At 38.2% G+C, this 61,784-nt stretch overlaps 5 protein-coding genes and 2 pseudogenes across 5 annotated transcripts in view; 3 read left to right on the forward strand and 4 right to left on the reverse strand.

Annotated features, from left to right (window-relative positions):
• LOC127757839 (protein-tyrosine-phosphatase PTP1-like) overlaps nt 1-4,135 on the reverse strand; it is a 5,230-nt gene extending 1,095 nt beyond the window's left edge. The window contains exons 1-5 of the mRNA XM_052283422.1: nt 3,795-4,135; nt 2,387-2,474; nt 2,189-2,271; nt 1,958-2,095; nt 484-609 (exon numbers count right to left, since the gene is read on the reverse strand). Of these exons, the coding sequence (XP_052139382.1) occupies nt 484-609; nt 1,958-2,095; nt 2,189-2,271; nt 2,387-2,474; nt 3,795-3,992 (633 nt within the window). The 5' untranslated portion in view covers nt 3,993-4,135. The remainder of the gene's footprint in view (nt 1-483; nt 610-1,957; nt 2,096-2,188; nt 2,272-2,386; nt 2,475-3,794) is intronic.
• A 2,571-nt stretch (nt 4,136-6,706) lies between these two features.
• LOC127757368 (transcription factor MYB98-like) lies at nt 6,707-8,383 on the reverse strand. Its single transcript, XM_052282870.1, has 3 exons — nt 8,121-8,383; nt 7,675-7,801; nt 6,707-7,297 (listed from the first exon to the last, which is right to left on the reverse strand). Exons 1-3 carry the CDS (start codon nt 8,213-8,215, stop codon nt 6,707-6,709), a joined length of 813 nt encoding a protein of 270 aa, XP_052138830.1. The 5' UTR covers nt 8,216-8,383.
• A 12,333-nt stretch (nt 8,384-20,716) lies between these two features.
• On the reverse strand, nt 20,717-24,147 carry LOC127757369 (uncharacterized; annotated as a pseudogene).
• Nucleotides 24,148-28,313: 4,166 nt separating this feature from the next.
• On the forward strand, nt 28,314-31,033 carry LOC127757371 (uncharacterized). The gene is made up of 4 exons (XM_052282874.1): nt 28,314-30,103; nt 30,341-30,661; nt 30,740-30,845; nt 30,914-31,033. The coding sequence occupies exons 1-4, from the start codon at nt 28,314-28,316 to the stop codon at nt 31,031-31,033; spliced, it is 2,337 nt and encodes a 778-aa protein (XP_052138834.1).
• A 16,204-nt stretch (nt 31,034-47,237) lies between these two features.
• On the forward strand, nt 47,238-48,537 carry LOC127756603 (myb-related protein 308-like). The gene is made up of 3 exons (XM_052281954.1): nt 47,238-47,527; nt 47,636-47,765; nt 47,842-48,537. Exons 1-3 carry the CDS (start codon nt 47,395-47,397, stop codon nt 48,377-48,379), a joined length of 801 nt encoding a protein of 266 aa, XP_052137914.1. The 5' UTR covers nt 47,238-47,394; the 3' UTR covers nt 48,380-48,537.
• A 7,181-nt stretch (nt 48,538-55,718) lies between these two features.
• LOC127756507 (monothiol glutaredoxin-S12, chloroplastic) lies at nt 55,719-59,776 on the reverse strand. The gene is made up of 2 exons (XM_052281851.1): nt 59,362-59,776; nt 55,719-56,572 (listed from the first exon to the last, which is right to left on the reverse strand). The coding sequence occupies exons 1-2, from the start codon at nt 59,710-59,712 to the stop codon at nt 56,066-56,068; spliced, it is 858 nt and encodes a 285-aa protein (XP_052137811.1). The 5' UTR covers nt 59,713-59,776; the 3' UTR covers nt 55,719-56,065.
• A 183-nt stretch (nt 59,777-59,959) lies between these two features.
• On the forward strand, nt 59,960-60,744 carry LOC127757372 (momilactone A synthase-like; annotated as a pseudogene).
• The last annotated feature ends 1,040 nt before the right edge of the window (nt 60,745-61,784 follow it).

The raw sequence follows: 61,784 nt of genomic DNA on the forward strand, positions 1-61,784 counted from the left end.
TTATGAAAATCAGTAACCAGTTATAACTTCAATCCAAAATATCTTCTAAATTACCAGAAGTACTGGTAGTGGCTAATGCAGAATATGTCATGATTATTGTGAATGAGTGACAACAAAGCAGGATGGAAGAAAAATAACTTGAAAGTACTTGCGTTGTACAAATGCAGGGTTAGGTTGGCTGCATACGTAGCTCAGCCGAACCTTCAAATAGATTAACAGTTTACATGGGTTAAATCAGTCTGTGCTGGGTTCGAACAAGCTGGGAGAGTTCACAGATTAGCTGGATGGGTTCCACAGGTTATGTCAGTTTAGTGGTTTGAGAAAACAACAAATGCATAACTAGATTACCTTCTACGGTTGAGATGACTAAGATAGGTGAAACCTACTAAAGTTCATGAACACAAACATTATTTGTCTACGTCATTTTATGTATGACATATTTTTCCTGTAAGAAGAACAAAAAAACAAAGCATATATAATTACCTCGTTGCATTGCACCATCACATCACGCAACCATAACTGATGGCTATCTCTTTTGGCATTTGTAATCTTAACATTGTACTTTCCATACGCTTCACGTTGCTTGCGTAATGGAAGATATTCATCACACTGCCACATACAACATCATTAATAAGCAATTTATCAGGAAATATAGATGATTCAAAGTGCATCACATAGGACAAAGAAAAGCAATGGATTGGAGAGCTCTGTTCAAGAAGGATGTCCTTCTGCATATGTGCAGAATGAAGGACCTATTAAAACAGATAGTTTTTTATTGGTTACAACCTTTGTAATATTTTAAGTGCTCTTTTTGTATTTATTCGTTTGTAAATACTTTTCTTTTAATGAAAATCACACTGCGAGGCAAAGCCCTGGCAGTAATTAAATTCAAAAAGAAGAAGAAAAGTAATGGATTTTCATGTAAAATTCAGTATGTACTGCATGCATATGGCTCTTATTACATTATCATTACCTATTATTTTAGTAAACATTAGATATGTATGTCCCACAGTAAAGTTGCGACTATAGAGATAAATCATACATTTTCAGCTTACAAAGATGCCATTGCAAAGTGGGAAAATGATGTGCAAGCAGCTGTTGGCAGGTACTGTTGCCCTCATGCTATTCCCATGGCAGTCATCACTTGCCATCTCTGGCAACGCCATCCAGCAGGGGGACCAGATCAGGCCAGAAGGCACAAAGGAGAACCCACTGGCCAGATCAAGCATAGGAACATTCAGTCGAATCCAGAGGGGCAGGGAAGGAGGAGAACAGCCAAATCCTGAGGAAGTGGGTGCACTGGAGGTAGGGACGAGGCCAATGCTAACTGGATTTGTTGAGGGGGAGGTGGTACAGGGGTGCATTGCAGATTTGCAGCCATGACTCCGGCAACGGGGTAAATCAATTTTTTTTACCCGCTATTTTAAAAAAGCATAATCAAGACAACCAGCACTAATGGCGCATTAAAATAGTGATTGGCATCAGTTCTAAGTGGGATCCTTACTAGCAATAACCATTGTTCCCTTCTCTCCTTCCAAGGTGTTAAGGAGTACCCTTTCACTCAAAAGCTTAATACTTGCAAGAGAGGAGTTTATGACAGATTTATACAGGTATATTTGGATCCTGAACTAAGATCTACTTTTTATTTTTTAAAAATGTTTACATTATATCCTCAGGAGCAATACCTATTGTTTTCTCCCAAAGGAATTGCATTTAATGATGCTGTTTAGGTTATATGATTGATTCAACCTCTCAAGATATAGTTTTATGATATGAAATCAACATCAGGCATTTTTATTACTCTTTTAAGACAAATTCAGCTATTCATACTGTTATTCTGCCTGTGGTTCACATGTGTATGCAAGACTATGCATGTAAGTATACCAGCTAAGCAGGATCTCACTTGAATGTCAATTCAATAGAACATGCTGAGGAGATTGTTTATGTAAGCAAGCACCTTCAGACTGTCGAATTGTGTGAGCATAACAATAACAGGACATTGATATTCATAGACCATTTCCCAGAAATCATCAAATGTCTTGGCTAGTGGACCTTGAGTGGAAATAAATTTTGCAACTCTGTTGTCCTCAGTGACCTGCAATTTTCATAAACCACATGTACAGATGCTCAATTGTCCCAGGCACTATTCAGAAAGTGAAAAAGAATTGCAGTATATATATATATATACCTTTATAAAGCTTGCATTGATATAATCATTGCTTGAAGTCTGACTGGTGGTTGATCGTTTTAGCCTTACCCTGGTAGTATCAACTAAAGACAAGAAAGGGTTCAACTTTTATTAAGTTCACAAAGTTTCAAGGAGACCCTGCTGGTTGGGCACCAATATAATCACCATAATTACATATGCAGGTGAAAAAAATCTCACATGGTATGACATCAATATAGCGGTTTTTCTCCCTATTTGCAGCATTACGAGCTTCATTAGAACTTCTCATCAGCTCGTGTCTCGTGTCCTGAAGAAATGACCATGATATATGGAATGCTATCAAAATATAGTTATTAACAGGTGATAAGATATCCTCTGAGGAGAAAAAATCATTCAATAAAAGTGAATTGCAATCTTGTGCAAGAAAATTTCTCTTAGAAGGAATATTTTTTAATCAGTGTGAGTATTAATAGAGTCTGCCCAAAAAAAAAACCGTGAGTTATAATTGTAAGTAATTGCTTTATTCACAGCTAATCTAGTAGCAGTTATATTTGAACAATATAGATTTTCATATAGTTGTGATTGAAATCATGGAATACCGAATTTAAGCTTTCTTATGTGCAAGTCACAAAGAACACCCAGTCCATCATATCTTGCACCAGTTGATACAGCCAATTGGCCACAATACCATCTTAAGAAAATCACCGAGATGTTCCTTATAATTTTATCCAACAAAATTTCCAATGACAGCTTATAGAATTGACTAATATTGATTCCAACAACGAGACATTAGTCGAACACTGGAAGTTCTCCAAACAAGATGTATTCACAGATATTATTGAGTCTGTATCTAGTAGATCAATGGGAGAAAACTTTTAAGTTTCTTAAATCCAGAAATGGCATCAAAGGACCAGATAACTTTTTATACATGTCAAGTTCAAGACTGACAGGAGTAGTGATCTATAGCAACAACAAATGCCAATCCTACTTTTGTTTTACTCATTGATGTATTATAGCATAGTGAACTTGGCTGAGGCCACTATTTTAGCTCAGTTTTTCTCCTTTTTTTTTCGTAATTCTTTGCTCTTTTCCTTTTTTTTTTCGAGCTTACCACTTCATGTACTGAAACTTGTATCACATCACATCACATCCCAATGCTTCAGTTGAAAGCAACCCAATCAAAGTGCTTCACTTCAAAGCAAAGCATAACTAAATACACCAACAAATAAATTATGTGAAGATAGGGCATAACCCAAAGTAATTTGGACTGCACATCTGTCACTTTGATTACAATTCTGCATTTCACTCAGAAAAGCCACTTAATGCTAGTCTATCACAGCCTGTGTGTGTCAGTAATAATGATCAGTAATTTTCAAACCTACATGCAAAATTATACTCACTTAACATACATAACACAAAAGGGGATACAGAACCTATGAACAAGCAGACCAAATTGCATTGTAAGATGCAAACAGAAAATATAGGATCGCTAAAACAGGTATTCAATTACGGAATTAGCCTGAACAATCTAGTAGTTAGCCAAACTAGGGAGGAAACAGCAACACATTATCAATCAAACATTCACATCACGACGACGAGGAAATCGGACGAACACAGTACAACATACCTGGAGTCTCCTGAACTCGTCGGACATGGCTTCCGGCCGGCCACACATCCCCTCGAAGTACTCGAGCGCCTCCCTGCATAGACCGACCTGCTCGGGCGTCAGCGCCGGCGGAGGCGGCTCGTCGAGGGGCGCCTGGGACGACGACGACGACGACTGCGCCGCGCGGCGAGGGACACCGGCGAAGCGGGCGGCGGCCATCGCCCTGCCGCGGGAGCTCGTGCCGTTCCCCGTGGCCGCCGCGGTGGGAGCGTACTGGCCGGAGGCGGGAGGAGAGGGGCTCGCCGGAATCGCCGCCGCCGCCGCTGCGGTGGTGGCGGAAGCGATGGAGACGAGGGGTATTAAGACACGGTGATTATGTAGAGAGAGAATATATCCTTTTTTTTTTTAAGGAGAGAGAATATATCCTAGCAACCAGCAAATGTCACGGAAAATTCTATAACAAATAGACATTTACTTCTAATAGTCATATATGCAAAGTTTCATGTACAAATTTATTATATTTTAGCCTAAAAAGTTTAAAAAATATGACAATTTTAAGAGTAAAAATTTGTTAGAATTTTGTCTTTTTAGGTTAAAATGTAATAAATTTGAAGATAAGATTTTTAAATGTAGGTGTAATACTGTTGGACGTATGTGTTTAATTTTTTATAACTTTTGCTAGTTGGTATACACAGAGTGTGTATGAGAAACTTGTGTACATAAGATTATGGGTGTGTTTGGACACCCCTTTTCCCAACCCCTCTTCCTTATTTTCCATGCGCACGCTTTTCAAACTGCTAAACGGTGTATTTTTTGTAAAAAGTTTCTATACGAAAGTTGCTTAAAAAATCAAATTAATCTATTTTTGAAAAAAAGTATATTAGCTAATATTTAATTAATCACGTGCTAATGAATTGCTCCGTTTTTCGTGCGGAGGGTTCTGGTTAGGAACTAGTAATAACGAACACACCCTATATTCTCATATAGAGAAGAAGTGGTTACTCTGGAAATATGGCTTAAAGTTTCTTCAGGGATAAATCAAACAATAATAAGACAAATGATCACATGATGTAAAAAGATTAACAACGTCATATATTTAAAAAACGGATGTAGTGTTTTCTAAAGAGTTGGCATTTATCAATGGCTAACTTGTGTTCTCCGTCTTTACCTATGGATTAACGCGGGAAAATATCAACTTATCGTCTTGCTTATATTTAATTCATTCATTTGTGCTCTGATTAGTGATCATTCATTGTAAACTCAGTTTCATTCATCATTGGTTTAATCGGCAGAAATGAATGGATTTACTCATGGTTGAGCTCTGGGTGGTTTGATATGATGTAGTAGTAGCATATTTTTGTGTCATTTTTTTTTCCGAAATGGCCAAATGGTTGGTGATAGATTTTTAGGGCTAAAATCCTGTAGATTTCTAACCTTGAGATTTGCTTCGTGATTCGTGTTCCAGCGATCCTAGATTTTTGGGGCTAAAATCTTGTAGATTTCTAACCTTGAGATTTGCTTCATGATTTGTGTTCCAGCGATCCTAGCCCTTCTTCTCTAGCTCCGGTGGCACCTTCTTTTCAAGCTCCAGCAGGGCTGGTGACCTCGACGAAGGCAGGGAAGTTAGGGTTTAGGGTTCTGGGTGGGGCTAGAGATGGGGAAGGGGAAGGAGGAATTCGTCGACCTTAGAGGGATGGCCATGGGAGGCGGCGGAACGGGTGGGTGGCAAGGTGGCGACGCCGCTACTGAAGTCGTGGAGTTGGTAGCCGGCGGTGGGCCAGTGCTAGTGGTGGGGGCAAAGCGAGGAGCAACAGGATTAGGAGGCGGCCGGTGATGGCAGATCCGGTAGTGAGGAGCCACTGGAGATGGGGAAGACGGCGGGGCCAGGCGGTGGTGTTGTGTGGGGGCGGCTGTGACAGAGGAGGTGGGGGGATCGTGAGCTTTCCATGGCAACGGTGATACGCACGGGAGGGGGAGGGAGTGGGAACGAGGAAGCAGGAAAAGCTAGGGTTAAGTGTGATGCACGAGTCTTAAAAATACTGAAAATGGATCCTTTTCGCGGCGCCAACATCATTGGCGCCGTGGTTCAACATGACTGAGCTAAAGACATTGGCATCGTTCCCCTAGTCTCCTGGAGAAGCTAAGTCACTTATATTATGGGGGAATGACGCCAACGATAGGACCTATTTGTAATTTTTTTTCTGAAAAGAACCTATTTGTGATAAAAAAACTTATTTGTAATAAAAAATATTTACAAATAAGTCCTCGACACCAATAATACTAGTATTAAAGAGCGGTTTGTAAATAATTTTTATTATAAATAAGTCATTTTTCAAAAAAAATTACGAATAGGTCCTCGATGCCAATGTCATCAAAACAGGCCTAAGTAGACGGGATATATGATCCCTTTGTTACTTGTATATTATTTTGCTACTGAATAAAATTTACATGCGAGTTCTCTTTTCTAAGGAATGGAACTATTCCATAGAACGAGAATAGTTAGTCCATTTGTTTGTACCATCGATTATTTATTCAAGAAAAAAAAAGACCCTTAAGAATAGTTGATTATTCTAGGACTAGAACTAAGAGTTGTTTAATTGATCTTGATCAAGAAAAAAAATTAGTGATACACGCTTCGATGAAAATAAAAACATGAGAATTAGCAATTATCAGGAGAAAATAGTGCACGAAAAGAACAAGAGATCACGCATTTAAAGTACTAACAGAATATATAACAAAGATCCAAAGTAATATTGTTTTTTGTTACTATCTTACTAATACTGCTATATAGTTTCACAGGATAAATTTAAAAAGGTCGTAAAATTATCCGAGTAATTCCAGTAACATATATACACACCATCACTGTTGTTCCAGGACGGCTGCCTAGCTGCAAGTTTGAGTGCATGTTAATCTGTCATCATCTCAATTCTGAACTAATCCGTCTCCTTCAAATTCACAGCCCAGCTTTCTGCTGAACATTCTGCTTTCACAACTGATGCTAATCCAGGCTCAATGTTAATACCATAATCCATATTGCTGAAAATACAGTTCATGTCAACATGAGTGTCCATGTCATAGAGCAGGTATTGTGCTTCATCCTCCTCATCTTCCTTTGTGTCAAACAAACCACTCCACATTTCAGCTGCAAAATCACCACAGCTAGGAACTATATTCTCTTCAGAAGTGTGACTTTGGCTGCAATTGTTCCCATCAAAGCAGCAGGGTGTCCCTTGGGTGATCATCATGTCAGATGGATTAGATTCTGACCTCTCATTGTTCATCTGTGATTCTTGTGGAGAAATGGCAAGACTTTTGATGTAGTTTTGCAGAACTGTACTTCCTGATTTGGAGGTAGAACGGTTGCGCCGTCGTGCAAATTGCCGTCTTTTTGTTGCATTCCAGTGGTTTTTGATGGAGTTTTCAGTTCTTCCAGGTAGGCGTTTTGCTATCTCTGCCCATCTGTTGCCAACTTCCTTGTGTATCTGTATCAGAACCATGTCTTCCTCCTCGCTCCAAGTATCTTTCTGCATTTGTATTTGAACAGAAAAGTTAACTATTCTGTCCATGAATCCTAGGAATATATGATGGTCTCACGGAAATATCTATTGATGCTAATATTTGTAAAATCACCTATTGTTTTGAATATCTGAATTCTAGGCATGCTAAACTGAAATTTAAGAAATGAAAATGCATATGCATTCCCTTTCACTAGCTATAGATTGAAAACCGTAAGGCAAGGGAAAGGACCCTGATGTTAGGCCTCAAATATATATTCATGATAATATTTTTTTAAAAAAGATAACTTGTAAGTTGAATATCTGAAATTCATAAATACTACTAGTAAACTGAAATTCTGAAAGAAGAAATGAAAAGCATAGAAACACAAGGAAATGAGAGTGACCTTGATGTTAGGCCTCAAATGGTTGAACCATCTTTCTCTGCATTGCTTTCCTACTCTTCCAGGCAGCATCCCCCCTATCAGAGACCACTTCTTCAGTCCAAATTGTTCCACTAATTTCACCAGCTTCCTATCAAAATTTGGAAGAACTCAATTTACTCATCACTGGCAGAGTACAGTTGTACAGAGAGCAAAACTTGTGATTTCTAGTTATTGTGGACAGTACCATTACAAAGCATAGTAGTACTTGACAGAATCACAGAGAATTCATCCAACTTACAGTTTTAACTTTCAAATTACAGTGCACAAAAACATTATCAAGTATGCTACTACTTGACAGAATCACAAAGAGTTCATCCACCTTACGATTTCAAATTACAGTGGACAAGAGCATTACAAAGTTAACTTGGTATAGAAAAAAACAAAAAAGAAATTCATCTTTCTTTTACCTGTCTTCTTCCACTGTCCAGTGGCCTTTGACAGCATCAGCCTTCTTGATACCTTTCCTTGACGCCTTGTTTCTTGAAATCAACCTGCCATTCATCTCATACGCACCAAATGCTCCAACTTGAACATCTCTTACAAGATGAGAAACCTCAGTCTTGGGGTTCAACAGAAAGATCGACGAAGCATTGTCGATGAAATCCTTCCTACTTCCTCTTCTGAAGAACTCATGATCAAGATCATGAAGAGTTGCAAAAGGAAGCACAGATCCACCTTCAAGTTCAGACCCATGAACAGTGATGCCTTCAGCTTCAAATGGATGATCAAGATCAGCATGATGATGGAGCTCATCTTGCAGCAGAAAGGAATCAAATGGAATGCCATGAGAGATTGCTGGTTGGGGATTGAAGCAGCTGAAATCCATGGTGAGATTTTCAGAATCTGAATAGGAGATATCGAGTAACGTCTCCTGAATCTCTGAGAGGAGATATAGCATTTGGTAATAAAATCTAAGCAACAACTTAGTAGTGCCCTTAAACTTGGGTGGCCAGAGATAAATGGCAGGTTAATGCAAAGTTAATGGATCTCATTTACTGTCATTAACCGAGAAAACCTCATGCATGAGGAGGGAATTAAGGCTCCAATGCTCCCTGCGAGTCTCCAAGACTGCAAACATGCTTGCTATACAGTCGTGCACGTACATAGCGTAGACACACGTTTTCAGAAATGCAACCAAAACATTCACATAGAAATTAACTTTTCAGTTTATAGGCCATGGCCAAAATTTAAAATTTAAATCTTATGTTTATAGTTCATTTTGATTTTTGTATTATAGTTTTTTTTCAACATTGACTTTTAAGTCGTTATGAACACATATAAAAGTTTTACATATAAACTATTTCCTGGACGCTAATGATGTATGTGAAATAATAGGACATGCATATGGATTGAGATAGCTACAATGCACCCGTTCGTTCTCCATCTGTGTAGACAATATCACGATTAGCATCAACACAAACAATTAATTATTTGAGCAAATAAAAGGATTTCAGAGAAGGTGGTAGGCCCATCCAAGTAAATCATCTTGTTAAGCCTTAATAAGTCGATCGATTCATTTCTCTGCACATATATTAACCTGCACAAAATTGTTTCAGAAATTAATTAATTTTTTTGACGGGAGAAATTAATTAATTAATTAATTTAAGCCTGCTGAAAACAGAATAGAGGCTAAAATGAGAGAGGACGATGGGATTGGGCTCTCTTTTTCTTTTGAGGACGCACGTGCGGCCCAATAAATTAATCAGGCCGGGCTTGCACATGGGCTGGGCTCGCCGATAATATTAGGCCCGTTCAACGAACGACCATGCGTCCCAATACACCTGAATATATACTGGCGCCTCAAACTCTTTGATAACAGAAAATCTAGATAAGGGCATCCCGTAGGAACGAGATGACTTAAAAGGTCTACGTTATTTCCATCAAAACAATTGTACACGCATGCGGCACGATTTTTTACTAAGTGGCAGGTCTATACTCCACAACACATCCACGTGTATGTGTCCTTCCTACAGCACGAGAACTCTAGATACACTGGTTGGGCACTTGGGCCATGTGAATCAATTTGGGCATGCACCTCTGTAGGCTTGACTTACATCTTCTATATACCATGGTCATTTTTAATTTTTCGTTTTCTCCTTTTCTTGCTTTGTTTCTTTTCTTGAGTGAGACACATTGAGATTTAGTATCTCGTGTAAATTAATTGACACAATGATATTATGTAACATAGATTTTATTTTTCTCTCTTTTTGACTGGTGTTCGCTTTTCCACTGCTATGCTGATACCAATATGGTACCAGTTGCATGGTACCTGGTACCTGTGACAGCTGGTACCCGATACCTGTGACACCTGATACCTGGTACCTGTGATACCTGTGATACCTGATATCTGATACCTGGTACGGTGGTACCAGTAACTGTGGTACAACATGTTGTACACTAATTAATCACACATAAAAATTGTCCCATGACTTCACTTTTCCACGGTATCCCATGGGTTAGCTGCCCTCCTTTGATAATAGTACTAACTAGATTTTTGTATGCAGTAAATTAAAGCTTCACCAGTTAGCAAACTATTTAACATAACAAGATTTACAAGTGGTGAAATTGGTGTCAATGTTCACAAATTAAACTAAGGTACTGGGCATATAGCTACTCCCTGCATCCTTCTTCTTTATTGCCCCTTCTTCTTTGCATGTTATTTTGGACAATACATTGATATCTCTCCAAAGTACATGTTTGATTTAGTTATTTTTAATGATATATATACATAAATAAAAAAATCAAGGAGAAATTAAAACATAACTGCATGCAAGTATTTCTCATGATAAATCTATCAACCTGTTTTTTACATTTCAAATCTTAGTAGTTTTCTATGTATTAGTGAGTTAGTAATGTTTTGAGATTGGACTGTAATACTCTAAGCGCCCGTTCTTAAGAATCTTATCAGCCAACTACTAGCTCTAAAAATAGACATATATGTCATTTATAACCAATCTAATAGTGTATCTATACGGTAGTTATATATTGCTAGCACCATTAATACCTAGCTTACCTCTTGTATGCACACAATGTTTTTAAAGCCCATGATGTAGCTAGCTACAATTTTCTTTAAAGTAGAAGCTACAATTTTTGTAGCACACTTTTCTTCTCCCCCATCTCCTCTCTCCTTCATTTAACCATAAATCCCTAATAATTTTTAAAACTGATTATATCACTTATTGTACTTTCTCCAAGACTAGTCTAGGATGTCTACCTATTTGACGATGAATGGGGCAAACATCAATCTTTGTTTCATGGTGACTACAGGGAGTGAACACAAAGATGCGGAGGATATATACAACCTGTAGCTAGCTAGGTCAATATGTGATGTATTTACCTGCAGGCTGCTCTCATGCATGCATGGTCAACCATATGAAGCGGTAAGGTAAATTAAAGTCAAACTGAGCATGTGCATGCATCACTGTATGGGCCATGGGGGACAAACCACAAATCTACAATCTAGGAAGGTATATATATATATATATATATGTGTGTGTGTGTGTGTGTGTGTGTGTGTGTGTGTGTGTGTGTGTGTGTGTGTGAATTTGATGGCTACATGATCATCTTTTTGTGGTAAAAAACATTTTTTTTCCATTGTCAACTAAATTAATTAAAAACCTCTCGTCTGGGATGTGAAAATATGGAGATTCTCTTATCTTTTTTTTTAAAGAAAAGGAACATATAGAGATTATTTTTGCAAGGAAACATATAGAGGTTCTAGTATATACTGGCATGATATTTTTATTTTACAGTAAATTTCACAAAACTACATGTATTTTGATCAACCTATCATAAAACTATAGTTTTAAAATTGTGTATCACAAAATTACAGATTTAACACCATATTTATAGATTTAAGATATCGTATCAGAAAACTATAGATTTAACATCAATTTTTATCATAAAACTACAACTTGTGTAATCTCAATATAATACTATGGATATAAACTCTAAATTATGTAGTTATTTGATAACTTCATCACTAAATCTGTAGTTTGTGATATGATTCCTTAAATTTATAATTTTACGATAAATTTAGCGCTAAATTTGTAGTTCTGTGATTCATATATTTTAATATGTAGTTTTGTGATAGTTTGGTTAAAGTATTGTACGGTTCTATGAAATTTAATGTACATTTTATTTTCTTTCACAACCTAATTGACCTATATATATATGTTGCTTAATTTACTTCTTAATTTGGTACATTTAGCTTCCCTACTGCCTAGCTAGATATTAGGTCGAGCCAACATACATGCATGAGAGATTCAGGGATAAACAGGCATAATTTTTTTTTAAGAACTACAAACATAGCTAAGAGCATGTGTTGCATTGGTCTACCACAGACATGTCTATATATCTTTTTTATCTGAAATTAATCCGCCTCTTCATATTAAAAAATGTATTCAGCTATACACGTGTGTTTATGCATAAATATCTACTCCTGTATTAAGCTATGATTGGGTCAGAAAGGTACACTAATGATGCACCTCTAGATTTACCAAATGGATTGGTGCTGCCCAAGTAGATTCTAGGCTGGTAGGTAGGTCTTCTAGAAAACCAATAGGACATGCATAGACATCATCACAGGAAGACACACCAAATTTTATAGAAGAGGTAATTGACACCCTTAATTTTATCCATATAAGCTAAGAGGTAGTGTGTACAATATATCACTTCTACACTAACTCTAGCAAACTATTCCTAATATTTTCATTTTATTTGTATGTCCAATCCACTTTTTATTTTCTATCCTTTTTCTTGGAGTTTGCGTAAAGATTGCTCCTTACATGAGGGGTGGCTCCTACTCTCTCTTTTTTTTTCTCTTCTCCACCTCACCATATTAGCTCAGATGGCATCTTGAGACAAGTGCGCGCTTAAGGGTTTATGGTACTTGCTCTAAGAGTGGCTTATAGCTAATTACCATCTAAATAAATATTTAAGCATAGTATACATTATGTTTATTACTCTCTCCATTCTAAAATATAAGGCTTAACTTTAACATAAAGATCAATAAATAATTATTATCTTCTTCCCGTTTAGATCAATCTAATAAATATAATAAATACACCCAATAAGGAATAGAGATTTTAAGGGTGAAGATTTAAAAGAACGAATTAAAGAGGAGAGGAAGATGCTAGTTAATTGTATGCATACATCTACGTCTTATATATATTATGAAATAAAAAAGTGTTTGTGTCTTGTATATTTTGAAATCGAGGGAGTATAAGCTGCTGCCTTCGGTGATTTAACTATCTTTTTGTCTATCAACGCCCTGCTACCAGTTGGCCTTCAACCAAGACATGCATACCGCAGTCTACATATTATATTTTAGTTGGGATTGTTGTGCATCTATCAACTTGAACAAATTTGTTCCATAACTTAATCTGCAGAAAATAGAATTAATATATGTAGAACGTTGCTAGCAGGTTGATGGGCTTTACACGCGCCTGACATGCTAGGTCGAGGGTTTGCATAACAGTATGTGAGGGGTTAGCTCTGCTTAGCAGTATCATGGTTAACCAGAAAACCAAGTGGTTACTAATAAAAAAATAGGAGGTTTAGAAAACGAATAAAAGGTTGGCACACAAGTTATCACGGTAATCGAGAGGTAAGTGAGTCATACATGAACCTGGCTCGAGTTCTCTCACGAGGAGGATGATGATGGAGAACGAAGAGGCCAATGGATAATAACGGCATAAAGTTCACTATATCGATATCCCTTTCAATTCGCCCACTAGATCGATTATGTTATACTCCATCCATATCATTTTGATCATCCTCTAAAATTTTTGTGATCTTCCTAAAATAATCATCATCTAACAAGTGTTTTTTTTCGTTTATTTATGTAAAGAGTAAATACATCATCATTAAATGTGTTATTGCTTCGTGCAACCAACCAAGATTAATTTCTATTGGTGCAATGACATTCAATATTTCAAACATAAATAATCCATGGAGCACATTAATCAATGAGAATTAATTTAAGAATGATAAATATTTTTGTGTTCTTGGTCTTTATGCTTTTTCTTAGGGGAGGATCAAATTGGGATGAAAGGAGTAATGTCTATGAAACGGATCTAAGAAGAAAACAATTATACTTGCTTATGTTTGGTCAAAATCATTTGTACTGCTATTCAGCTGCACGTATATAGTGGAAAGCGTCGTCTCTTTCCTTGTCATATCATAACTGCAGGGAGTATATATATGTGAACATAAAGATGCCAAGGATGATGGGATTGGAGAAAAAAGTGTTTCATCTGATTGTAGTTTCAATGAAGTTGAGAAAATTAACCCTGCTAGTTAATTAGGTCATCAACATGTGCTGAATTTACCTGCAGGTTGCAAGTGAGCACCCATGGTCAACCAATGAAGAAGTAAAAGTCAAACTGATCGTCACTGTGGATAGTCTCTAACGTTTTGCAATTTTGCATGGTAACCAAGCCAACAAAACCAGTATATACATATGTGTACCCATCATAGAAATTCAATTTGATGGCTACAGGAGCATCTTTTGTGGTAATAATATTCATTTATAGGAAAACCTAATTAATTAACAGCTCCCTGTTCTGGAATTAATGTAATGTGAACATGGAGAGATTCGGATATATATATATATATATATATATATATATATATATATATATATATATATATATATATATATATATATATATATATATATATATATATATATATATATATATATATATATATATATATATATACACCAAGAAGATATTTTCCCCATGATCACGAAAGGACCTGTATATAGTTAATTATAAGATAATAGGGGGACATATATATTGCATCACATGAAAGCTAGCTAGTAGTTAATAGTACATATACATATGTGTCTGGTTAAATATGAAAATCAATATGTATTGTCCCTAACCTTTCTTAAATATGAAAATCAATCTAGCCTTTCTACAATAATGCAGAATTAAGTTTATAAATGAGAAAGTAAACTTGTGAACACAGCTATAACAATGAATATGACAAAATGTCCCAAAAAATTAACAAAAAAAGTTTAGTGAAAATCAAATCATTTTGCACTAATTTTATTAAAAAAAAACTTCATCAATGTGATACAAACGTTTCGCATTCCTTGGCTGCCTTTTAATAATTAGGCCATGTTTGGATTTGACGAAATTCCAAAGAAATTTCAAGGGATTCAACTTAGTAAGGAAAATTTTCACTGTTCAACTTTTTTTTTTTTTGCAATAACTGTTCAAACGTTTGGAACAAAGGATTTGGTAAATAGCATTCAGACTTTGATTCCTTTCTGCACTTCTCCAATTTCACGGGAAACCAGACCTTTGCACAAGCTCATGCTGAAGCACACTAATAGGAAAATCGTTTTCCCAAGCGGCCAAAAATAGTTTTCTCAGACCGGGGAAAGGGCCACATGTAAACAAAAACCTACGAAAATAGATGATTTTTACAGGCAGCCTAGCGGCCCACCTGCGAAAATAATTTAAGCGCACAAAAAAAAATCGTCGCCACCACTCATACCCGCCGCCGGCGGATGGATCTAGGAGGAAGGGAGGGAGATGGGTTGGAGCGCCACAGCCACCTTCCCCCTCGTCGCCAAGACGTTGTTGGCCCTCCTTGTCGCCGTCATCGCCGGGCTGGTAGAGGGAGGAGTCGAGCCACCGCTTCACCTCCTCGTCGCGGCCGACAACTCCTCTCCTCGTCGTTGAGCCGCCGTCGTCACCGGGAGAGGGAGGAGCCGAGCCCATCCCCTCCCCTCCCCTCCCCTTACCTCCTCGTCGCCGCCACCTTCCCTCCCCTCCCTAAGACTGGCTGGCAGTGGATCCACGCGCCCATGGCGAGCCGGCGGTGGATCCAGGAGGCGTCGTCGTTGTCGTTGAGACCTCCTCGTCGTTGAGTCGTTCCCGTCACCAGGAGAGGGAGGAGTCGAGCCGCCACATCCTCTCCCCTCCCCTCACCTCCTCATCGCCGCCACCTCCCCTCCCCTCTTCGAGTCTAGCCGGCGGCGGATCCGTGCGCCCGCGACCGGTCGGCGGTGGATCCGCGTGCCCGAGGCGAGCCGGCAGCGGATCCAGAAGGCGTTGTCATCATTGTCGCGACCTCCTCGTCACTGAGCCGTTGCCATCGCCGGGAGAGGGAGGATGTCGCACGACCCGCCGTCTACCGGGAAGGAATGAGACAAAGAGAGAGAGAGAGAGAGAGAGGAGGGGGAGGAGAAATGAGTGATGGAGAGGTTAAGGATGGGTGGAGGAGAAGATAAGGATGGAACTTAGATATTTTTTCTGCAGGTATGATTTTTGCAGGCAGACCATATAAGGTTCCGCCTGCGAAAATTATATTTTTCTACGCGGACGCCTTGAGAGGCCCGCCTGCGAAAATAAAGTTATTTTCGCAGGTGGACCTCTTAAGTGGTCCGCTTGGAAAAAATTGATCTTCGCAAGTGGACGGCAAGCTCCACCGAGGTTTACATTATCGTAGATGGCCATTTGGCTCCGAGGACCATACCTGCTTGGGAAAAAAAAACCCCCACGTCTACGAAAATGTTTTTTCTAGTACGTAGTGGCAGCTGCTGCTAGACTAAATCCTTTGACCACTCTATGTACAATTTTCCTCAATTTTTCATTTCTCTGTTTTACACATGTATTCTTGTGTTCTATTTTCCTACGTACGTTTCCATTTTTGTGTTTCCTAGCCTTAATTTCCAGCTTGCGGCCATGCCAGCTGACCGGACTTCAACTCCAAATTAACCTGTCTTTAATTAGTCCAAATCATTTTTTTCAACTGAAATATATTTTGTTCTTCTCCACAAATGTGATCGAGAATTATCGAGATTGTGTTGTACAAGAGAGGACTAATTAAAATCTTGAACTTAATGTGTTGTTTAATTTGGCAGTACATATATATTTCTTTTGTAAAAAAATTGGGCAATCAAGATACTTCCAAACTAATATGCATATGCTTGCTTAATATATATCTATGTCTATATGAAGAAAAGACAATTACTAGACTGGATAATTCCTGATCGTAGCTCTCGTCAACTGCGTTTACCCTTTTCTTTAATTCACAGCCTAAGTTGTATTGTTTTGTTTCCAAATTAAGTACATTCAGATTCCTACTGCCCAGGTATTAGGTTGAGCTAGCTTAGCCTGCACGAAAGGTGCTTCTCATCCAATAGGACAAACTTAATTATAATTATCATATGTATAAACCATAATTAAACAGATAAAAACATATGTTGATCTGACACATGCTAATCTTCATATCTAGTATAGAAAAATATCTCTTGAGCTATCATTGGGTAAGAAGTTAAGGTACTCAAATAATTGGCATATAGATTTGCCAAATGGAGAGATGCTGTTCAATCCTAGTCTGGTAGGTAGGTCTTCTAGAAAACCCAACATGCACATATAAATCACTACATGACCGCATACTTAGAGTGGCTGCTAATTATCCTCTAACTAAATAATTAAGCATAATATTAGGTTTGGTAAGCAGCTAATTAGGTGGTATATCTACCAATGCCCATCCTCCATTTGGCACTATATATACTGAGTACAGTATTATCTACTCAGCTGTAATTAATTGTCATCTACCTACACACTCATTACAATATATTATTACCTTACTCGAGCTCGCGTTTTCCGAATTGAATATTCTCAATACCGAATCAAATTAACATAGTGAAATGTATTTAATCCTGTCCAATTAATTAAGTTAACACAACACGAAATGTGTATTGATTTAATCTGTATAATGAGTAGGTGATGCAGATCTCATGCATGGCATATTCGATTGGGAGAGAAGAGCTTGCCATTGGCTGATTGCTGTGTCACGCATACGTATACAAATACGTAGATGCATGTTCTACTGACCAAGATACATACATACTACATACTAGTATATCATTGTCAAACGTTGACATCAGTGCTTGAGGAACACACGAAGAAGATGCCCACTTTTCGATGATCATCAGCACTAACAAGTTGTGCTAGCTTGTTGCATGGTGGTCTCAAGTAGCAGAAGAATATATATCTTGGGTGCTACGGGTGCCCTAAGCCAAAAAAAAAAAAGATATACTCTTCTAAGGCGTCCTCCTTTGGACAAACAAATTTTGTGCGAATTTTGAAGTGTTGAATAGTCCCACATTGGTTGTGGAATGGCAAAGGACCTAAGATATAAGTGGCTAGCTTTTGGGGTGGGAAAGACCATTTACGACCCTACATGAAGGAACTGAACTAAATTTCTAGCTTTTGGGGTGGGAAAGGCCCTTTACGATCCTACATGAAGGAACTGAACTAATTTCTACGATATATTCATGTAATATTCATGCGTTTCACAGAAGTCGTAAAGGCTTTTTCATAATATCGACAAAATATGTAAGAAGCTTGAATTACGCCATGGCACAAGATCTCAATTCCAAACCTGAAATACATGATGAAAAAAAAAATAAAAGCCAGTCTATTCATAGCCCAAGTTGAAATCCTAAGTTCATCTATATATAGATATTTTATTTTTATTTTTATAACTTGCTCTATGCATCATATCAAATTTGGATATGAAATAAAATTTGCATGCGCACATATGTCATGTGATGCTGTAGGATTCCTTATAGAATGTCCGATAAGTTTTTCAAGTTTAGTAGCACCGGTAGCAACCCGGCGGGGTTTGCTCACCACATGTATCAAGTAGTGTTATATATCCCTGACGGTTTTACATGAATATATTAATTTCTATATTTTTCAAAGCGAAGTGGTCAAATAATGGACAAATATTTGATAGAGGAACTGTTTTATTAAGCAGTTGTGTCTCCCCCAAGTGGTTTGCATAAATTATGAGATTATTCAATGGTGGCTGACCATATGCTACTTACCCTTCAGTGAATGATGGTTATACAACTTGTTGTAGGATGAGATCATAGAATTAACACTCCTCTACATGTAATTTTCTTGATATGTACTGATAGATATGGATATGATATATTGATATATGTGGATCATCTTCCACAAGAAATTTTCCATGCATGACCATTCCAAAGGGCCAAATAACTTTTGAAAAAACAACAAAGAAAGAATAAGCAGCAATTGCACAAATTAATTAATCAGATGAATCCAAATCTCTCCAAGTCAGTTAATAACCATTTTTGTTGCAAAAGGTTTTGGGACAGAGACTGGAAAAAAATCAGTTACTACTAAAGTCGAAAAGGATCACAAAAGGTCACTAGAACAACAACCACATGTTTATCTACCTTCTAGAAGACCGAACTAAAATGTTGCATGCTTCATGGACCTGACGACTTGGCTGCTAAAATTTAAGTGCTGACCACACCACGACGTCTTGCAGTGGTAGCTGGTGATGACTGATCATCGATGAGTAAGTAGCTAGGTAGGTAAAGCCATGTAGCTACGCGTAGTACGTGTCACCTTCCTTTTGAAAAGTCTCAATGCATGCGATCAATGGCAAGTCCAAAAAGTTTTGGAGCTTTAATAAATCTTATTATATCGAGTGTTTTGTGTAAAAGTTGTATTTTATTTCATTGAAAACCATTTAAATTTTATTATGAATCTATTATTAGTTCAGATGGTCATTGGGTAGAGTCATCGAACGGTATATATCGATCTGCCCCGGCCTGCATGCAATGATATTTGGCTTTGTGCCATCTGAATATCGTGTATTTGTCGTGCCATCCTTATGTGTAATCTTGTTACTATTTTTGTCCCTAGTATATGTAAAAAATAATAAATTAGACTTGATGTAATATAGAAAAAATAATGTGTAGAGGAACATTAACTGTCACTATAAATACGATAAGATATATGCACAGTATGCAAATGGGAGTATACGTTATACATGGATTTTGTTGAAAAGTTAGAAAAAAATAAATAAGGTAATACTCCTGTCTAGTTGTACTAATTGTTTGAGTCGAAGATCTTAACTAGAGCTCGAATCAGACACAACTATGGATGTAATCGGCAGTGCTTGCTGCTGAGGCTGCAAGAGCAAAAAAAATGGCTGTAGCGACAGCTAGCAGCTGAAAAACAGTCACAACCATAGCGGCTACATCAACTAGCAGTTCCGATCAGCCCATATAATGAACTTGCACTACGGAAAACTCTGCCCTTATATATGCATGTAGTGTGCTTGATTGATCTTCCTCCAGTCGAAATAAATAATATCTGAATATTCTCTGAGAAATTACATCGCTTTTAAAATATTTATGCATGCATTCAGAAATGAATAATAAAATAGAATTGCCGTACAGTACACTACGTCAGGATAGGCATTTAGTAACAGATTTTGTGTTACTATATCCCTAAAAAGGTGTTACAATGGTCTATTGGAACACATCGGTAAACTTTACTATAGACTAGTTACTGTAGTTTAGTTTGTTGTAACACATTGGACCGTTCCTGTAGAAAAGAAAAGGTGTTACATTAGTGCTATAGCAACACGTATTTATGTGTTACCATACATCATAGTAACACTATTTTTCTAGTTGTACCAACACTGTTTGTAATTTGTTTTTTCACTTGTAGCAACATATTCTGTAATACCTTTTTAACATATTGCAACATAATTACAAAAGAACTGTAGTGCACTTTGTAATATTAATACATTTATTAAGAAAATGGTGTAATAAAGTAAATGCACATACACACAATAGGACAAATAATCATAAACGAAGTGATGTAACCATGATATATTACTTTGCAATAAGAAAGTTTTGATGAGCACTCTAATTACATCATCCCAATTGAAAACAAACAAATTCAGAGTCATGTCCTTTGAAAAGGTAAATACATATTTCGAGCAACAAACTACTAGCAAAAAAAATATAAAATATATCTAATCTTATGTAATCTTCATTAGCTCCATATCTTGTTGATTCCATCTTGATGTGATCCTAAAACATGAGAATTTTAACCATTGATCTTTTGAACCTACATAACAAATTTATATATTAGCATTTGCATTGCAAATATAGTATTCATCATATATATATTACATGAAGGTATTATGAGCATACACAAAATGAAGGCCAAGCAATCGACATTCCTTCATAATGGGCATCACCAATTGTCTTGCAGTGCTTTAGTGGCCTTACGAGCTCTTCATCTTCCTTAAGTGGATGATTGACAACCACTTTAGTGAACTCGTTACCAATCTCAACACCATCCACTTTGTCTCTTGGGTTACTACTCAAATAAGTAGCATATGCCACAGTTTCTTTGTTAGGATATTTTGCAGTCACCAAGATTATTGTGGTACCAACCTACAATAGAAATAATGTATTCATTAAGAAATATACAATAATTAATTGTTAAACAATAATTTAGTAGTACCATCTTTGTATGTTTTTACTACCTTCATTGAAGAATAATGCACCCTATTTTGGGCCATGTGATGTGCAGTCTTCTTCTGAGTGTCATGTTTTTCTATAGTCTTTGCAAATTTCTCTAAATTTCGGTGCTTCTTTTTATTCATCTATGTTGAGACATAAGAAATTTTGTTACATTACAAAGAGGTCAGAACATATTGCATTATAACATAACTTTTGTACTTTGAACCCAACTCTGCACATTAATCTTATAATTAGGAAAAATGGAAGGACATGACATATAACAGTATTTAGAGCATGTAAATAGTATATACAAACCAATAGCACAAATGAACAAGACCAACTTTATTAAGATATGACAAATTGCTTTTAATATCCTTTCATGTTTATCATTCGGTTGCCAACACTAAATGGCATAGATGAAGGGTCCAAAGCTAAACTTGAGCACTAGAAGCTACTACTTAATTTTCAGTTGATTAATGTCTATAAAAATATAGCAGTACTCCTTGAAAAGATTATGTTTATGTTTCACACAAATGATGCATTCACAGATGTAGCATTGCCTAACTAGGAGTTCTCCCAACAACGTGTTTATATTTCACTCTAATATCATAGTGAGATGGATAAAACACATTGAGAAACAAGTACAATTTTAATAGGCATTCAAGAACTACCTCCCGCCGAAGATCATGAGCAAGGTGTGGCTGTGATGATGAATCATCTTGACATGGTGATCCTATGTTGTTATTAGCCTCCTGGTGCTGGTTCCATGATATATAATCCATGTAAAACCATATATAAATTGCATTGCACCATATGAATGAAAACAACAAATCCTAACCTTTTTGCCACAAAGATCCAGAATATTGTCATGGTGCATATTTTGTTGTTCCTCACATCTTCTTTTGTTCTATAGTGGAATGGACAATAAAAATTTACTATACATGCCAGTATGTGTATTGAGTGTTCAAATAAAATTTATCAATTAGAAACAACAAAATACCATTGATATATTTCTTTGATTACTCATTGAGTCGTCTTGATCAGGTCTACTGCATCGAACCCTCTGTATGTGCACATATTTAAATATTGTTGCACAAAATATGGTGAGAAACATAGAATGCATTACTTTGACATTACCTTTCTATTAGTCCGTACTACTCCCTCTTCAATACCATCATCAAAAGTTCTCTGAGATGTTGCCTACAACAATGAAATCAGGAAGGGGTAAGATTTTAGTGTGAATCACATAAATTTTTTATTTTACAAGCATCTACAAAAATGAAATCAGAAGTAGCTAAAAATTCAATGTTAAGGACAAAGGTATTTATAACGTTTACCATAGTTGGTTCACTATTCCCATTGCTTGTTCCTTTGTTTTCTAACTCCTCAATACGCTGACCCAGTGTTTTTACTAATTTTTTTAATTCCCCCACTTCCCCTCTAACATGTGTCTCTTCATCCGATGATGAGTCATTCACTGTAGTGATGTTTATGTTCTTGAGATGATGTGATGTACGACCATAAGCCTGCTTAGGAATAGGAAGTAATCCCATTCCGTGCACTTGGCCAGGTTTTTCTTTGCCCAATACTTTATTTAGCGCATCACCTTCCCATGCAACTCTTCCTTGGTCATTTTGTGCCAACTCTGGTTGTTCATCGATGAGGTTCTCCAATGTGACCTGCAAGTGAAAAAATATATGCCCACTGTACAAGGTAGATAACATACATATTAGATATTTATGGAAGGATTATGTGTATATGGCATACCACGTGTTGATTTTTATCTTTATCTTTTTTTTGTGAGTTGCTAAGTAAACCATTGCTCTATGTGGCTGCTTCTTATTTGGATCATCTTGTCTCTGAAAATGAAAGGTAATGTAAGAAAGTAAAGTGAACATGTATAGATGAATTTTAAACAAAACAAATTGGCTCACCAAGTCCTCAGACCAACGAGCATAACTCTTTATCCCTGCTGAGTGAGGGTTCTGTAACATTGAACGACTTCTTTTGTTCTTTGCACTGAGGGCCTATTATAGAAGCAATGTAGTCTCATTGAGTTCACACTTCCAATGTTGTTTACGGTAGGAACAACAGTACAATATATGTCAATGAGACAATAGTACAGATTGTGGAGCAGATTTTTTACCTTTCCTTTTTTTGACTTCCAATATTTGATAAGTGGAATCCATTGGTCTTTTTCTACATCGTCTAGACAAAGCTTATACAGAGCAGAACGCTTCTTCTTTGGGTTAAAATATTTATCTTTTAGTGCAGCCTTGTATCGCCTCCAATCTCTTCCAATTGATTTCAGTATCCATTGAACGCATTATGGAGGGTACAGGAACTTTTTCTGAAATACATAGGAATAATGAGAGTAGAAGTATTTTAATTTGCATGATTGCATCAATGGTTAGGCAAGGGATAACAGCAAGTAAGAAAACTCAGCATTGAATATCTGTAAAATACATATAAACATTGAATCGAAAACATTCTGTTGCCATGGATATGAACAGATGCATCAATCTGAGAGTAGGCAAAAAGTAATGACTAGTAATACAAACAGAGCATTATACTTATGCTATTTTAGCGTTTGAGGTACCTGGACAAATTGTAGTATTGTTAAATCTCCTTCATCTGCTTTGATCTTTCTCCAGGACATCTTATCTAATGGACAGTAAGCTCCATTTCTTGCTAATGTGCCCAAAAACTGTCCTAGCAATCCACCTTCATCCCCGATAGGTTGCCCTAATCTGTTGCATTTTACAACTATACGTTTCCCAGGTGGAAGATCCCAAACATATCGCAAGGTTGTCCCCTTGCGCTTCTTCACCTCTTCATCTTGTACTACAAAATTAATTGACATAAGGCTCACTAACTTTAGATTAACCATATATATGCAATCACAAACTATTTGGGATTCAGGTAGTTAAAGTTTTACCAGGCATGTTGAGGGGCTCATCATCTTGCTGCTCAACATGAATCACCTCGTCTTCATATGGTAGAGGAGTCTCGACTTGTGGCAATGATTGTCCGCTGCTACTTCCCTCTCCATTTCCATGGTGACAGCTGCTATGTACTATGTTCAACCGTTTCTTTCTAGCCATTTTGCCTGCAAAATTGGCTTACTGTATTTCAAGAGCACGAATTAATCTATGTGTAAGTATGCTTGACTATATGGGAATATTGTACCAACTACAACTATCTCTGCACAAGGAGTAAAAGATTAGAAGACTATACAATTATAAGTGTAGTATATGCATGACAAAAAAAATAATGGATGTAGCACTTTCAGCTAGAGAAGAATCCAGAAAAGAACCAAACAAATAAACATTCCTTTTTCTCAGCACCTTCCATTCCCACAGTACTGGAAAGCAAATAAATCATCAATTGCTCTTAAATGTTAAAGCTAAAGCAGAGTGTAATATGGCAGCTACAAGAGAAAAGCTACAGGTTGACCGCCTCTACATGAAAATCATATGCTTTGCAGAAATTGGAAAACTACATCTATTGAAAACTTATGAATTGTTCAAAGAGATAACTATAAATTGTAAATGGCTTAATATGATATAACTGGATGCATATAATTGAGCTTAAATGCGGTAAGTACTACTAAACTTTCAGTTAAGACAGGGGCACTATATTCATTATAGACAAGAACACACATATGACATGCTTGTTTGGGTTTGGAAGTACAGCCAAAGATACGAGCATAACAAATTTTCAGTTCCACATGGTAGAGGTGGAGATAAAAGTAAGAACGAATGCAGTAACCTAAAATTGACTATTTCACACAAGAATCTTCCCCTGCTTCTGTACTTTGCATAAACTTTGATTATTAGTCGGAGCATACATTTTGATTCGGTACTTAGCATTATGAAGATATCTAAACAGGAATATTTTGCACACAACTAATTACATAGATCTGGCAACATAAATCCAATTAATTCATTTCACAATAATGTAGTCAATGTCACTGAACATATGTCATTAACCTGTTCAGATTGTCTAGCAGATGTTACCACGGTTTATCAAATAACTGCAAGTTTGATCAGAACTTCAATAATCATCAGTGGGAACTAATTTTGTTTCTTGTACAGAAATAAACATGGAATTTAGATGGTGGTACCGGTGCTTTTCATCGAACACATGGTGTATATAGCTCTAACAGAGAGCAAGCCATCCAGTTTTATTTAACCCTAGTTGATCTAACTCTCAGAAATAAGCATCAGGAATTTTAGAGAGAAGGTACACAAACCGTAGAAAGGAATCCTTTGGTTGAAATGTCGATTCCTGTGACCTGCCCTCACCAAGCGCAGGCGAAAAGGATGGGGTGGTTTGGATCTTCGAGTCTGCAGATTCCACAACTCAAGAAATAGGGGAGAGAGTCTAGAGAGATGGCCAGATGAGGGGGAGAGCCATGGCCGGAGGCCCTGCGCGGCTGAGCAGTTGAGAATGCGATCTTGGAGGAGGCGATGGAGGAGTGCTCTGGTGAGAGATAGTGGGGAGCAGAAGACTGACTAACTGATTCCAGGTTGAATGGGGATTATATAGGGAGCTTATTCGTTGAGAGAGATGTAGAGAGAGATTAGCAGGTTTGTTACTCTAATGTTGCGGTACTACTTGGAGGGAAAATTGAGTTTGGCGGGAAGTATTTGGAGGCAAACTACGCATGAAAAAACTCAAGGAATTTCCTTATTGAAAAAAAAAGATACATCTCAATTTTTTTACAAAATTGGTTAATTACTACATTAGTAATTTTGTACCTTACTGATAAAAATTAAGGAAATTCCTTATGTGATTAACGTGATCCCCTAATGACTGTGTCCCTCTGCTAGCTCTCCCTTCATTTTTATTCAGCAGAATAATATTATTTTAAAAGGGTATCTATATCATATAATATGAAACTAATGTTTCTTTTTTTTCCTATTCTTTTTACCCGATTGTTTTTTTTTTCATATCATATAATACAAAACTAAGGGGAGCCATGCATTGTACGGACAAATATGCTTTTAGTTTATCACATTTCTAAATAACACCGAGCCTCTAATTAGTAGGTACGGTCCAACGTTTATTATTGGTCAAACTTGATTTATAGGGTCCGATGCTAGGAGAATTTGTAGTGTTAACGTGTCGAGTGCGGCTTTCTAAAGACAGAACTAACAGCGACGCATCGCTCTCGGGCTCTCTACTGTTGGTGTTGCCGGCGGCTGGCTTTCTAAAGACAAAGACTAATGGTGATTTGTTCTCGGGCTCTCAGCTGCTGGTGTTGCCGTCGCAGCCGCCGGGGAGGGCAGCGGCATAGATCTCCTTGTGGAGCTTCACGCACAACATCCCTTACAAATAGACGAATTTTAATGCTCATGTCCTAAAATATAAGTATTTTTGTACTCCGACACAGTCTTCGAGATGCATAGTCTTCGAGATGCATGCTATTTTCACATTATATTTATAAAAATAAAATATTTTAAATAAAAAAGATAGTTTGATTAATGATAAATCTAGTAACCTCAATTTTACATGATTATATTTTTATTTTTTTCTATTAATAGTCAAAGTTAAAAATGGTTGACTTTACATTAGGCTAAAAATATTTATATTTTGGGACGGAGGGAGTAGTATTTATCTAAAAAGACACATTTGCAATGGCACAGATAAAATAGTGTACACGTGTTCTAGCACTTAAAAATGTGTACACGTGCATTAAGAAGAGTTAGCTAATATATTGCATCTCACCTATCTCCCATTCCTACAAAAATAATCATCTATTTCACTCGTTCCTACAAAAGAAAATCTCTCGTTCCTAAAAAAATGGCAATCATTTATTTCTCTCGTTCCTAAAAAAAAAGAATTGCATCTTATCTGTTTCTCTCATTCCTAAAAAGAAAAGAATTGCATCTAATCTATTTATATCGTTCCTGAAAAACATGAAAAAAAAAAGAAGTTCCCAGGCTCATCAATTGAGTCTAGAAACATCTTTTTGCACGTTTCTTTCTCAATTTCCTGGGTTCACTTCTCCTTATCCGGAAGCAGTTGTAATATCGATTGAGAAACACGCTCATCTCCTACGTGTAGGCCTGTGCGCTCCCTTCCAATCTTCATCCAATCTAGTCTCGTTCCCCAGCACTCCGTCGTTGACGGGAGCCACCAAAACAGGCCCGAGCCCCTGCAGCGCCGGCCACCAGTCGCCTCCACGCTGGTGCAGACGTGCCCTAGCCGCCCCGGTGGCCTGTCCCTAGGAATCCAGGTCCAGTTCCGACTCGCGCGGCGTGGCTAGCATCCTCCGCGCGTCCCCGTTACACGTCCCTTGTGCGAGCCACACATCAGCAACAGCGACCTCACCATCACATTTTCACTTGGTGTTGGTGGATCTGTGCTTGGTGATCAAGACGGTCAAGACCCTAAGGCAGTCAAGTGCATATGACGGCAGGTTAGCAAATTGTTAAGCACTAAGTTTTTCTACGCACACCAAGTGTTTGTCATTTTTCTTGTACGCAGATGGCATCTTAAAACTTTACCCTGCATCTTATTGTTTCAATTTTTAATCTAGCTCACAGAAACTCTTATATTAACCATATAATTTAATCTGTACAACCAAAAATATTGGCTCATAGTGCAGTTTAATTCCTCAATTGTCATGTAAAGTCCTTAATTCTTTATTCTGATTGCTTTTGTCAATCCCATCTGCAGCAATGTCTGATCCACTCATGTACTGCTTTGCTATTTTTCTGATCTAGTCAGTAGATAAGATGGTCGTTTTCGTTTGGTTCAATTAAGCAAGCATCAGGGCTGCGTCGACGCTGTATCTACTGGATCCTAATCCTAAGCTTCCAGGTACAGTTAACCTCACCTACACATGTTCGGTAGACAAATTTCTTTTGGCTTGAAGGCATAATTATAGAATCAAAAATATTTAGTGGTTGTTGTCAAATTAGGAACACTCATGTATTAACTATATTTCTTATTTTAACACAGAAAATTGATGGATTTGAATAATATTAAGAAGTTATTGCTTTTCCCTAGACCAAGTGATGAGTACCTTGCTGGAATAGATGGTTTTCTTCAGTTTGCATATAGGGAAAAGAGTCTTGAAGATAAGATCCGATGTCCATGTAAGGAGTGTGTCAACAAGTGGTTATTAACGCGGGATGAAGTGTATGATCATTTAGTATGTCATGGAATGTTACTTGGGTATAGTCCTTGGGGTTGTAATGGTGAAACCACATCATTCATCTCTGCCAACAGTAGGGGAACAGAGTCACAAAGTAGAGGAATGGATGGTAACATGCGCCAACTAGTGCAAGATGCTTTTGGGAACACAAACAATGACCCTCCAGTGAATGAATATGATGTACAAAATTCTTTAAACAGTGGGCCAGACCATGAAACAAAAGCATTCTATGACTTGCTCCGAGATGCTCATGACCCTTTGTGGGAAGGGTGTGAACTTACAAGGCTGTCATTTCTAGTTCTCTTGTTTCACATAAAATCAGTTAACAAGTGGAGTAATAAATCATTAAATGATTTGCTAGCAATCTTGCAACAAGCAATTCCAAATGGTAAGAATTTACCTGGAACATTTGCTGAAGCTAAGAAGATAATAGGAAAGCTTGGACTTAATTATGTCAAAATTCATGTTTGTCCAAATAACTGCCAGCTTTATAGGAAAGCTAAGGCAAACGATGACTTTTGTTCAAAATGTGGTACTTCAAGGTGGAAAAACAAAGAAGATAAAACTACTTTAACAAAGAAGGAAAGGAGAAGGGCAACCCCAAGGAAAGTGTTAAGGTACTTCCCAATTAAGCCAAGGCTTAAGAGGTTATTTATGCACAAGGAAACAGCTATAGCATTAAGATGGCATGATGAGGGTCGTACAAAGGATGGTGTGTTGCGTCATCCAGCTGACTCAGAGGCTTGGAAGTCCATTGACTCTAGGAATCCCCAGTTTGCATCGGATTCTCGAAACATCAGGTTTGCAATGGCTAGTGATGGATTTAATCCTTTTGGGACATTGAGTTCAACTTATAGTTGTTGGCCAGTTGTCTTGATTCCATATAACCTTCCTCCATGGTTATGCATGAAAGCATCTTCTATTATGCTTGCACTAATAATTCCTGGTCCATCTTACCCTGGAAAGGATTTTCATTTATTTATGGAACCAGTTTATGAAGAGTTATTTGATTTATTTGAGGTTGGAACTCCTACATATGATGCATCTCAAAATGAGATGTTTCAGCTTCGTGCTACAGTACTGTTCACTATTAGTGACTATCCTGGGATTGGGATCTTTGCGGGATATAGTGTCAATGGTGAATTTGCTTGTATTACGTGTCGTGAAGAAACGTGCTCTAAACGTTTGAAACATGGACACAAGTATTGTTTCATGGGACATCGTCGATTTCTTCCTCTGGACCATGAATTACGATATAATGAAAATTCTTTTGATGGAACTGAAGAACATAGAGTAGAACCTCTTGCTTATTCTGAAACATCAGTTTTACAAAAGATAGAGAAAATTAATGACTTTGAGAAGTCAAAAACATGGAAATGCCGTAGTGGCTTATTTTCGTTGCCTTACTGGGACTTGAATGTACACCATCATAATCTTGATGTAATGCATATTGAGAAGAATGTTTGTGATAACATATATGGGACATTGTTAGGACTGGAAGGCAAATCAAAGGATAATTTACAAGCACGCTTGGACCTACAAGAAATGAATATAAGGCCAGATTTGCATCCCATAAGAAAAGCTAATAATAAGTATTATTTGCCTCCTGCTTCCTATACAATGTCTAAACGGGAGAAACAGCAATTTTGCAAAGTTCTCCATGATATTAAGGTTCTAGATGGATATGCAGGAAACATCTCAAAATGTATAAATGTTAGTCAAGGGAAAATTTCAGGTCTTAAAAGTCATGACTGTCATATTCTAATGCAAGAACTTCTCCCAGTTGCTTTGCGGGGTGTGCTTCCTAACAATGTCACTTCTGTCTTATTTGATCTATGTGGATATTTTAGAGAACTGAGTTCAAAAGTCCTGTACATTGATGTGCTTGACAAGTTAGAGGAACAAATTAAAATGACATTATGTCGTTTGGAGATGATATTTCCACCAGGTTTTTTTACCATTATGGTGCACTTGGTTGTTCATTTAGCCACTGAAGCAAAATTAGGAGGTCCTGTGTGTTACCGATGTATGTATTTTGTGGAAAGGTACATTTCTCTCACAAATATAATTTCATTTGTTATCTAGTATAGAATTTTTAACATTTTTAATCTTTCTCTTTATTTATGTAGGTATTTGAGTGTATTAAAGTCATATGTGCGCAATAAGGCACATCCTGAAGGATGTATTGCAGAAGCATATTTGGCAGATGAGTGTATGACATTTTGTTCAAGATATCTTGAAGGTTTTGAGACAAAGCATAACCAGCCTACACGAAATGATGATAATGATGAGTCAGTTGCATGTTCAGATGATGAATGCACACCATATCTTTTTCCTCATGTTGGAAAACCACTTGGCAAGCCGAGAAGTTATGTTATTAGGGGCTTGACTAAAATGCAAGCACATAGATATGTGCTCTTCAACTGTCCAGATGTCAACCCATACCTTCGGTATTAGCTCAAGATCATACACTTCATCACTAATCATTTTCTTCAAAGCATACTTCATGACACTTTTTCCTTTTACAGAACTCATGCTGATGAGATTAGAAGAACATATCGGCAAGGCCGCATCACCCCAAAGATTATCGAGCATATCCAAAATGAAAAATTCCATGAATGGTTCAGAGCTCATGTAAGTTTCGTTTTATTATCATTTAGATCAACAAATAAAATCATGACTAAGTAATCCTATGTACACAGATAATGGATCTAGAGAGGAAAAATGGCATATGCAGTGTCAAGAATGATCATAGATGGCTGGCTCGTGGTCCGATTGGTCCAACGATATCGTGCTTTCAATACTCGTGGCTTCCGGTTTAGGCCTAAACATTTGGATGGAGTGACACAGAATAGCGGAGTTGTCCTAAGTGCAAAAACATCCAGTTATACTAAATCAAGTGACACAAATCCAATATTGGGTGATCTAACATACTATGGTAGAGTCATCGATATTATTGAGCTAAATTACTCTGGACAATTTTCAGTAGTACTGTTTAAATGTGAATGGGTTGATGTTGTTTCTAGAAAAGGAGTTAAAAAAGATAAGTATGGTTACACACTAGTTAACTTCTCACATCTCATACATATTGGAGAAAAAGTTGAGCATGAGCCTTTTATTTTCCCCAATCAAGCAGATCAAGTTTATTATGTTGATGATCCAATGAATCCTGGGTGGTCTGTGGTAAGGAAGAACAAACCTAGAGATATATATGACATTGGTGAGGATGAATGGGCAGGTGACATAGAAATTGAGCCATTCCATGTTTCACACCTTGGTGGAATGTCCAGTAATGCAAACAATTACAAGTAATGGGTTAGAACAGATGTTGAAGGAACAACAGTAGATGTTGATAATAATGCTTTGAATAATGAAGGATAACAGAGGAAAATAGTTACTCTTTCATGATTTATTTCATTACTTCAAGGTATATGCAATTACCTGATCTAAAACCTTTTGATGGATTTATTTTTGTTAGCAAAGGTGCTTCCAGTTTTAGAACTATCGAAAACTCTATCCAACTGAATGCATCTAAATCCAACAATATTTATGGTCTTTTAATTTAACTTTTCTGCCTTTTTGGTGTACGGTACAACTATTAGGTCCACTGGTTTAAGTATGATCTTACATTATGTTCTTGTGAGAAATATGATTACAAGCGTAGTGGATGAATAATTTGTGGTTACCTTGGCTATTCTTTCTATTAAAAGATAGCAATAATCGTTGTGTTTATATTTATTTCTGATTGATTAAAACCTGTTCATGCATGTTCATGTCCATTCTTTGCTCTATATTGTTTAGTTTCAGGTCCATTATTTTGATGCAGACGCAGTTACATTGGCAAGATATCTGTCTTTCTAGATTCTATTGATCAGCTCGCTATCTCCATGTCTTCTTTAACAACAAAAGAAATGTCATGTCTTTGCTGATGAACTTGGTTTCTTTTCCTACATGGCCAGGTGGCATCGGGGTGTTGCTGTTTCTTTCGGCAAGCGAAAGTGAACAAGCAGCTGTCACTAAGCAACATATGGCAGTTCTAGTCCAAGCAAACATGAGTTTAGGCCAGTCTTCAGTAGTCAATAATAATTCCCAGTGTAGTCTATCTGTATAGATTATTTTAAATTTGTTCGTGTGAGCTTTTCCTTTTCTACTGCTATATTGATTAGTCCTGTAATCATGTCTGGGTTATGTGATCTCTCTAGCATCTTGTTTTTTACCATATTACTGAAATGATTATTCTTTCATATTGCCGAAATGATTATTCTTCCATTTTTTTTTCTAAGTTCATGATGTAAGACAAAAAGATTCCATGCAAATACCTCAGCTACATTGTAGCAATTTTGTGATTAAATATTTTTATACACATGTCATGGATTAGAGTCACTCGCTAAATTAAAACATAAATCCAAGGAGTTATGAACCAAGCCCACAGCCTCATCTATAAATTCTGCATGCTTTCTCACTGTGCTTGTGGTACTTTTATAACTTGAGTCCAGCCATCCTTTTTTTATATATAAAATGGGCATTGGTCAACCCAATGAATGCTTGGTTCATTGATCAAACCACAATTCCTGAAAATAAAGTGTACGCATGTGTGTATAAAATTAAATTTCTTAAATTTTGATTAATGCAAAAAAAACAAGTACAATAATTTACAACTAATGACACAAATGTTTGCTTGCCCAGTTGGCTAGTCTGGTGCGATTCTTGTGTATTTACACAGGAGGTTAGGAGTTGAACTCCTCTGTTAGGCAACGTTAGTTGTTTTAGAAAGCAACCCAAGTACTTTTTATGCGATTAGATAATGTTACATCACTATGTTAAATAAACCCACGGCACCAATATATTATCCAACCCTAGTACTTTTTATATGATTAGATAATGTTACATCACTATGTTAAATAAACCTATAATAAACCAAGGCACCAATATATTATCCAAAACTAAATCTGTTTTAATTACATAGCGCAACACAGAGTTACTATAGGTGGTAGTAACAATGAATTGGTGTTATATGTATACCAACTGTAACATATTGGAAATGTGTTACAACGTTTTTTTGCAACAAATAAGGTTTCGTTGCTATAGCATCCCCAGTAACACATCTCCGAATGTGTTACAAAATAGTGTTACAGAATGTCAGTTCTGACGTAGTGGTACAACTTTGAAATTAACCATGCTCCTCATCTATATTCATACCATCGGGTGTGTGTGCATGAATATATATTCTTCTGGACGGTTTTGTTAGGGTTGTGGATAGAAAATCAAGGGATAAATATTTCTATTTTTTTCCCATTAGACACGCTTAATTTAATTCGGGTTGGATTGGAAAATGAAAATCAATCTCGTGTAGGGTATGGGGTTGAATACGCGATGTGCAGGTAGACACGCCTCCACCACCACTGAGCTGTAATAATTGTGCCATGGTTATATTTGAATGAATTTTAGATCGAATGTTGGTTAGGCAGCCCTTATTTTGAATACCGAGCATCTTCAGCAGAGCAACTAAATTAAGCCCCCAAATAGTTTTCGAGGTGAAGGGAGAAAAATAAAGGTCTAGCAGGGCCCCTATTAAAGGCCCTAAAATAGGAAGGCTCCCAAATTTCTCCCCCTAGCCCTCAATCCTGGGGACTCTAGACCCAACCCCTATCTCTCCTTTTTTTTTTTTGGATCGGTGGAAAATCCCGAGCGCGCACCTCTCTCGTCTCTCTCGCGCCTTGGCTGTGCCGTCGCCACCATTCTTCTTTTTCGCGTAAGCCGTCGTCAACCTTGCACGCATCAACTCCAGCGATCAACATCCCACACTGTCGCTCGTCCAGATCATGTACTTTGCACATCGCTGCTCCACTTCCTTCTGCCCCTTTTCAAGGTTATGAATCTTGTGATTTAATCATTAATCTGCAGAAATCAACCTTCTATTGCTGATGTGCATTACTCATCGATAATTGCATCAGTTAGTGACAGGTTGGATCAATAACTCAATATTCTAAAAACTGGAAAACAAGGTCTTTTTACTGAACTGATGCATAAAAGAAGCGGCAGCAGTGTACAGTATATGAGCATTTGGCATTTGCTACTAGTATATTTTAATTTTATTGCATCTCTTGCTCCAAAATTTTTTACATGTTTGAAAAATGAGTATATGGCATTGTGCCCGCACCATATTTACATGTTTGAAAATTTTGATGTTGAATTTGAATTGTATACTTTGAAATTTTGAATTGAAGTATGGTTAAATTATACGTGTTAGAAATATTTATATTTGAATTATTGTGGTGTTAAACATAGTGTATACATAGATTGTGTATTTTAAAATACAAGAGAAACATGAATAGAGGCTAAGAAATAGGGGCTACTGGCTACTACTGGAGTTGGAGGTTTTTTTTCCTTAGGAAATGAGGGCAGCCCCAACTTGTAGCTAGGGACTTTAAAATAAGGCCTATTCTGGAGATGCTCTTATGTTTTCTTCCTTTATTTTGAATATTAGGAACCATTTACGCGTGCATGTATGTGTATTAGACAGGACTAAAAGAGAATTACTCAAACTATAAAAACATATTTGGAAATTAATTAACGTACGTAATACCTTGAAGAAAATAGATCGAGGAATATCGAATTATAATTTGGATCGACCTATATATGCATAGTTTTGTACGCATGCTAGACGCAATTAATACGCCTGGCTGACGTAATTTAGCAGATCATCTCTTTGTACATTCGAAGACTAAAACGATGGGTTTACTACGTAAAAGGTGACCATTTTTTCTACTGCATGTGCTATGCTTTACTACTGTAACATTTGATCACTAGCTAGACTCAACAAAAGATTCGTGAGATCGCGATATATATATATATATATATATATATATATATATATATATATATATATATATATATATATATATATATATATATATATATATATATATATATATATATATATATATATATATATATATATATATAATTAAGTTGCTGTCAAAATATATAGTATAATCGCATGGATCGATCTACTGGGACTTAGCACTTACGCTATGCTGACATACGAATGAATAACACAAGAAAAACTTTACTTTGCTGCCGTGCAAGAGTCGTAAGCAAAGCGTGGGGAGAAGAAAATCGATATCGGTTAAATAATTAATTTGCAACTTATTTTAATTAATTAAGTTCAACTAGTACATTTATATGGAAGACATGTACATGGTCACGATGAATAGATAATATATTATATGCAAGCTTAATAATCAGAATTAATTTTTGCATTGAAAATAATGTATTGATTGGACGACGACGTACGGCCCATATAATCATCCTAATGTACATTAAAAATAGAAAAAGAAAGTATAGTCATCAACCCTAGTCTACCGTTAAATTTCTCTTCAAATTTTGGTCGTTGCAGAGAGTAAGTTTAAAAAAATTGGTCTGGCTTTAATTCAATAGAAAAATCTTGCTGTAATTAGTAAAGTTTTCCCTGTTTAACTAGATTCTAAAGAACAAAAGGTAACATTCATAAATTAAACGGGCCGCATATATACACAAGGTTTATTTTCTTCTACTAGCTAGGTTTGCTCAATGCTCCATTTAAATCGAACAAACAAGCTAGCTTATTACGAGATCATCGTGTACAAAACACTGTAAACTAGCTAAGCATAGTAATAGACATGCACACATTAATATTCATGGAGAAAAGGTCAGGAAATCGCACTGTCATTTCAAGAAGGTACAAAGTTATATAAACCGTGAATGATAGTAAATGAACTGTTTCCTTTTCATTGTCGAGGACACATCCTTTTCCTTCTCATTAAAATTTCCTCACTTTTTTCTTCCTAATTGACCATATATCGTAATATACTATTACTAATACAGTAGCACTACAAATAAGTTCCAACTAATTAAGGACATGCGTGACCCCACTCTCTGCTGCACGGTTTCATATGTGGATCTCTTTTTTTTCCAACGCCCTCTACCTAAAAAAACGAATCTAGTACTGGTATGTCTAAATTCATAGTACTAAGATATATCATATCCAATACTAAGTTGATTTTTTATAGGACGGAGGGAGTACTCTCTTCATCCTAAAATATAAGAATCTAGAACTGAATGTTTGTTCAAATTTTTAGTACAAGAAATATCTTATCTAGTCCTATGTTCTTGTATTTTGGGACGGGGAAGTATAGAAGTACTATGTACGGTACCGTCTACACACATGCCGATGCCCGCATAGATTCTCCTGTAGCTAGTTCAGCAGCTTCCTTTATGTCTTGACCAATCAATGGCACCTCTGGGCTTCTTCTCCAAGAGCAAAGCTCTGCTACTCTCCATGGTGATGCTCTTTGAAACTGGTTATCGTCTCTGTTTCAGAATATAGTAATTTATAATATTAAATTAAATATAACAGATTCTAATAATATGAATCCGAAATAATCTCATCTAACTGAATTTATAGTACTAATATATGTATTACGTACTCCCTCCGTTCCTTAATATAGGGCGTGGCTGTTGTAGTTGCAAAGACCAATAAAACCGTTTAAATAGCAGTTATGCTGATTAATTCTCTCCGTTCGAAGAGCGACGTTTCGGTTGTTGCGCAGTAGATACGCTAGCATTAACCACCATGCATGCAGCGTGCGCTCGACCTGCACTTTCCGTGTGAATAGCTAGCATGCATGCAGATGCATTTAAAAGCCAAACCGAGTCATCAGTTAATTCTGCATGCACTAGTACAGGAGCCAAGGATTACTCATCAATTCCTGCATGCACCGAGAAGCTGCCGCCTTGTATTATGGAATCCAGTTGAAAAGAAGTTACGCCCTGTATTTAGGAATAGAGAGAGTATGTTAGAACGGAGGGAGCACGTGTTACTACGTACATCTGTCCCGTTAGCTAGCTTTATACTTCCAACATTTTAAAATATAAGATATATGTTATTTTATTATAACAAAACTTTCGATTAGCACAAGTACCCTATTATGATATAATTTCTCTATTATGGTATCAGTTATATGTGATAAGAAAATGTTGTCATAAGTAATTTAAATATGAACATAATAAATTCAATTTTATGTGACAAAAGACTAATTGTTGGTGAAAATATTATCCTCAAAAAAATATATGTCTTATATTTTAAAATAGGGACGCGTATTTTTTAGTTAAAGAATATGGTGAAATTAAATACGTACAAAGGATGGTTGTGATTAGTTGAGATGAGTATGTAGGTAAAAAAGTAGTTATATTATGAAATAAAATTTAAATGATATAATTAGCTACAATAGTAATAATTAAAGCATATATAGTTGACCATGAATTCTTGACATGATCTAGCTTGGTGACATATATTGGACGCATCACGCATGCATGCCCAACCTATCTAGATATGCTAGCAATTTCTTCTTCCAGTGCCATGGATTTCAACCTCTTCTCTTTGAAACTGGTGCTACACGCATTACAGAGATGTCACCATGATTGTCTCCTGTAGTATACTCCTGTCTTTGAGAGTAATCTTCGTCATAGTGCTGTCACTCTTATGTGTAGTTCCAAAGGTTAAAGTTAAATATCTGTGGAAGATATCATATGTGGGAACTGTTTATTACACTCCATCAGGCAGTTGCCGCAGTTCATTTTTGTAAAAAAAAAAGAAGAAAGAAAGTTGCTTCTATTTACATATTTGTTGTACAGTTAATATCTAGAAAAGAACTGACATCATAATTAGTTACAATTATCGTTTCTACTTTCATACATCTTTTACAGAAATTAAGGTGCAATCATATTATCATAATTAGGTATAACTCTAGCTGTCTATGTCCCTCTTGCTAAGAAAAGATGCCATAGCTTGGTGCCAATTGCCAAATAGTGTCTTTTCTTGAAAATAAAACATATAAAGACCGAGTAGCTAGGAATGGATAAGGGACAGATAGCAGGAAAGTTTGATCATTTCTTGACGGAATTAGAATTAACACATGCATATATCGGCTAGCTAGCTACTGTACCTACTGACCAAAAGAGAGCTATAGTACACTTCTGACCAGTTAGATTAATCAGCAATCCAGCATGCTTCCATGCAAGACAAATACTACCTTGACTGCATTAAGGAGAAAGCATTACATCTGTAGAACGTTTCTTTTACCAGTCAATGCTTCCATGCCATCCTGTATATTGCTTAACTAATTCCTTCACCACCAATATGTACTTCCTCCGTTTCACAATGTAAGACTTTCTAGCATTGTTCACATTCATATAAATGCTAATGAAGACTTTATAGCATTGCCCACATTCATATGGATGCTAATGAATATATATATATATATATATATATATATATATATATATATATATATATATATATATATATATATATATATATATATATATATATATATATATATATTCATTAGCATCCATATGAATATGGGCAATGCTATAAAGTCTTACATTGTGAAACGGAGGGAGTAGAACGTTTCTTTTACCAGTCAATGCTTAATTACGCTAGCTTAGGTCTCACGATCTGTTCATTTTCTTACATCTGTTCATTTTCTTGGATTGTTTTGGCCCCATGCAGGCAGATCGTTGCCAATTATTCTTCAGATTTGAAACCTTCGGTTTGACAAACTCAAAGGTTCCAAGCCAGTACCAAACTCTATTGTCCACTCCTGAAATCTGGCCCGTTTAATTTGGACAAAAGATGCATGATGATCGATAGAGCTTGAAGAATTCAAAAGATCCCTGCATGGGGAAAAATTCCATTCTGATCTGACAGCAACTACAGATAGAATTAATGGTAGTACCACTGTTGAAAATTTGGCATATGCACCAAATTACATATATACATAAGCCGTCGACTCAAGAATTCTTCACGTACTACGTGTTACCTCATCGATCATTTTTGGCGGCCCTGTTGTATCAATATGATGCATGCATTGACCAATCGATCGACTTCAAGTATATATATCTTGTGTATATTTGTTGATTTGATCAATTCAATTTGGTATAGTACTTGCATTATTGCACATTTGCATGGCACTACTTAGACAAAGCCTTTTTCAGGCGGTCAAAAAGCCAATGGTTTTCACAACTCGTGAAAATTAATTTTCTCAGACGAACCCTTTAAGATGACCCCCTCCCCTTACAACTATGCAGGCGAGCAATCGCAATTGAAAATACGACCTACTACCTATGAAGATATATGGCTTCGCAGTGAAAAAACGTGTTTTAGAATATGGTTCAATTGCCCATATTCTGCATTTTTTTAGAGGTACTTAATCGTTTTTTCTATTAAAGGTATATTATATGCACATTAGATATTCATGTATTCGAACGACCTATATATATATATATATATATTACTGTTAAAACTAGTCATGTAATCAGAATATTGATCTTTATTTGCTTTCGACATGCAAAACAGTATTACTGAAAATTTTTATATCTCAAGATATATACTTCTTTCATATAATTAAACTTTTATTATATATATTTGATAATTGCAAAGCTCTACTCTCTTCATTTCATATTATAAGTCGTTTGATTTTTTTTCCTAGTCAATTTTTTTTAAGTTTGATCAAATATATAGAAAAATATATAGAAAAATATAATAGTAGTTTCAACACAAAACAAACATATTATCAAACTATATTCAATATGTTAAATTTAATGAAACTAAATTCATACTTTAGATGTTGTTAAATTTTTCTATAAACTTGATCAAACTTAACAAGGTTTGAATAGAAAAAAAAACAAATAACTTATAATATAAAACGGATGGAGTATTAATTATGACTTAAAATCCATTCAGCGTAAGTTAAAAGAGGCTAATAAGGATTTGCTGCTTGTCTCTCCGTCTCTTTAAGCATGTGTCCGTCCTGAGATGCATTTATTTATTCATGTGTGTGCTGTAATAATAAAAGAAAAATCAATGAAGATTATTCATACAGACGTGTTCTGCTACATACAACAACATATACCTACCGCGCTCTGGCTATTTTGTTGAATTTTGGATTTTGGTGGCGCAGCGACCTCATCAAGACCACCTTACCTACTACACGTACTTCTCTGCATGCTACCTACATAGACTTTTTTTTTTAGGTTAGAAATATAAGTGGTGTGCTTAATTGTACATTTATGCAAGTAATTTTTGTGCCCAACATGGCAATATATATAGTATAGTATTCATTCATGCACGTTTAATAATTTTGGAAAACATATATATTAATTGGTTGATGTTTATATATAGGAAAGTGAAAAGTACGAATTACCCCACTGAACTATAATGGTCGATTGAATTACCCCTCCCCCCGAACAACAAAACCGGACATTTTACACCTTCAAGTATTCATACCGGACAAGTTATCCCCTGAGCACTATTCTGAGTGGTTTTGACTTAAGCTTGCACACATGGCGCCAACATGGCAATCCAGTCAGCAAATAAAAAATAAAAAACGTTCGGGCCCACCTGTCATCGCCAAATATCTTTCTCTCTCTCTCTCTTTCTTCCTCTCTCTCTCTCAGGCGACCGGCGGCCGACGGCGGAGGTGGACCTCGCTCCTCGCAGGGATGGAAGGCGGACGGCGGCGTGCGGGAGGCTGCGGCGTGGGCGCACAAGGATGGGCGGTGGACGGCGGCATGCGGAGGCGGGCACGGCTGGGTGGGCAAGGCGAGAGCGGCGGGGACGGGCGAGACGAGCGCGGCGGCGGGGAACATCGAGGCGAGCGTGCGTGGCGGGGAACATCCGCACTGCACCGGTCGAAGACGATGAACTCCGATTCCTCCCCAATCTCTCTCTCTCGCAAGCACTCGGGTGGCCGGCTGTGGCGATGGAGGCGGAGTCGCCCGAGCGGCTGGTGGCAGCGGCGGAGGCAGACCGGGTGGCGGGTGATGGTAGCGGAGGTGGACAGGGCGGCCGGTTGCGAAGGTGCGGCTCGCCCGGGTAGCGAGCGACTGGGGTGGAGGCGGGGCTCCACTGCCCGAGCTCCGCCTCTACCCATCGCCGTCGCGCCTCAAGCTCTGCCTGCCGCCGAAGCCGTCGCGCCCCGGATGAATTACCCTCCTCCGCCGCCCGAGCTTCGCCTCCACCCATCGCCGTCGCGCCCCGAGCTCTGTCTGCCGCCGTCATTGACTCGCTCTACAGGCCCCTCCACTCGCCCCCTCCGCCGCCTCGACGAGCCATGCACTGGCAGTTGCGGGTGTCTCGAGCTTCGCCGCCCGAGCGCCAGCAGCTGCGGGCTCCTCCTTGTCAGTCGTCACGACGACGACGCCCTGCAGCCGGCACTGGGGACATGGTGACGCCGCTGCAGTTCCTCAGCCAGCTCCCGCTGCCGTCGTCTTGGAAACCCCTCTTCTTGTGCACTTCCTTGCTCCGCATCACTGCCGCTCGCGCCGCCGCCCACCCCTGTGTTGCCCCGTGAGAGAGAGAAGAGAGAGAGAGGAAGAGTGGAAGGAGAGGATGACAGGTTGGTCCCATATTTTTTAAAAAAAAACGCTGACTGGTTTGCCATGCTCTAGATTGGGTCGAGGGGTTAATTCGTCCGGTATTGAAAGTTCGGGGTGAGAAATGTCTGATTTTCGGGTTTATGGGGGTAATTCGGTTGACCGCAATAGTTCAGGGGGTAATTCGTACTTTTTCATATAGGAAACTGTGCATGCATGCATGGTACTAGTAGATCGTATTCCCTTATTGCATATATATTACTCTTATCAATAGGAGTATACTTAAACCATCATATCTTTCTCAAACAAAATGGATAGCTATATAAGATCTCTCACTATACTTGATATATAGCTACTACTAGGTCCTTTCGTTTTTCCAAATCGACATCATTCATTGATGAAGAGACAGTGATAAATCATCAAGGATTATCTCTAGTGTTACCATGCATGCAAGTGACACTACATGATATGCAAGGATTACACATCACGAGATCTCAGGCCCTTCCAAGATCCATTTTCATTTTACTGGCCAAAAGATATAATTTGGATCCATTCTATTTGAAGATTTGGTTGAAATTTGTTCAAATATATATCATCAAATCTACTGCAAATTAATCACTCAATATATCACGGTTCATATTTGTAATTTGTTTATTGAGATATTCGTATCAATTAACTAGCAGAAGTGAACAAATATTCTATCACCCTGTTGAATTCAGCTGCTGCAATGTATACTACTATACGCAGTACAACAGCTAGCAGGGCACGCATGAATGAATTTTGCTGCAAGAGTTGGCTGAGGTCGAACCTACCAAGGATAACTGCACTGTTGCTGCTGATGCAAGAACGACGTCTCCTTGACTGCAGCACTGTTGACATCACCATGCATATGCAGATCAGAATTGCTCCAATGAATTGATTCAAACTGCAATAACTACTACTCCATATATTCAAGTTCTTGTATATATACACATATATTGGGGTGTTTGGTTTGGTTTGGTTTTGGTCACACACATTTGTGGGGCAGTACAGTACTTGTTACTAGCTACTCATGCACAGTACTCTTGCTAGTTGATGGGGTGCATTCAATTATGAGACACCCATATCTGAACCTGACAAAATCAAACACACCTAACATCAGCCACACATACTGCAATATGGTACTCATCTGCTAGCTAGCTGATCCCTCATCAGAAGGCCAGAAATGCAGAAAGCTACAGAACAGAACAATGTGTCAAAAAAAAATCCATCACCAAGATCAATTAATTAATGACTGGCTAGCTACCAAGGCCAACTTTCATGTTATGATTCATAGGCCAGAAACCATCTCTGTCAGCCTATATGGCATATTGCTCCATGCATAATCTCAATCATCAACACAACATGCACATCAGCTCTGATTGAAGAAACGTCTATTAGGAGTATTATTGCTACTTTTTCAGCTGCCCTCTTGGCTGTTGTGAGAGGCATTTGTCAGCTAGATTAATTCATCTCGTGATAATTAGCTGGATAGACTTCGATTTAGCTAGCAAGCCTAGTTACTTGTTAGGGGACTATTTGCATTCCACATCCAACTTTTCATGTTAGATTCATAGGTTCTACCCAACAAACCATCTCTGTCAGCCTGTATGGCCCTCTGCTCATGCATAATCTCAATCATCAAAACATGAACACATCAACTTTGATTGAAGAAAATGGTTACTAGGAGTACTGGAGTTAATGCAATAGTCATCCCCTTTTAAATAACTTGTTGGTTTAGCTTTGTACCGAATCAAATACTTCTACTTTTGACCATTAATTTTTAGAAATTTGTATAGTTTAATAGTATGTGAATTATATATTATAAAAATATTTCTCATGATAAATCTAAAACCATACATCTGAATTATTATGTTATAGTAGACTATATATATGAATTTCTTAAAAATTGATTATCAAAGGTATAAATGTTTGATTTCGTACAAAGCTAAAACCACAAGTAATTGAAATGTAGAAAGTACTGTTTCTACTTTTTCAGTTGCTCTGTTGGCTATTGTGAGAGACATTTATCAGCTAGATTAATTAATCTCGTGATAATTAGCTAGAGAGACTTTGAATTAGTCCTTTTTTAGTTCCTTCCAAATAGTAAAAGTTTCGCTGATTTGGAGCATTTTTTATCAAAATGGATCTAAGCACTAATAGCAAAAGTTAGCAATTTGGCATTTATCATTTGGGAGCCTAAAGTAGTAAATTTTGCCAAAAGTGTGTTGGGAGCCATGCTCGCCCTGTTTGGTTCATGGGACTGATCCATTAGTCCCTCCATTTTAGTCTCTTGTAGTCCCTAAGAATCCAAACAGGGGTGATTAAAGGGACTAAAATCCATTAGTCCCTCTTGGAGATACTTATAGGGACTAAAGTGGCAGCCTCTCTCTTCTCTCTCCTTGGTCTATGTGCCTTTAGTCCCTGGATCCAAACAGTAGGGGACTAAAGTTTTTAGTCCATGGACTAATTTTAGTTCAGTGACTAAAGATCCAAACAAGACCTTACTTGTAAAATGGCAAAATTTTACCATACATCTAAACACCAACTAACAAAACTTCAATATCAAATCTTTTGCCAACAAAACTTTTATAAAAAAAAATTGCCACAACAAATTGATCTAAACAGGCCCTAGCTAGCAAGCCCCTAATACTACTTTTTCTCTTGACATGTAATACTACTGATTGATTGATTGATATCCCAGGAAAGTTTAAATGGCCATTTAACACCGGATTTCTTTAGATTTCAAATGGTCTAAGTACAGCGACATTGCAACACTGGGCAGCTCACACTGTTTCTTGCATTGTTTCGCGGCTTTTTGGCCCCAGCAAGAACGCTCCAATTCGGGAAAAGTTTGCTCTGTGTTCTTGTACACATATAAATAAATTAACATATATAGTGGAAAAAGACAAGCTAGAGCAGGTGAGGGCTACCAAACACCAAGGTAATTGAATTAATAAGCTAGCTGTTTCTTGGAATTGAGATAATATATAATTAATTATTTCAATTCTGATGAAGCCAAGGAATCTTCCCCTTCTCCTGCAACAGGTGCGTACGTGATCAAATGCTGAAAAGGTTAATTAGTCCTCAATTAGTAAACAGAAAGGCATGCAGTAACCAATTCAAACACAAAAAAGGGCAAGGGTTTTTGTTCACCTAACCAATTTTGTTTCAGAACCATATTTGATTTTTAAAAAAGTAAATTAAGGGTTTTTAATATTATACTCCCTTGTTTCATATTATAGTCGTTTGTCTTTTTTCTTAGTTAAACTTGTTTAAGTTTGATCAAGTTTATAAAAAATATAGTAATATTTTCAATACATAATAAATATATTATCAAAATATATTCAATGTTAAATTTGATGAAACTAATCTAGTGTTGTAGATGTTGCTAATTTTTTTAATAAAAATTGGTCAAACCTAAAGAAATTTAACTAAGAGAAAGTCATACAACTTATACTATGAAACGTAGAGAGGGAGTATCAATTATCTAGCAGTACCATCTAATTTCTAGCTAGTGTGCTTAACCTCTGTTTTTTTGGGCAGATTTCCTATATATTTTGTCAAATTAAGAAAATGACATGCTTGCTTGAGTTTAGTTCTAGAAACTTAAAAAGGGATTTTAGATAGCTCCTAACTATAGCTAGTACTACGTACTGTTAGAAATTAAAGTTCCTGTTAAGTAGGGGAACTAATTAAGCAGCAGGATGGTACTTTCAAGAGAGGACAGGGGTATATGCATGTACCGATCGAACAGTTCCTAATTAAGCTTGTCAATGTCAAAGGTTGGTACTTGGTACTAGTACTACCACATGCTCTATTATTCATCAAATGTTGGTCGTGGAAACATACTATACTATGCATTTATATGCATGGTTTTACCGTTTTATAATTGATTCATATATATTTGCATGGTTTTAGCGTTTATAATTCATTTAGATATGCTTTTAATTGTTACTGCTACACATTATAGCATGATAAAAAAAACTGTATGCATGGTTAATCCAGAAAAAAAAACACTCGAAGTTGTATAAATTAGCCTACTTCCATGACTAGACTTTCGACAAAGAAATCCAAAAAGACTTTTTCTATTATAGTTGAAAAGTGCTGAGAGTTAGCAAAAATTACAATTTAGGGATATATCATTTTTTTTGCAATTTTCACAGAGTTAGAAATCAATTCCCTGTAACAAATATGTGAATTAGTGTTCCTGCATGCGTTAGGATCAATAATTTAAGTTAGACATAGGCTGTGTTTAGTTCAGCACAAAATTTGGATTTTGGTTGAAATTAAAGATGATGTGACTGAAAAGTTGTGCGTGTATGACAGGTTGATGTGATGGAAAAGGAATGAAGTTTGGATCTAAACTTTGAATCTAAACACAGCCATAGCACACCCCACAAGGCCTCCTTTCCTAGAAAACATAAGAACTTTTCATGGTTTCATGCATAAACGGAACCCAGTGACAGCCCAGAAATCTTACCCTACAGGATTCATTATTTACTAGTTCCTCTATCCCAAAAAAGAGTGATTTGTAGTCATTTCAAAAATAAACCAGTAGGGAGGGAAAATACCAAAGTGCCTATTAATAGAAAAATTGTATTGCCAAATGGGTAGGCAGAAGCGTAGGAGATATTAAAAGGACATGACTCATTTAAAACACTACCTTGATTTGTTGGATGAGGGTAGGTAAGGGGCTCCAAGTAAACTCTTTTTAAACAATTTTTGAATGCTACTCCATTTTACATTCAATTGTGGTCATTTGTCTAGTTTTTTCCGTAGGTTTTCGCACAAAATTCTTTTCATTTTTATGCCTTTTTACACCACCGCTGGCTGAACCAAATCATACAAAAAAAATTGTAATATATATATAATAAAGCAGGGAAAAAACCGACACCGCTGCAAACATATATGGAGAAGGAAATGGAGGAAGAGATGTTTGAAATTTGGAATAAGGATGGTAGCTAGCATACTCGCATGGCTTCACCCACCGAAATTCAATCTTGCAACTTTATATCGACGCGGAACTTAGAAATTCATTGCCAACATTTATCTCTTTCTAGGATACAGTTTTTTCTACACCTAGATGCAGCAGCACCTAAGCTAGGAGACGTTGGATCTATTCAGCGATTCGTGCTGTATTTTCTGACTGACCACACAATACATCGTGTGGTAAAGGTGTGCACGAATCTTCAAGCCATCATGTGGTTGCCAGCCTAGGTGTCGCAACACCTAGATGCTAAAAGGACTTCCGTCTCTTTTTAACCTTAAATTCAAATGGCGCGGTTCACTCGTAGGACATACTTTCTATGCATACGTAGTGATGGTCGTACACATGCATTTAACGTATAGAATAAAAAGAGAAATAGAAAGAAAAGATATAATATACACCAAAATGCATTTATGCAATAGTAGGAGTAGAGTGGTAGTAGTATAGGACAAGAGGCGCACAAGACCACCACCTACCTACCAAATCCATCCATCCATCTATCCCTACCCTAGGGCTTCGAGCTCGCAAACGGCAACAACCACTACCTCACTCACGCTCACCACCTACTCGGTCAAATGTCCCTCACCTCACTCAAGTGGGACCCACTCCCTTTCTCTCTCTAACCTCTCTCCTCGCTTCGAGTTCGATCCGCCATGGCGCCACCATGCATATAAACTCGAGCTCCCTCTCCTCCTCTTCTTCCTCCTCTCCACTCTCCACCATCGTCTTCGTCGTCGTCTTCCTCAGCTCGGAGCGATGGGGAGGTCGCCGTGCTGCGAGAAGGCGCACACGAACAAGGGCGCGTGGACCAAGGAGGAGGACCAGCGCCTCATCGCCCACATCAACCAGCACGGCGAGGGCTGCTGGAGGTCGCTCCCCAAGGCCGCCGGTATATACGTGCCTCTACCTTCTCACTCCGGCCATGGCGCGGCGGCGGCGGCGACACGACGGCGATCGATCACTGACTCATCACTGTGTTTGACTGACATGGTAATAGGGTTGCTGCGTTGCGGGAAGAGCTGCCGCCTCCGGTGGATCAACTACCTCCGCCCCGACCTCAAGCGCGGCAACTTCACCGACGAGGAAGACGAGCTCATCATCAAGCTCCACGAGCTCCTCGGCAACAAGTAATCCATCAATCAATCTTAATTAGTGATTAATTAGGGAGTAATTGACTAATCAATTGCTAATACTTTTTGTCAGGTGGTCGCTGATCGCCGGGAGGCTGCCGGGGAGGACGGACAACGAGATCAAGAACTACTGGAACACCCACATCAAGCGCAAGCTCCTCGCCCGCGGCCTCGACCCGCTCACGCACCGCCCGCTCAATGCCGCCGCCGCCGTCGCCGGCCACCACCACCTCGCCGCCGGCGGCTCCAGCTGCTCGCCCGACGCAACAAGCGGCCACAGCAGCTGCAGCGACGGCGACGAGTACCGCGGCAGCATCGACCTCAACCTGTCCATAAGCCCGCCGTCGTCGTCGTCCCAGCCGTCTTCCCCGCCGCCGCCGCCGCACGAAGCAGAGGCGAGACGCGCCGGAGCGACGGCGAGCTACACCTACCACCACCACTACTCGGAGACGAGGGAGAAGATATGCCTGTGCTTGAACCACCTCGGGCTGCACGGCGGCGACGAGTGCAGCTGCGGCGGCTCGTCGGCCTCTTCCTCCTCCTCGCCGCCGCCGGCGACGGCGAGCTCGCGAGCGTTCACATTCGCCAATGCATCGTCGTCAACAGTGTAAAACACAGAGAAATTCAGCGATTTTCAGACAGAGAGAATTAATGAGAGGTAGAGCACATGCATGCTGAATTAATTGAATTAACTCAATCCAAGCTTGAGCTAGGCATCTAGCTAACTTTGTGATTTGATCATGATCAGCTAGCAAAATCATCATCATCATCATCATCTCCCTCTTCTCTTAATTTTTGAAAATTAATTAATTGACTGTGCTGATTGATAAGACCATCGTATTAACGTTAATTCGATCGATGATCTCGGTTGGTTGAATTCCATGCTGTTTTCATTCCTTTTGATGCACAGGACAACAACCAGTAGTGCAGTTCATGAGGAGTGACAGTCCATGGACTTCCTTTAATTTCTTCACCTTCTTTTTGGCTTGTATATATGCATGTCACCTTCTTTTTGTCCATTACTAGTTCAACTACAGCATCTCTTGATCTCGGTGTTGGGGAAAGGCAAAAGCTCTTCTCATGTCACACACATAAGCTAGCTAGTCCCCATATGATCACAGAATTAATGCACACTGGTGAACTACATTTCTTTCTTTGAAATGTGTCTTTACCCCTCTCTTCTTTGAATTTTTTTTCCTAGCTATCTTGATACATCTCCTTGCATGTAGTAGTGTCATTAAGGCTTGTTACAACTTACAAGTGAGTGTTAGTCTACTGATAAGAGAGGGCCAGTGCTAGTATATAGTGGAGTACTATAAACTATGAGTGTAACACAGCTTATTTAAGGAAAATATGTAATGCAAACCATATATATATATATATAGTGGAAGTCTAGAAACTACCATTGAATCAAAAAATAATGGACGTATAAGATTTGTCCACGTCGCCATGAGTAAAAGTTGGAGTAAAATTTTTACTCGTGATGACGTTGATGAATCCCAGACGTCTATTTTTTGATCCAACGATAGTTTCTAGCTAGGTTCCCACTATATATATATATATATATATATGTAGTTTCCACCATATATTTTCCCACTTATTCGTATACAGTGTGTATATATATACTTGCAAGCCAATTCTCAGGAAATTGTTTTTAGAAAAAAAAAAAGGAACATGTAAGCATGTGTGTATGCAGATGTAGAGTAGAGCAACTGATGAGCTATTACCTCCAAAACATGCAAGGCTGCAAAAGAAGACTTCTGCTTCTTTTTAAGAGAGAAGTCCTTGTTCCTTTTCTTCGGTGGAAAGTTGAGCTTAATAAGCTACTCCCTCCATTCCCAAAATACAAAATTTTAGATTGTTTAGTCAAGATTAAAGTTAAGAGAAAATATTCCCTTTAAGTGACCTCATTAGTCAATTTTAAATTGCTTTAATTTCCCTCTTAATAAGCACCTTATTAACTAAAAATGTTTAGATTTCCATGCACTGAAATTCACGTACCAAAAATGCTTATACTGTGTACTCCCCTGTTTCAATTTACTTGCTGGTCTAGCATTCAATTTTTTTTTGTCAAAATAATTGGTGTTCTTACATTCTAAAGCATTTTTAGTAATGTTTTTCTGTTCCTATCCTTCAATAATACAGACATGCATGCTAGTACTACTTCTCTAAGAAATTTTAATGTTTGTTTTCGGAAAGATGATTATGATGTAACTAATGAGAGTAGAAATGTAATTTTCCACGCCTCCTGTGAGATTTGATAGAACAACAAGTAATAAATTAAAACAGAAGAGGAAATATAAAATTTGAATAAAAAATTATATTTACAAGCAGAGGGAATATTTCTTTTGTGTTTCTGAGGCTTTTGTCAGGGAGTAGGAATCAGTATATATGAGATGTTCTTTGAGGCAAGGTTTTGTAGGGTATATATAGTACAAGAGTGGAGGGAGTACCTGTTGTTTGTTAGTTAATGCTAGCAATGGCATAATTGGCTTGTGCTCTTTTGTACGTAGTAGGGGGTAGATGGAGAGGTGGTTGTTGGCATGCATGCGCCGAACTGATTTTGTTGGTCAAGCTAATTAATTAGGGATCTCTCCATCTAACTAATTTAAGCTAAGCTTCATGTATGCATGGATGCATAACAACATAAGAAGGGTACAAGTGAGTGAAGTAGCTAGACCACATGGGCCATGACAAATTAAAAGTTGTTTTTTCTGTTAGATTGATCTCAGAGAAAATTTAAGGCTGGTTTGGGAAGCTTTATATTCTGATAAGCAGTGGGTGATAATTCAAAGAAGGTGCGAAAAACAATTTTTGGTTTTCAGTTTATTTTCTGACTTACAACTGTATAGTTTCTTATTAGAATCTGGACGGAAAGCTAGACGACTATTTGAAGGAAGTATTTTGATTCTGAGAGGAGATGCCGCTAAAAAAAATTCCTCTAAACAGACCCTTAGCTAGGAATATTTGACCTAATTAATTAGGATAAAGTTAAAAAAAGAGAACTAATTTAAAATAGAAGGAGTAAATCCATTTTATTGTAGTGATTACATGTAAGATGATATAGCTAGCTTGATCATTTCTCTCCACATGTAAACCGCTGAATAAAGCACCTCATCATGTGTGGTCAGACTTCATGCAAAACTACAACGACCAAAAGTCTATATCAAACAGTAGCCGCACCCAAATGGGCTACATATATGCTACATCTGTTTTTAATAGATAACGCTATTGATATTTTGTCATATTTTTAATCATTTGTTTTATTAAAAAAATACGTAATTATAATTTATTTGGTTGTGTGTTGTTATATCACTCAAAATACTTTAAAAATACTTTAAGTATGATTTATATATTATACATTTGCATAAAATTTTGAATAAGGTGATAGTCAAATATGTGTTTAAATGTCAACAGCGTTATCTATTAAAAAATAGATCTGAGTGAGTATATTTGATCATCTTTTTCAAGTATGCACATATATATGCTCTTGCATCTGCCATTTTGTGACATCTATAGTGACTATTATATCGCTCATTTGTCGCTGTACTCTTCATTTACATGCTCCGTCGTCATAAGATAAAATTAAAGCTAACATTTTTTCCTGATTTTCTTATATATCCCCCGTACAACGCGTGTACCTGCTGAAAATTTCTGTGAAATTATATATGATTAGGACGCTTTGTTGAACTAATAGAGAGAAGCAAAAGTCTATGGTTGACGTGAAAAATCCTAGTTGAAGATCGATCAATTTACCCCAGGAGGCACGTTTGTGAAAGCAAAGTTTTGTCATCCGTTTACATCTCCACGCAAAGAATCTCTGCTTAGAACCATGCATGTATGAATAAATCTGATATATGTATTAAACCGATTGAGATGAAATCATCCAAGAAATATATGTATATCTTAATTAATTAGAAAAATAAGAAGAAAAAATTATCATAATGGAGATAATTCATCGTGCTATATATTTTTTTCTCGACTGGCCATGGGTAATGAGTTTCGATGTATTGGGCGTTTCCCCTATGCTTCTGAGAAAAATAAAACCTGAAATAAACTTAGAAACATGTATGATTATAATTAATGGTTTACCCATTTTCATAAATAAATAATGATTATTTTACCCTCTATATATACAGATCATCTATACAGTACTATACAGAAAAGATTTCTAAGGCAATTGATTAATTAACCTGTTTGTACATATGTTTACCCAGGAGCCTAGGCATGTGGAAATCGGCTATTTATACTAGTGATTGATCATTATACTGTTAGGCCAAGAGAGAACAGGATAGATATTCACCGTGCAAATTAGTCATGAACAAGACATCACCACTAAGTTAAACTTTTTTTCACCCTTCGAATGGACAGGGCAGCAGTATTGTACCACAATGTATGGCATCCACTACTAATCTTTCTAAGGTGGACCAACAAATCATTGCTAGCTAGTAAGAGCCGATAGTATGATCAACATCAAGAAAAGGCTGAGATGATATGAATCAACAAAAGGTGGTTTTCTTGTAGGGAAGTAGCAACAAGCGTGTGATTAGAGATGTCATGCATGAACCTTCCCACCAAAGTTAGCATCCATTCAGAACGAGTGACACCACCAAGATCATTTTGTACAATGACTTATGACCAACTAACAATGAGGTGAATTCTTTGACATGGTTTTTGGTCCCCAAAAAGTTAAGAACGCCGTTGGAATTACGTTCTTTTGTTTCGAAACATATAGCGAAAGTGCTCCAATAAGTACTAGTAGAGATTGACAAGCCAGCTCTCCCCAAACCCTAAGGCCAACATCATCGCATCATGTATGCCTTTTGCATTTTGATTCAATGACTTAACTAGGTTGTAGAAAAACTATGCTCTCAAGTGCAAACACATGATCTTGCGGGATTACTTGCGTGCTTATATGCTATAGAATAGAAGTATTTTGTCAAGTTTGGCCAAACCAAGCTCACCCTAGAAAAATAGGGTTGCACCATCTGCCCCTCATATACGGTCAATCAAGTGAGAAATGGTGGTGCTTGGGACGATGGCGAAAATATGGGTTTGTGCTAGTATGATATCTGCCCATGTACCTCCCTATGGTCATGTCATGTGCAAGTTTTTGTGAAAACCCGTAGCTTTGTGTTATGTAAGAAAACCCGTAGTTTTGTGTTATGTAACAACCTATATACGCATGTAGGTTTCTTTGGGAGTATTCATTAATAAATTAAATAGTCACCTGATGTTTTTACTCATTATTTCTATCTATATATATTTATATATTTATAAAAATAATTAATATAAGGATAAGTACATGAAAGAATTTTTCATGACACATCTCCAATGTCATATATATTCATATACTAAATCTTAAGATTTGATTGCATATATTTGTGAATTGAGATTTCGAGGTTTGATTGTAAGCATTCTAAAACGACACAAAAAAGAACGCAGGGAGTATATATAGAAATACTTATAATTTAATGACAAGCTGTTTTCACAAAGCTAATAATTAATTAACATATGCTTTCAAGCATGTCCTCGTTTTGAAGACCAAATCTTGTAAGAGATATATATAATTCATCTTATATGTTGATGGTCAAAAGTTTGTGATGGTTGACCATATGATTCAAAAACACATTTAGTTCATCTATATGATATCTCTATACCTTTTTGCATTAGGAAATTAATGTCGAATCTTCCCCACTGGGTGCTTCAGCAAACAGCATTTGGATGGTGATGGCAATGGTTAGGTTACATTGGGCGGTGGTTGTTGTTGGTTGGTAGCACAATGGCACCACTATTCAACAGATGTACAGATGATCATGCATGAGTTCCAATCCTAGTATAGCTTTCCTCTTTCTAAGAATCACCAGTGTCCTTTCCAGTAGTTTTGGGCAAAAACTTGATGGCTCTTGGGAAATAAAGTGTGGCCCCTCACCTTCTAGAAGCTAGCCTAGGTGACCCCACCCCCAGTGGCTTCCCTACCAATGATAAAATGGTTAGATGCATGTAGTGCTTGGGTGAGAACTGTCCAAATCCAGATGCTAATGGATGGTATAAAGTGTAATGTGACCTAGTGCCGAATCGCCAAATTTCTTGAGTTTTTCACGTGATAAGCTATAAGGGCGGCAAAAAAGATATGCAAGTGACATGTAGATGCATTGCCGGATGTCCATATATATTGCAGACCTCGAAAGATTTGTAACCACCTCTTAATTTAATTCTAGAGTAAAATTTCATATAATAATACTGAATATATAAAGTCACATCTGTTTAATTTTTCCTTTCATGAACTGTATATTGTGGCAGTCATGATCAGCGCATCATGTTTACCTAACACTTGGATCAGTTGAGCAACTGCAGAAAAGAAAAAACAGTGTGTTACATCAACGATGTCGAAAGTGCACATGCACTAGATCTTCTAGAAGTTATATGTACATGCACAAGAAAGCTCAAGCAGATCTTTGTCATCAATATTGCATCATCAGCATCACCTAACAAGAAATTGAGGAGTGTAGGTTCGATGCTCTAGTTAACATCCAGTTAACCACCAAAGACGCCTCATTTTGTCCACAATTAAGCATGCAGATGGTTATAGGTGGCATATAGCATCAACTAAATGGAAAGATTCTATTGGTCCTCTTGTCATTGCAAAACAGTTAAATTGATAGAATTTTCACAGATTTAGAGAGAAGATAGCATCACTGATAGGGCCATTTTGATTTGGTGATTCAATATTTAGGAAGTTTTGGTTTCATTTCTAGACAGCTAGTCAATGAGAGGGGATAAAAGAAAGATGCATGGTTGGTGTTGCATTTAATTTCCATTGTTCTGCCTTGAAGCAATTGCAACGACTATAGTGGTTTGTGACGTTAACATGATATGGCCGGATGTAATTTGATAGGCGTGTAAAAACTAACTTCGTATATATAATGTGATTAAATTTGTGTTGGTATGACTAATGCAAAGGTTTGAGCTGTGCTTAATTAAAGCATGTATGTCCTTTGTATGCAAGATAACAAGAGTCCGAGAGTTAATTAAATTAATAAAAACTTATAGTTTTGTAAGTTAAGTTGACTAAATGATAAACATCATTAATTCCACCATACTCACACATTCGCGATACATCTCTCTACATTTTAATGTTACCCTACTTGCAGGAGGAGGCCTACGTACCTGAAAATAATTTATGAAACCTTATCAAAATTCTAGCTAGCTATTAATAAAAACACACATACACACCATGCATGTAGATAATCATGAGTATTAATCAGGATAGATTCGCCCCCCCCCCCCCCCCCCCCCCACACACACACACACACCCCTCTAGTGATATGTCTCTGTGATTGACAATTATAAGCTAGCTCTCCAAATGAGGCATTCATGTTTTCTTGTTAGTAGATGATAGACACTTCATATTTGTTCTCTCCGTCTTAAAATAGTAATATTTAGCTATAAATCTAGATCATATGCAATGTCATTATTTTTTTCAGGAATTTTTTTAATGAGAACAGTGTATTTTTAAGTCTTGATAATGGTTTTAGCTCAAAGATCGGCAAGAGCCTATCCAGCTTTTGTACTCCAGAAACCAACATTACCAGGTACTGAATGGATCGTCTAGCACAACGACGTCTGAGTAACTTGAGAAATGGGCCCGATAGCTACCGGGCTGGGCCGTAAGGTGGGCTGCACTGCTGAGTTTTTAATAAAACCCACAATGAAACAGTCTAGGAGCAGAAAAAGGGAAATGATTCAGCTAATTATTAGAAACGGTACAACATTTCATAAAACAAGAGGGTCAAGGAATTATTACTGAGGTATAAGATGATATACTATGTTTGAAGCTACGAAAGAACCTCGAGGTTTAACCACAATGACACTTTGATAGTTTAATGTCGTAATAATAGGTTCATATCTAACTTGAGGCCCTCAAGTAATTATCTACACAGTCAGCACTGAATAGCCATCAGTTATGCAGCATATACTTATTTCTCATAACGATACAATTTTTCACTTCTCATAACGATACAAATTTTCACGTACAAAATCTGAAACGACCACAAAATACTGACAGCCCTCTGCCCTTGCAAATCCTCTCTCAAAAAGCAACCACCATATTACAATTTACAGCATTTCCTCATCTGAATCAAAGAAACGTGTATGTGTATAACTGATCCAAACCAATGTGCCTTGCAGTAAATGAAGCATTACTGCAGCATGTAAAATGATGGTAGCTGCCAAGCTAGCGATTCGCATCAGGTAACAGTAGTTCAAGGCATTACTTAAGCACTCCAGAGTGAGTCCTATTTCTTAAAAAGGGCAGCAAGCTCCCCCTTCTCGGCCATGGATGAAACAATGTCACATCCACCCACAAGCTCCCCTCCAACAAAAACCTGTGGGAAAGTCGGCCAGTTGCTGTATGTCTTCAGGGTTTCTCGCAACCCATGGTTGTGCTCCTCGTCAAGAACATCAACGGTTACAAAATCTACTCCATGTGATTCCAAGATTCCCACAACCCTTTGCGAGAAACCGCACTGGGGTGCGCTCCTTGATCCTTTGATGAACGCGACCACTTTGTTGTCCTTCACTAACCGATCAATCAATTGTTCCAGTGGCACGGTTAGCTGAACATGGCGGCCAGGTGTCAATCGCAAGTCCGGAGGCCTCTGTGGAGGTCCAACCCAGGTGTGGTTTCCAGCAACATTCCCCGGCGGTGCCTTTCCGGTGGCTGTTATATGTTCTTCCAACCATGACTTCCAGGCATTAGTCAGGACAGTTCGATCTGGTGTCTCCTCATCTGCTATTGAAACCTGTTAATGACAGTACGCCAGTGCGGTCAGAAACAGAAGCGATGTGATCAAAATGAGAAATCAGAAGCTTAAAATGTAGCCAAAATTTTTTGCTGTTGGAAGATCAACTTAGTTTTTTTTTTTTTTGAGAAAGAGAGCAGCCCTCTCCCATTTCATTAATGAAATGCAGACTACCATCGGTTCATTACAGAGTTCATAAAACTAAAAAGAAAACAACCATCCACCCTGGGGGAAACACACCCAGTAATACAGAAAAAGCACACAGAATTACTTCAGAAGATCAACTTAGGTACAACTGGTTTGCTAAATCCTATAGTATTATTGAGGATATAAAGAATGATCAATTAGCGTCTAAGGGTGTGTTTGGATGCCCACTTTCCCAACCCCTCTCTCTCGTTTTCCGCGCGCACGCTTTTCAAACTGCTAAACGGTGCGTTTTTTACAAAAAGTTTCTATACGAAAGTCGCTTAAAAAAATCAAATTAATCCATTTTTGAAAAAAAATGCTAATACTTAATTAATCATGTGCTAATGGATCGCTCCGTTTTCCGTCCTCACGGTGCTGGATGGGAACCAGAACCAGCGAACACACCCTAATAACTGTTTCAAACATTCATTTGCCACATCTGTCTCCAAATTGGTTAGAAATTTAGAAGAACAAGAACTCATTTTGTGTATTTATTTATTTATTTTCTAGAGTTCAACTACAATTGTTATTCTTCTTTAAATAACACAACTATTTCACTACTACTAGTGCTATGCCCATGCATTGCAATGGGATCTGGATGAATAGGGAATAATGATTTTATATAATCTGGTTTTATTGGTCAGTTAATTTTGGGAGGGGGCAGTAGGGTGGGAGAGGTAGACCAGTTTGGTTTTTACGAAGATTTTTCATGCTGCGCGCGTGGGAGGACGACGACTATATCTTTTAGTACAGATATTTAGTTATTAGTTATACAGTATCCAAACTAAACCTTCTCTTTTAATTGTTTGAGTAGAAGCAAATTGAAATAGTGGATCGGGGGAAATTCAAGAATTTTATTACAGAGTGCAATGTGAGAACATGTTTGTGCTACTCTTTCATATCTCAATATCACCCTACAATCGGTTGCAAGGTACTTTTCGGTTCATTTCTCTTCTAATCAAGCAGAGGATCGAGTATAGTCACACAATGTTTTCAACATCAGGATATGCGATGATCTGTTAACACTTAAAAAGCCATCTCAATTACCACACATAGTATCAGAAGTGCCTTCTGAAGTATCATCTTGCCCTTGGCATAGTAGACCAGGATCAATATATTGTTAGTGACCAGAACAGTTGGTTTTTAGTTCACCTAGGCTGTGTTCTTTTCGCACTTTTCCCAACCTCTATTCACTCGTTTTCCACGCGCACGCTTCCCAAACTGCTAAACGGTGCTTTTTCGCAACAATTTTCTATAGAAAAGTTGGTTTTAAAAAATCATATTAATCCATTTTTCAAAAAAAAACTAATACTTAATTAATCATGTGCTAATAAGTCGCTCCGTTTTGCGTGCAAGAGATTAATTCCCAACCAAAGAGCCGAACACAGCCTAGTGTTTTGTGGAAAGCAACATTTTGTGTCCAACAATATATCAAAACGGTGAAACTGATTAACGTTTCTAGTGCACGATTTTAAATCTTTCCTTTTTCTCCACTATTTTGGTGTGCAAGCAAAATCAGACACACACCTGGTATGCCCTTGTTATGCATGACCAAGTGGATGTTATGTGGGTAATTCCCTCCGTGTGGCGTGGTCGCGATGGTGGTGCATGACAGGCATGTGAGCACGCGAACCACGCACATCGGCGAGCCGGCATTCGGATTTCCGTTTCTTCTTGCCATTAGATAAGAATTTGTTCCTTAAGATTTTCTTTTCAATTAAAGTTAGTTCCTCAGCATTAGCAGATTGTAATGCCTTCTCTGAATCAATAAAGGCAAGCAAGAATTTAATCTCCTAATTCCTCCCTTCTTCCTGTATCTTCCATCACGGCTCCAGGGAGGCGAGGTCCACCTCGCCCTCCCGTTGAGCACCAATACCACCTGCAAAGCCTAGAAACAGCCCCAGCTCCTAACATCTTGGTATCAGAGCCACACACACACGATCGCCACCATGGTCACAAGGCCATTCTATTTTACTCAATGCTATGCTTTATTTATAGGCTCCAGCATGCACCAAATGATCAGATTGATTAATAATTCCCGGGGTATTAATTGGCTGTAGATGGAAGTACCTCAGTCGGTAACTTCCGAATTCGACTTAAGACCCTATTTGGTAGAGCTCCAACTCTAAAATTTAGCTCTAAGAGTTGGGTCTGGAGTGAAGTTGTGGAGTAACCAAAACCCAGCTCCACATCTCTAGTTCATTTTGTGAGAGCGCTCCACTCAGCTCCGCTCCCAGTTTAGGTGGAGCTGAAACTGTTTGGCTGAGCTCCAGCTACCGGAGAGGTGGAGTTGGAACTGGAGCTGTGCCAAACAGAGCCTAAATAAAAAGAACTGGCCCACTAATGCAGTTATAAAATTCTAATGATGGTGCTGACAGCCTGACACTGATTACAGTGCTGAATTAGCTACAGGATGGTCTGCCTATGCTTGTTGACTCCGAATAAGCTTCAGTTTCATCCTTCACACTTTGCAAGGGAAAATGTTGCCGCATTTCAATCTTTTTTTCAGATCGTAATTTCATCCAGTACAATTATTCAGTGGATTATTCCACAGAAACGTTCACACGAAGACACTTATATCCTAGAGTATGTATGAGGTGTACCTTGACGGAGCCGCAAAGGTCGGCGGGCACCTTCCGGCGGTGGCCCTCGACGCTGGCCCTGACGTTGCGCGATATCCCGACGAACTGCAGCTCGCCGGCGGGGTCGTACACCCCGTAGACCCCGGGCTTGGGGGGCAGGGCTTCCTCGTCCGGCAACGGCTGCGCGGGCTCCGGTGGGATGGCGACGGGGGACGCCTCGGAGAGCTTCGTGAAGGCGGAGACCGCGAGGCCTTCCCGGCGCGCGGGGCGGCGGGGAGGGAAGCGGAGGGTGGAGGAGGAGGAGGGGCGCGCGGAGAGGGGGAGCTGGGAGGCGGGAAGCCGGAGCGCGGCGGCGGCGGAGGAGGTCGCCATGGCTGTGGATGAGGTGGCGATGACGGGAGTGGGGTGGTGAAGGTGGATTAGTTGCTTGACGATATTTTCCTTTTTTTTTGTGTGTGTTGCTGAATGGGCTGGGCTAGGCTGTGCTGGAGGGCCCACCAGGTGAAGTGGGAGATGGGCCCAATTCGACCCAAACATTTGACGTCTCGCCTGCTATTTTGCAGGACGAAATAGGTTCACTTTAGGTCCCCAAATATATCGTCGAGTCGAAAATTCGTCCATGGACCACAAACCGGATACAGCTTGCAACTTACAAAACCATGCAAATAAGGTAACTCAATAGTGTTGTCTCCGGTTTTTTTCTGACGTGGCGCCTTCGTATCTCTTTTAACTAGGTCTTCGTCCCACATGGCATTGAGCCATTCAACGAGACCACGACGTAGGAGTTCGTTGGGAATGGCGCCAATGTTACTATTGCTGATATCCATGACGACCTTGGTCGCGCCGTGGCCAGAGAGCTCGGGCCGGATGCCGTGTTGAGAGGGACATTGTCGCGGCCGTCGATCTTGCCATGGTATGCCACGCACATGTCGACGTCATTTACAGCAACAATGGCATCGCGAGCGCGATACCTTCAGCCACGCTCGCGGCCCTCGACCTCAACGACTACAACTGCGTCATGGACGTCAACGCCCGGTCCCTGGTGACCCTCGACCTCGATGACCGCGTCATAGCCCTCGACCTCAACATCTCGTCAAGCACGCGGTGCGCGTCATGGCCCCTCACCGCACGGGCTGCATCCTGTGCACGACCAGCACGATGGAGGTGGTTGGCGGCTTTGGACCTAGCGCATACTCCACGTCGAAGGCGGCCATCGTCGGCATGGTGTGAACGGTGGCGAGGCAGCTGGCACGGGACGGTGTGCGGGTGAACGCCATCTCGCCGCACGCCATCCCAATGCAGCTAGCGCTACGTCGCCGCTCTGGTCGCCGTGCAGCCCGCTCCACCGCCTGGCCGCTCCATCCCGCCCGTCGCTTGCTCTGGCCACATACAGGGGAGAGATAGAGGATAGAGAGAAGAGGGGAGTAGTGAGGATGACATATGGGGATCACATGGGCCCCACGATTTTTTTTATTTTGTGTGCGTTACTGACATATGGGCCCCACTAGTTTTATTATTTTTCCGAAATCAAATTACCACGTAACGCCACGTCAATGCAACGTGAGAAGAAGACCTAGTCAAAGGAGCTACATAGACATCACGTCAGCTAAAACAAGGAACAATACTGTTGAGGGAGCTTGTTTGCACTAGTATTGTAAGTTAGAGGATGTATTGTATTCGGTTTTACAGTTGAGGTATGAATTTCAAACTTGGTGACAAATTAAGAGACCTAAAGTGAACTTATTCCTTTGCAGGATATTGCTACCTTAACTAGGGATGGTAATGGGCTGGGTCAGGCACGGGTAGAACAAAAACATACCCGATTGAGTGCCCGAAATCGCTTGCTCGAACCATGCCCACTAAGGTTAGCAGGCAAAACTCCGTGCTCGTACCTATGCCCAGCAGACACAGGCATATCCGATGGATGGCGAGTGGCGCTCGCTCGAATAATATCTCAATAAATAGGTAATTTAACAAAGAAAAATAAAATCAATAATTTACCAAATTATCAACCATAATTTAAATTGAATAGCAAGTTAGCACCAGCTAGCATCACAAATAAGAAAAGAGAGAGGCGTATGAGAATTAAGAAATGAGCCAAAATCAACTAATACATCTATACCGGGTTGGGCATAGGTTACCCATGGAAAAAACAAATCAAAACTCGGCCGCTACCTACTATGTTTTTAAGGTCTTTGGCGAGCATACCCACAAATAAAACATTACGGGCTTATTTGGTTCTTTACCCTACCAATTAATTAGTAGTGCCAAAATCTAAGTAAATTTTGGCACTACCAATTTTTTGGTAGGATAAAGTTAGCTAGTCTATGTTTGGTTTAATATCAATATAAAGCTAAAGTTTAGGAGGATGGTGAAGAAAATTCTAGAATATAGCCAAATTGAGCATGGGCACTACCAACTGTTTGGCTTCAATAAAAAAACAC

This window comes from Oryza glaberrima, chromosome 12 (assembly GCF_000147395.1).
Source record: "Oryza glaberrima chromosome 12, OglaRS2, whole genome shotgun sequence".
NCBI lineage: Eukaryota > Viridiplantae > Streptophyta > Magnoliopsida > Poales > Poaceae > Oryza > Oryza glaberrima.

Bases quoted from the DNA above. Each gene is read 5' to 3' on its own strand.
- LOC127757368 (XM_052282870.1), bottom strand. From the start codon at position 8,215: ATGAATGGCAGGTTGATTTCAAGAAACAAGGCGTCAAGGAAAGGTATC. The intron at 7,802-8,120 runs GTAAAAGAAAGA...AAATTTTGATAG, and splicing joins TGGACAGTGGAAGAAGACAG to GAAGCTGGTGAAATTAGTGG. The intron at 7,298-7,674 runs GTCACTCTCATT...ATACAAATGCAG, and splicing joins ATTTGAGGCCTAACATCAAG to AAAGATACTTGGAGCGAGGA.
- LOC127757371 (XM_052282874.1), top strand. From the start codon at position 28,314: ATGGATGGTAACATGCGCCAACTAGTGCAAGATGCTTTTGGGAACACA. The intron at 30,662-30,739 runs GTATTAGCTCAA...TTCCTTTTACAG, and splicing joins GATGTCAACCCATACCTTCG to AACTCATGCTGATGAGATTA. The intron at 30,846-30,913 runs GTAAGTTTCGTT...CTATGTACACAG, and splicing joins ATGAATGGTTCAGAGCTCAT to ATAATGGATCTAGAGAGGAA.
- LOC127756603 (XM_052281954.1), top strand. From the start codon at position 47,395: ATGGGGAGGTCGCCGTGCTGCGAGAAGGCGCACACGAACAAGGGCGCG. The intron at 47,528-47,635 runs GTATATACGTGC...ACATGGTAATAG, and splicing joins GTCGCTCCCCAAGGCCGCCG to GGTTGCTGCGTTGCGGGAAG. The intron at 47,766-47,841 runs GTAATCCATCAA...ACTTTTTGTCAG, and splicing joins CACGAGCTCCTCGGCAACAA to GTGGTCGCTGATCGCCGGGA.
- LOC127756507 (XM_052281851.1), bottom strand. From the start codon at position 59,712: ATGGCGACCTCCTCCGCCGCCGCCGCGCTCCGGCTTCCCGCCTCCCAG. The intron at 56,573-59,361 runs GTACACCTCATA...TGTCATTAACAG, and splicing joins ACCTTTGCGGCTCCGTCAAG to GTTTCAATAGCAGATGAGGA.